The sequence below is a fragment of the Coptis chinensis genome, chromosome 4 (assembly GCF_015680905.1).
Source record: "Coptis chinensis isolate HL-2020 chromosome 4, ASM1568090v1, whole genome shotgun sequence".
In the NCBI taxonomy this organism is placed as follows: Eukaryota; Viridiplantae; Streptophyta; class Magnoliopsida; order Ranunculales; family Ranunculaceae; genus Coptis; species Coptis chinensis.
The window spans coordinates 83550285-83611331 of NC_141459.1; the positions used below are offsets into that span (position 1 = coordinate 83550285).

The 61047-nt window shown below is 37.5% G+C and overlaps 5 protein-coding genes, 1 long non-coding RNA gene and 2 pseudogenes across 16 annotated transcripts; 1 reads left to right on the forward strand and 7 right to left on the reverse strand.

The window, feature by feature from the left end:
* Positions 1-1127: 1127 nt before the first annotated feature.
* On the reverse strand, positions 1128-4963 carry LOC147505193 (protein DETOXIFICATION 18-like). Of its 2 annotated transcripts, XM_086557758.1 has the most exons (8): positions 4771-4963; positions 4297-4601; positions 2912-3456; positions 2527-2613; positions 2396-2452; positions 2059-2297; positions 1857-1975; positions 1128-1644 (listed from the first exon to the last, which is right to left on the reverse strand). In XM_086557758.1, exons 2-8 carry the CDS (start codon positions 4546-4548, stop codon positions 1513-1515), a joined length of 1431 nt encoding a protein of 476 aa, XP_086413884.1. In that variant the 5' UTR covers positions 4549-4601; positions 4771-4963; the 3' UTR covers positions 1128-1512. The 2 variants fall into 2 exon arrangements, with proteins under 2 accessions (XP_086413884.1, XP_086413883.1); XM_086557757.1 differs by having other exon boundaries at positions 4297-4930.
* A 1439-nt stretch (positions 4964-6402) lies between these two features.
* On the reverse strand, positions 6403-25452 carry LOC147505194 (uncharacterized). Of its 4 annotated transcripts, XM_086557759.1 has the most exons (14): positions 25212-25452; positions 25090-25149; positions 24849-25016; positions 24011-24083; positions 13512-13702; positions 13307-13396; positions 13148-13181; positions 10820-10902; positions 10029-10070; positions 9887-9943; positions 9713-9790; positions 9554-9630; positions 6820-6836; positions 6403-6722 (listed from the first exon to the last, which is right to left on the reverse strand). In XM_086557759.1, the coding sequence occupies exons 1-12, from the start codon at positions 25413-25415 to the stop codon at positions 9568-9570; spliced, it is 1143 nt and encodes a 380-aa protein (XP_086413885.1). In that variant the 5' UTR covers positions 25416-25452; the 3' UTR covers positions 6403-6722; positions 6820-6836; positions 9554-9567. The 4 variants fall into 4 exon arrangements, with proteins under 4 accessions (XP_086413885.1, XP_086413886.1, XP_086413887.1 ...); XM_086557760.1 differs by lacking the exon at positions 6820-6836 and having other exon boundaries at positions 10029-10049; XM_086557761.1 differs by lacking the exons at positions 6820-6836; positions 10029-10070.
* Positions 25453-28229: 2777 nt separating this feature from the next.
* On the reverse strand, positions 28230-29334 carry LOC147505195 (7-deoxyloganetin glucosyltransferase pseudogene; annotated as a pseudogene).
* Positions 29335-32128: 2794 nt separating this feature from the next.
* Positions 32129-42483, reverse strand: LOC147505196 (uncharacterized). Of its 7 annotated transcripts, none has more exons than XM_086557769.1 (4): positions 42017-42157; positions 41873-41933; positions 35129-35167; positions 32949-34422 (listed from the first exon to the last, which is right to left on the reverse strand). In XM_086557769.1, the coding sequence occupies exon 4, from the start codon at positions 34341-34343 to the stop codon at positions 33267-33269; it is 1077 nt and encodes a 358-aa protein (XP_086413895.1). In that variant the 5' UTR covers positions 34344-34422; positions 35129-35167; positions 41873-41933; positions 42017-42157; the 3' UTR covers positions 32949-33266. The 7 variants fall into 7 exon arrangements, with proteins under 7 accessions (XP_086413894.1, XP_086413895.1, XP_086413893.1 ...); XM_086557767.1 differs by having other exon boundaries at positions 41851-41933; XM_086557768.1 differs by lacking the exon at positions 35129-35167 and adding an exon at positions 32129-32410 and having other exon boundaries at positions 33233-34422; positions 41851-42103.
* LOC147505197 (U5 spliceosomal RNA) lies at positions 41514-41602 on the forward strand (annotated as a pseudogene).
* A 1139-nt stretch (positions 42484-43622) lies between the features above and the next one.
* LOC147505198 (uncharacterized) lies at positions 43623-44291 on the reverse strand. The gene has a single exon (XM_086605489.1). The coding sequence runs from the start codon at positions 44289-44291 to the stop codon at positions 43623-43625; it is 669 nt and encodes a 222-aa protein (XP_086461615.1).
* Positions 44292-44508: 217 nt separating this feature from the next.
* On the reverse strand, positions 44509-45767 carry LOC147505199 (uncharacterized). The gene is made up of 3 exons (XM_086605490.1): positions 45516-45767; positions 45202-45332; positions 44509-45100 (listed from the first exon to the last, which is right to left on the reverse strand). The coding sequence occupies exons 1-3, from the start codon at positions 45765-45767 to the stop codon at positions 44509-44511; spliced, it is 975 nt and encodes a 324-aa protein (XP_086461616.1).
* Positions 45768-54876: 9109 nt separating this feature from the next.
* LOC147505200 (uncharacterized) lies at positions 54877-57442 on the reverse strand. The gene is made up of 3 exons (XR_015220555.1): positions 55438-57442; positions 55272-55339; positions 54877-55117 (listed from the first exon to the last, which is right to left on the reverse strand). It is a non-coding gene; the product is annotated as an uncharacterized LOC147505200 (long non-coding RNA).
* Between the last annotated feature and the right edge of the window lie 3605 nt (positions 57443-61047).

Sequence of the window (61047 nt, forward strand, 5' to 3'; positions counted from 1 at the left end):
TCTGATTAGCTATGATCCAACGGCCGATATTCTGCTGTTCGGATGCTGTCTGAAATTCTGCTGTCTACCTAGCCGGCCCGTATATATATATATATATAAAGACCTGCATATGATTTTTTTGCTAGCTTTTTTAGGTTTTACAAAGCCCCCACCAAAAAGCTGGCCTAGGCCCCCCACAATCTCAGAGCCGGTCCTGGCGGTGATCATGTTCTATATATCAGTTTGTGGAGTTTATAGCATTTATATCACAATACATTGACAATTTTTACTGTCAAAAATGGTTGTGATAGTATTTGTAATAATATCATATTGTTTATCAAATACTCGAGAGCCGTAGATAGACATCATGATATAGGATGGCGCGTGTTAAGCAATTTTTTTGGTGTAACACGGACCTGGAGATATGATGCAAAGTCACTAGCCCGTGGATTATAGGTCAAGTAAATATACATGCACTTTATCGGAAATTTAAAAAATAAAAATAAAAATATTTAGATGCCAAACTGCTCGCAACTGCTAAGAACATAATACATCTAACATCTCATGCTTGAGGGAGTTGAGGCAGGTAAGTTGTTGGACTTTTCCTATCAATAGAACATTTCCTGCATGACCTGCAAATCGTCAGGAAAACACACAATGCTCCGAAGAGGGGAGTAACGCAGTTTGACTGATTGACTCCTGTTTATGGATTGGCATAATGGCATGTCAGCTCTTCCTGTCTCAGGCTTCTTCTCATATTAACTAAACCATATGCCTTGATATACTTCAGTTTCCAACTGGAAAGCAGCATAGCTGCAGTAGATCAGGTTCGCCTGCGAACCCTAACTGCTAAAAAACCGCCGCAACATGTGGAGGAACAGGGAACGCTGGATTAAAAAGAGATCAACGGATGACAAGAGGCGGTTAGAGAAGTGAAAGAAGAAGAGAGATAAAAGAGTGAGAAAGAGAGAGAGAAAAGGAGGAAAAAAGAGAGGAAAAGAACGAGAGAGAGAGAACATTAGATCAATAAGTTTATAGGTTGTAATTTTTGATAACACAAACGGTCAACATGAACTCTGCTGCCTTCTACACTTTAAGAAATACCAAAACATGTCATACTACATACCCTCCCTTCGGTTTAGATGATATTCCCCAAAAGACTTTTTAAAAATTCAAGATAGAATCAAAACATGCATTCAGCATGCTTAAGAGTTTCACCTTCTTCTTACACACACAAGGCACAAAAAAGAATAAGCTTAATGCATGTGCATAGCTTCCGAGATGCTAATCTAGGTTCTCATATATATATATATATGCCTTCTAAAGTAATTAAGTTATAACTTTTTTGTCAGTAAACTTGACAAAAACCCGATGCTGATTCTTTTTAGCAAGTTCTGGCTACATAGTCATTCATCAGTTGGTGAACACCAATCTTGTATCAGGTACTTCCTTCAAATATGTGTAGTTCTTGTCAGAACAGTAAGTACCAAGCTTATTTCTCATCCCAAGCACTATGCAGCTGTCTCGGGTGAACTATCCCAGCAAGGCTTTTTCTCTATCACTAGTAACAGACAACTCCAGTTTTGTCCAATTTGTGCGCAGTGTGATCAACAGGAGAGTGCATGCTTGGCAGAAGAGACCACAAATCAGACCAATCCACAATCCCTGCAACAAATAATTGATAAAGGGACATGTTAGATCACTCATCATCTTTCTACATATGAAAGGAGAATGTAGAGACTTGTGGAGAATAACATAATTCAGTTTGCACTCCTCTAATGCAAAGCTTCCAAAAGATGAAATTGCTGAAGGAGATCGTTTAGAAGAAATCATGTAAACAAATTACAACAAACTCATCAATTGGATGAGTAGCAGACCTTAGTATACAGATGGACCTTGAATCCCAGGAGAATCGCGATTGGCATGCCAATAACATAGAAGGCTGCCAAATTAGTCCAAGCGGCCAAGTGTTGCCACCCACATCCTCTTGACACCCCTGCAAAGTCAAATATTGTGCATCAGAAACAATTAGAGTGGAAGAAAAGAATTTACCATAAACCACTTGCATATTACTGTCACCTGATAAAACTCCTTGTGCAGAATCAAATAATATGGAAATCGCTAGTAGGGGAGTCATTGAAGCGAAGTCTTTCTTGATTACAGGGCTGTTACTAAAAGCACTGGCCCAGAGATTATGACCAAAGATAAGGGATAGAACAACTACAAGAGCAAGAAAGATTGAAAGCTTGAGTGTCACTGACACAGCATTCTTAGCTCTATCAGCATTCCCCGCTCCCAACTCATTTGAAACTCGCGTGCTGTCACAGTAAGTCTATACTTTAGTACACTGTCTAACAGTAAGGGTAAGTTTTTATCAGTTGAAAATGCTATATACCTAAGAAACTACTCAACATACCTTACAGCAGCACTGAAACCATATGTAATCATAAACGTGACAGCTTCTGTGTTCACACTGCAGAGGGTACAAAAGTGATCATCCAACTAAGCTCAACAAGTTCTCGTGAGTGAAGAGTGAAGCAACCTTACCACATGGCAATCAATGAGGTACTATTTTCTGAATTCGGCATCAACCCCGCCAATAACACCAGAAGTTCAAAGGCCCAGTACTCCAAACTGTGATAGTATGAATACCAAATAAAACAAAGTTTATACTTATCCCTAGTGGAAAATGAAAATATAAACAGAGTACTCTGTTATCCTGAAAGGAATCTTGCTCTTTAAAAGGAAGTCAACTATGGGCTTCGTCATATGCTATATGATTACTCAACCTCTGATAGAGTGACAGCAGAGTGGACTATTAAGCCCATGACTGTACTATTTTGTTTTATTTTATTTTTTTCTTTCTTTCTTTTTTTTTCCTGGTAAACAATGACCGTGAGATAAAAAATGTAGATATCACAATGTCACATACCAGACCATCACGGCCGATGGGATTGCCAACTTCATGCTTGGAAGTACATGTTTGAAGCACTCCATCGAAAGTCCTTCCCATGTATTCTTGAACTTCTCAGAATAATTCACATAGAAACCTAACATAATTACCGAGATCCACAATGATAGCGCAGCTGATAATGCTGCTCCCTTGAAACCAAGAGCAGTGCAATAAACTAAGACATAAGCAAGTCCAACATTAAATGCCAGTGGAACAATAGAACATATGACCAGAGGTAAGATAACGGTCTGCGTTTGAAGAAACCTTAAGATGCACTGTAGGATCCCATATGCAAATAGCCCCGGAATCAAATGCCTCATATAAATAGTAGCCATTTTCGCTACTTGAGGTTCTTGATGAAGTAAAATTAGTAATGGTTCTGAGTAGAACCAAATGAAGGAAACTATGATCGAAAAGAAGAAAGATGTGATTATTGATGACTGCAAATATATCCCTAACATCCGGTATTGCTTGGCACCATATCCTTGCCCGCAAAGAGTCTCAAGTGCCCCACTCAGTCCAGTCTGAAACAAGAAGGAGCACCATATAAGAAATTGGGAAGATGCAAACATGGTTGAGAATAACAGGATTCATTATATAATAGCAAAGTTCTTTTGTTACTATGACCTTGTTGAGAATAGCAAAAAGATAGATAAAACCAGTTTGATCTTTAAGTCTTCCATTAACAGTTATGAGTTTAAAATTATATTTTCTAACCAGTACCACAATGTTTTAACTTGTTTTTGGAGGCACTACTGTCAGTTAACCAGGCGTATTTTAGAGCGAAATTCCGTGAACTATAGTTTCTTCATTCTTACGGTTTGTGGACTAACTGAGCCATTGGCATCTGTTCTATAACATTCATAATTGGGTGATTTTAAGTAGCAAAGGCAATGAAGAACTCTTCTGTGAAGTATGTCCAATTTATGCATTTTGATATTTAAATTAAAATTAAATGAAATGAGAACAGCTCTGCTTCAAAACCAGAGTAAAGGTTGGTCAACAAGATGCTCTTACAAAGTAAATATTGATGATTACTATAGTGTACAAATATATTTTTAAAAAAAAGTAATTTATGCACTTCATGAAAATAAATTGCTAAAAAAGCGGGGGTAGAGAAAATTAAGCAACAGATACAAGATCAATTGGTTCATCATAGAAATTTTATATGAAACACCACAAGCTGATGGTGGGGGTGATGCCAATAAAATAATAATAATAAAGAATTAGCTGATCAATAAGCTGAAATTACATCAACTTTATCAAAGGGCTTGATTACAACACTTATTTGCAGGAAACTATGCATTCGGAACACCAAAAATTATAGCAAGAAGAACTGAAGTAGTAGTAAACATGTAACTCACCATTAAAGCAAGGCCAGTGACAGTAGCCCAAGAGTTTGCAAGAGTAGAAGAAGCTAACTCAAGCTTACCAAGGTGACCGGCAAACATGACAGATACCAAAGTGATAGAGTAATAAGAAACGTTTGTTATAATCATTGGAACTGAGAACAAAACCTGAGTCTTGGCTTCCTCCATATCCAACACCTTGTTCCATATTCCTTCTTTCTTTCTCTCTTCTCCTCCTCCAAACAATGGTTCTCTAGCTGAATCCATTTTTTCTGCTTTTTTTTTATACACACTTACACCTGTTGCTACCTATATAGTAACTTTACAATAACACCATCACCAGTTCATCACCAAAGCATACAAAGTAATAAGTTATAACTTATAACTAAGTAACAACCAATCCTACACGTTTTTATATCTTCTAAATTCTAATCTAACGAGAGGTCAGACTTGATTGAATATGAATTATATGAGATAGCATGGACTCACGGAGGAAGACAGGTAGTGATGATTAGTGCTCCTCGTTGATCGACGTACAAATTATTATTGCTTGTGGACTGTGTTAACTTGTCAGTCAGCTTTTACCGAGTCAAATTCCAGCTTAAATTTTTGAAAATCAGGTACCAACATGCTAAGGCCCAAATTATGTGCCAAAAGTCGATGATGTAGTACAATAGGTGATAAGAATTCATATTTCGTCCATGCCAAGTATTCCAAAGTTCAAGCCCCATACACATCACGTGGACAATTTTGTAATGACGCATATACCCTTTATAAATTTAAAACAGGGCCTTTTGATTCAAATTTCTTTGTCAATCATCCTTGAGTCTGGGACCAAAAACCGCTGCACAGTATGTTGCATGCCTATATGGGAAAAGAAGAGTTTCATAAACTAGTCATAGTTTAAGATTTCGGAATTTTTGGAATTCCGACAAATTCAAAAACTCGAATTCCAACTCTTATTCCGTTATATTTTAGGGTAAATCTAGGGTGCGCAGGAGAGAGAAAGTGAAGATGAATCTGGGCCACTCACACACAGAGGTGAGGGTGTATTTTAACCATAGTTCGTAATTCCGAACGAAACTTTGGAATTTCGGTTTTTCAAAAAAACGGAATTCCAAATATAGAATCGAAATATCCAAAATTTCCTGAAATCATCTGAAATTTAATGAATTTAGGATTTTGGATTTGTCGGAATTCCGAGAATTCCAAAATTCCGAACTATGATTTCAACAAAAAAGTACTAATCCAAAGGCCCATACATCTCGTGCACCATTCATCTCACGCACTGAAGACATGCTCTATATTTTAAATACATTTCAAAATTTATATTTTTAAAATTTTGATATTTAATTCCGAATTTCTCAAAAATCAAAATATTTGGCAAAATTCCAATAATTCCGTCAAAATCACAAACTATAAAACTAGTACAACGAAACAATTAGAAGGTAACATTTGTATGGTTCAAATTGAGTTCAAATGATTGAAGCTAGATAAAATTTGAAATGCATTCCATTAATGAGAAATCCCTGCCCATGTCTGTTTGCTGAATTTTCCTAAATGTGGGTAAGACTGTAAGAGTTATTGGTTGGTAATGATGTGTAAACCAAGGCCCAAAATATCACCGATATATCCGATATATCACCGATATATCTCAATAAATTGGTACACCAATATTGATATTTTCGACATATATCCACCGAATATTAAATCTTTTTTTTTCCAATATATATCAAAATTTCCGATATAAAACTTTATATCGCCAATATAATCGATATATATATGATATTTACGATATATATCGATTGACTTTTTGACCATTTTTTAATATAAATCCGATATTTTCAATATATTTCCAATATTATATTTCTAATATATCTGATATTTCCAATATTTTAAATAGTTTAGACTGGTCACCAAAAAAATTGGATATATCGAATATATATATATATCGATTTTTGGGTACACCAATATATTCATCAATATCGATATTTTGGGCCTTGGTGTAAACTAGAAGATCAGGTAAATTTTCAAAATATTGAGTTATATTTGTATTGTCATAATTTGTTATGGACGCCATTTGTTATTTTAAAACTGTTGAATCTCCACATAGAACTGAAATTTTAGCAACCAACAACTCAAGCTACTGTATTTATATTTAAGACCCTTAAAATTGAACTAGATTCACATCAGTTAAAAACTCAAAATTCACACGAACAGATGTGCTAAAAAACCAATTTCTAGCGCTTTGAATATATAAGATTTATTTATCGGACTTGAAAACGAATCTTCTTTATCTAAATTGATGCAGCATGTCATGGACTCATTTCATATCCTGTAGTCATTGTAGTGCCAACAATTCCTCACCATGACCCACCTACCAGGGCATTGAGTGGCATATGGATATGGTTGCGCTTTTGTAACATTACCTTGGCAACAACCTTCATCAAGACAAAAAAGTTGTTAGATTTAGATTCTTGGTTTTAATAAAGTTTGATGTTCAAACGTTGATATGTACTAAAGAAAGAAGTTCTTCACCGTCTTGTTCGCTGTTTCTGATACAATGACACAAAAATATAATGAAATAAGTCAGAATGCACTTCTACAATGCTTCTTCTATATATGTGTATGGTCTACCTGAATCACGTGGAACACGTGTGTCCAGCGGTTCAGATTCTTCGGCATGTAAACTAACGCCAAAAATGGAAAACTCGACCAGTAACTAAAATGCCAATCTTCAAATCTTAACACATATATCATTGTTATATATAATGGCAATTCATCTTTAACGAAAAATACACCCTAAGGGCCAAAATAGAGGGCCACATCAGGTGAGGGTATAGAGGATCTTCAAAACTGGGTATCCGGTTGGTATTTTCCAACCAGGGCGATTCTCAGGAACATTGTTTCTTTTTGTTTTTGTATTGAACAGAAAAACAAATCACAACAAGAAGGGGCGAAAGTAAAAATAAGCTGCCCAACTGGAAAATCACCCAGTTAATATTAGCAAAAAAAAATATGTAATGGCAATTGCGAGAGCAGATTACAAAGACCAAATACTCTCACAGTTTACTGCAACAGGTTTGACTGGAAGGGTGTTTCCGTTCTCACAAGAGTAAATTCCAGAACACCTTCCAAATAAGTTTAACTAAGAACTAGTTAGCCACGTTGAAAGCACACGACACTTTAAAGTTTAAACTCGTGTGGTTGGAAGATGAAACGTGAAAAATGATCAGCTATACGCCTATACGTACTGAAGTTGAAATGAATGTGTAGCATCTTGATGACAATCGTGTCCAAACTTTAATGAGCTTGCTTATAGGTTCAACTACAAGACGTTTCACGCTTCTAGAGAAAATGTTTCTAACACATTTACAGACCAATTAATTGGTCCTGCTGAAATTTAGGGTACCCACAAGTCTACAACTATTGGCTGTAAGATGAAATGTGAATGGGATGCGGTATTGACACCCCCATAAATGGGACTAGCACCCTTTTTACCAATTCAAAGGTACTAGCACCCCTCTATTAAATATACAAAAAACACTAATGACAAGCAGCTATAGCGGAATCACACAATCCACGGCATCGGATTGCCGCGAGATCCCATATCCCACGGAAGGTGGGTGCCGTGGTCCCTTTTTTTTTTTAATAGCCACTGTAAAAAAAATTAGTTGCCGGCGAGATGATTTTGTTTACTAAAATAGAGTCTTTACTTGTGTTAATTATCAAAACTCTTCTTCATTAATTTGATCACGAAATTTTCTTATAGCATATGAAAATATTTACCACGATATAGCAAAATTATGGCTCGATTGTACATTTTTTTTGTCATGGTTTTGGTGTTGTTCTTGGAGTGTATAAAGAAATTTTAAAGAAAAAAAATGAGATATTTATATGTCGTGTGTATTAAATACGCAAAATTTGAAGTGAAAAAAAACAAAAAACACAAAAAAAAATATGCCGCAGCAACTGCCTCCAGTGGGATATATGGGATCTTGTGGCAACCCGATGTCGTAGATTGTGCGATCTCGCGGCAACTGCCTGCCGTGGGATATGAGATCTCGCGGCAACTGCCTGCCGTTGAACTATGGGCATGCCGTTGAACTATGGGGTGTAAAAAGACATAAAGAATAACCATTATTGTTTTCCTTTTTGTCAAAATGGTACTAGTCCCATTTATGAGGGTGCCAATACCGTGCCCCAATGTGAATAGTGGTGATGTACAAAATTACAGATACATACAACAATGTGTGTCTTAAGTCTTAACTCTTAAGTAGGACCTACTGACAACCAATGTAAATTGACAACATAAAGGTTCCAAAACAAATATAAATTTGACGCATAAACAAAAACTCCAGGCTGATTTTTGTGACATTGACCTCCTATGTATATAGAATTTTTCCCAAAAAGTTTGTTATACTAAGTGTCCTGCTAAAACTCTAAAAGTTGTTATTTCTTTAAGATTCTTGTCTTAAAATGTGCACACAAAGTCCTTTTTGTAATTTCTAATTTGCTAATGAAGACAAATGAGAAAAACAGGATGAAAAAGACCAATCTGAAAGGATAGCCACCAATGTAGGGTATGATACACCTAGCCGTTTCCTTGATATGTTATAAATTTCCGATAGATACATGCTAAACAAACAAGCAAAAACACTCAATAACTATGTATAAATATGTATTAAATGATTAGTAATATCTTGCGGAAAATCAAGCTATAACTTCCCACTTCACGAATAATTCATATTCATTGGTCCCTTAGGCTGAGTCCAATGGTTTGGTGCGTCATCCCACCAAACCACAATAGTGTAGTGTATACAGTTAGCGGGTTAGTGTTTCCAAAGCCAATGGTTTTTTTCACAGCTGCCAGTACTAATGGCGAATAAGATTTTTTTTTTGGGACTCTCCAGCCGCCAGGCGTGTGGGAAAAAAATTTTAAAAAAAATTCTAGCCACCACACAGTGTGGTGTGTGGCTTAGATGTCTTCTACCCGCCACTCATAATGGCATGTAGACTTGATACTATCTCGTTAAAACTGGCGCTATAGTTAGGAAAATTTATACCGATAGCGTTGGCGGGTTAGCATTTTGACGCACCATTGGATTAGAATTTCCGTGATATTTGGTGTTTTGCCGCACCATTGGACTTAGCCTTAGTTTACCTATTTCTCTAGATGGGATAAGCAGTTAAACTGAAACATTCACATTGGTATATATGTTGAAAAGTAAAAGAGATAAATATTAACAAGAAAGCAGCAAACAAGATGTACCCCATGGCTTGGTATCAGCGTCCGCCTTTCTGCATCTTGAATCTTGAGACTGGCTTTGAAGGAGCTGACTCGGTGGACTATGAAAGCAAGAAATAGGATGAGTATATGGAATTGACGAATGGAAGATAAGAAGCAAAGAATTTGCCACAGGACTAGAACCTGAGATGATGATGAGATTTTGCTTGATGGATTGGTCTGGATGCCATTAGTATGCTCGACTATGGAGCCTGTAAAAGCCTGCAGAAGACACTAGGCTTAGATCCACAGCTCTCGGGATGTGACTTTTGTCAATTTTCTAACATGTAGATAAGAGTTTAGGACCAAGATACATGCCCTGAAACTATCAGTCCTTGTCCTCAATGGATATTCACTAACTGTATCACAAGGAACCTGCAAACAAAGAACAGATACCATTGTCAAGTCTTAAAGCTCATTTCGGCATACTAGAATATCAACAAATGGAAATCCAAATGACCTTCTCTGAATCAGCAATAGCCTTTGGAGTAGCACCAGAAGGCGGCAATAGTTGAAAAGGCAGAGTATCAGACAGGCAAAAACACTCCATATTTGTCTAACAATTTATATATTTAAGGTTTTGAATTTTTGATAGAAACAAGATTTTTAAATCCATACTAGATCTTGTAAGGTCTAAGAATCCTGGTTCTAACTATCGTGTCAGGAATCATATCAGCCACAACTAGCATGGCACTAATCCAAATACTTCCAATAATACTTAATTGGAATAAATTTAAACACTTTGCATCAACATACCAATTAGTCTAAGGACGTAAAAATAATTCAATTTCTTCTAGATGACCTGCTTAATGTTAAGTAGACTAGGGCTTTCCAGTTCGGTCAATATTAAGTATGAGTGTATCTTATTAAAATAAATTCTTCACACCAAATTCAGATCTGTCCAAAGCCATGGTATACATACTTCTCTACAATTAATAAGAGTATAAGACCATACCAATCTTGAGCCAAATTGATCGATCCCATGCAACTTAGTGGTTTCCAGACAGACAAAATCTTCAAACAAATAAAACGTAAGGTCTAACATTTTAAATCTAACTAACTAAGTAGGTCTTATTCAGGACAAATAATTGATGCAGTTCGAACATTAACCAAGAGCCAAGAACCATTATCCTTGACTAAAAGAATAAACGTAATCTATCATGCCAACAATGCTGAATGGGACCTGGTGTTGAAAGTTGAAATTGTTATGGGTCTAATGAAAATTTTCTACTGACAACGATTCTTGTGTACCGTTTCTCTAGATTCAGTATGTAACAACGGCTTCTCTGTAACACTTGACTTCTCCACAAGTTGTTTTCCCATAAACATTCCACCTGAAAATAAGAATACAGTAAAGATTAATTTGAATTGGAACACAGTCTTAAACTTTGGAGCATCCAACTTAGAACCAATTGGCAATTACTGGAGCCACCCCAGGATCTTATATAATGATTAACAAGGTTTTTCAAACTCTCAACATGGGACTTTTATCTCATCTAGCCACCAAAAATTCCAGATTACAGATATAGACTGGGATACGGATATTGCTACTGGGAACTATATTACGACTCTCCCATAGAAGAGAACTGAACATGACCTTGGTTTGAAGATAAGTTAGACTGTGCAGTACAAGAAAAATAGTAAAGAAAAAAGATAGCCAGAAAGACTAATCGTATAAGAGTATTCTAAATTTCAAGCCTCTTGCATTTATAACTGTAATCTCCAATTGGTTGCTACATGTCACCACGTTAAATATTTACTTATCATGTTTATCTCCAGTATTTCATTTTTATTTCAAAACGAAAATAGCTACAAGAATGTAATTCATTACTAGACATTATTGTAAATGGGATTCTCCGATCACAAAATGAATACTTAAACCATGTAGTCATAGCATGTGATTCCAGCTAAACACTCTTGTTGCCCTAGATATTTCTACACATTTCTTGCTCTAGATCTGGTAAATTATACCATAAAGTTTCCTCGAAGGACATAGTGGAGAGACGTTGAATCAGAATGGGTAAGGATGCAATGAATATTTCAGACGCTATATGGGCTGCATTTTGGGTGATGAAGTCAGGTGGAAGAATAATAGGCAGGGGATTACATTTTATCTACTGAAAGAATTCTTCGAGAACAAATGTTGAAAAAGCCCTACTTAGCCATGTGATTTCCACTGTTGCACCACTGTATAAGAGTGGCAATAACTTTTAAAGCTAGAATCCACTTCTCTTCAATGTAATGTCCTACGACTAAACAAACCAAATACATGAGTAAAGGTATAATGTAAATATTAATAAAAGCTACAATATGAATATAATTGAGGTTTACATCCACTAGATTGAAAAGCATCTCCAAGATGTACACAAAATTACAAACCCTAATTACAACCTCAAACTAACTATACTATCTAAAAAGAAAGATATAGACAAATTTCTTTATTAAAGTTCCACGGTTCTACTGTCTGCACTTCATTTTCTGCAGAATTTTTCTGAGAGGACCTAATATATTTGTTTTTGTTTTACATTTCTAGATGACCTCTCGAAAGCATACATCCACTTAAAAGTGGATTCTGGATCAAAACTTATGCTTCCGAATAAAATGTGGTCTAAGTCCCCTTCAAAGATGCTTCTTCTGGTGGTAAACAGCCCCAAGACCGTCTTTACTATAACATTTTGTGGAAAACTATTAGAAATTTTGTGAAAATTTCCCCTTTGTGTATGCCTAATACTGAGTCAGTCTACTACACTCTCCTTCCGTGCCCCATCACTTTAGGTGTTTGGGTCTCTTCTCCATCCATTTTCCATATCTGCAGATTATGCTGAAAAATGGTAAACACCTCTTAGCTTGTTGTCAATCAAGGCATTTCTCTTCAAATGAGAACCAGCTGCATATTTTTTCAGGCACCATTTTTTTAGGGAGTGTGGCTGGAGAGGAATGGTGTAATTGCGATGGGAAGGCCTAGCAGGACAGAGAGGATCTATTAAGGGACACTGGTTTTTGTGATCCATGATTACTAGAAACCTCCATGGTATTCGTTTTTGAGTATTACATTTTTAAGACGGCTCATGATTATTTTTTGAGGGAATTGGGTTTTTGTGTACTCTGACTCTCCCTCTCAAAAACCCTATTTTCGCAGAGCAAGAAATGCCTATATGAACATAATAATTGAGATGTTGAACCAATTTCCACTATATATTCTCATGATTTTCACAGAAAACTGATCTGTTGTATTTTATAGTTTTATCATATGGCAAATATAAGTAAGCATTACAATAACCTCTGGTTAAACATGCAATTATATAGTTATGATACACCACAAATTTAATAAATAAAGCAAGCGAGAAAAAGGCTGTGCACCACGAAGCTCGCGTTGTACTATGTTTTATATCCTTGTGATGATTTTCCATTTAAAATAGGAAAAAATTGCAGAAGAGATAACAATAATATAGACGAACTTTCTCTCTATTATTATATACAAGCAGACTAAAAATCTGTACAATTGTAAATAGGTTATACAAATCTATACAAAGTAATTATTTTGACATTGCATAAGAGAGAGAGAGAGATGAACTTAACCTTTGGGTATATGCTGACCCTTTAAATCTTTGAACTGCATTGAGATAATCCATCAGATAAAAAGAAAGTCAAGATGGTCGTTGCAGACATGCTCAAATGGGAAAAAAGAAAGAACTTACAGTCATGCAAAGAAAAGGAGATAAAGTATAAGTTGCTCACAGTAGATTCGTCAGAACGATTCTGCTTTAAAAGATCTTTAGCTGTGGCATTATTCTCTGATGTTTTTAGTGCATCCTGGAGATGATTTCCCTACTCAGCCAGATATTTTAACAAAATGCATATATTATTGATGTTTTCACCAGTTTGTCAATTTTTATTTTTATGTTTTGGAAATGGGAATAGGACAAGATTTATAAGGCACTACCTCAGAAGGTTTGGGGATCTTATCAAAATAATCCTGACTTGTAGAGCAACCAGAATCAGTTTCCTCATCCTCATCTTCATTAATCTCATCGAAACCTTCAGCTGCAAGTTCCTCTTTCTCAAGCTCGTCTAATTTGGCCATAATTCGAGCATATTCTTCATCATCAGAAGCAGCTTTCTTGTTTGCATCTTCTGAAAAAATCAGGAAATACAAAATAGTGAGTTTGGAATGTATTTACAGCATGCACCTCTAGACTTTAGATGTTAAAGAACCCAGGTTGTAAAATAATCAAGCTCCAATATGTATATGTGAAGAAGGAAACACAGAGATAATCAGCCACATTTTTGTTTGCACACAGACAAAAGGTTCAAAACTATGAAATAAGATGAAAGTCATTATTGTTCAGACACTCACTATCCCAAATACTCGATAGTGGCATTGTTTCCTGCCTTTTTCAAATTGTCAGTAGAAATCAAAATTCTGATTCAGAAAAAATTGTGGACTTTTTCATTTCATAAGGATTAGGAAGAATGAAGCAGGCAAGACAAAGGTTAGAAATCACTGTAAGATGTTTATGCATTCCCACATTTCTTTTGTAACAAATGGTATTATGATTGGAGGCACTCATATAGTATGACTAACGAAAAAAATTTAACAAGATCAAGTATAACAAAGGATGAGGCATCATACAACTTGATGCAGGAGCATAGATATGGATTTAGCCTAAGTTACATTGACACGGACACGTGTGTCCATATCCGACACGGATACGGAGTGTCTAACACGGCGAAATATCAAAAACTAAGGTATATCACATACAATATGTGTCTGTGTGTGTCCGATACGGACACGTGGATACGTGTCCGACACAGATTATTTTTGAAATATGGTGTGCCATGTAACATAGGATTCAGCTTATTGCTTATTATTATTAATTAGCAATAGTTTATTATTGTTAATTCCAACTAAGTTAATTAGCAAGGTTTCTACTTTTGAGTCCAACTAGAATTAGGAATGTGGTTTATTATATAAAGGCATCTAGACCTTCACTATAAGTTCGGTTTTTATTGAACATTATTTTAGAGCACTATTATTCTCATTGAAGCTTAAACTAACCCTAGTTTTAGGTGTTTCTTTCATTAAAAGTAATTGACGTTTATCATTTGTTGAAGCTTTCGCCAACATGTTACATCACAACTAGTAATCAAACCCCACATAGCATCGTCCAAGAGAAAGCAAAAATGATAAACCTTCATGTCACACCACTGCTTATACCAAGAAAAGGTCCCTTGATGTCCATAGCCTGACACCCTTAATTCGTGTGAACCTACCCACAAGATTGCAAAGGAATGATACCGAACTTGGGACCAGAGGACAGGTTACACAAACAAAAGAGAGCGTGCTAACCCTGGACAGACCCAGAACAGAGATCCGGACTGAAGGTACTGACTCCACAAAGAAATAATGAAAGCACAACAAAGAGGTAAAATTTCACAATGACTTAAACCTTTTTGGAGATAATTACTGGTATAAATTTTGTCAATAATAGAATAAATAATTAACAAAATACATAAATATAGAGATAGATAAACTAATTAATTAATTCAGGATGGGAATGTGCCACAAAATATTTCCCAACGTAAGCAGGAATAGAGAGGCCTGGCCGCCTTGGAACTGAGGAGGTATGTAAACCTAACTGAGATGATACCTTTGGGATCATGGGCCAAGTTTGTTTATATTGCTGATTTGGCACAGAGAGCAATCCAATCCTTTACAGCAACAAGCTACCCAAAACATAATCCTACCAGTCAAAGACTGCTTAATATAAGCTTCAGTTCTATTCCCACCACCAAAAAAATTCTGAATAGCATCATCTATTATGTTGAGATGTTTAGTCCCACATGACTATCTTAAATTCTTAAGCCTTGCGTTCAAATATGTAAAGCATGGGACCTCTCCACTTATCACCAATTGCTTATAAGTTAGATGCCCATCTTCAATATGGTATCACAACGGGCTATTGTTGTTGGCCCAAAGGGCTTGTTGTTTACTCCATGTAACTCAAGTATGTTTGTCCACGTGTTAGGCGCAAGTAATGCCACACGTGAGGGTGCTTGTTGAGAAGTTTAGTCCCACATGGGATATGTTAAGCCACACATAAACATATATAAGTATTGGGGCCTCTCCACTTATCACCAATTTGGCAATTGGTTTAAAGTTGGAAACTCATCTTCAAGATATCACACATATAATTCTAAAGGTCCTTAAAAGGCCTTACCTTGCATTGTATCAGATAACCCTCCCAGAATCTAACCCTCAACATCACCGGCCCACCCATATTATTTCTAGAACCCTAAACCTCCCTCATACATCATAAACCCTCCAAACACCACACCCTTAAGAAATGGTCACCAAGTGACCGTTCCACCGAAGGAGGCGACCTATGTCTGGATGAGCAGGAAAGTATGGCATGTCTCCAAAGGCTATTCATCTTCACACCGAATCTCAAATTCATTTCTTAGAAGAACCCTATTCATGGTTTAGTGATGCGAGGACGCAATAGATTATCATGTGCACAGCACATGCATAATGCTACAGCTAGAGTTTATCTTTTATTCTACTTCTATTTTAAATCCTTAGTTAATTAGAATTAGACTAATTTCTATTTTAGTTTCCCAAGTTCTATTATGATTAGGATTTGTTAACTAGTTCTCTATATAAGCAGATGTAAACCTTAAGATTTTCGGACTTGATTATTATTATTGAATTAAAAGAATTCATTTTTATTCATTAAACCCTAGTTTTAGGTATCTTTATACATTGTGTATCTATTGTTCTTGCTTCCGCGACAAAGATACATCATTTAGGTTCAAGTGTAGGTTCTTAACTTGGATAGTTGGATAGCAAATACTATACCAACTGAGAAGGTGACACGGATGGTCTTCCTCAGGCTCCATGGCAACCCGTAAAAAGTCTCTCATGATAACGTCAAACCTATTAGTGACACTTTAAAGTTTAAACCCATTCATTGCACAATATTCCACATTTTATTCTAAAAATTATGTTGTTAGTAAACTAATTAGTTTATGTTAAGGACAATTAGATTTAGTGAGGTCATTAGTTTTGGCTGCGGAATCCTAGACAAAGTTATGAATGGGGTAACAAATTAAAAATTTCTCGACCGTGAGTGGATAATATTATTATCAAGACATGGGATTGAGCTGGAGAGGTGTCCTACCCTACCTATCTATCCAGCTATCCTTTACATCAATAGATGAGCACCTAACTGCCCATCCTTCTTAAACAAATAGAATCCATTATCTTTTTTCTTTCTTCAACGCCTAATATCTCATCCACCTTCTCATCTCTATTCCATTGGAGAAAATTACTGGACATAGACCCATTAGTTCTCTCGGGTCTATGTGCAAGATATCATCACTGTCCTTCCCAATGGATTGAAGAAATTGTAGGGAAAATCATTTCACATTTTCAAAAAATCTCCTCAAAAGAAAAAGCCTTAATTGTTGCCTTATGGCCAACAAGGTTCTTGATTCGGACATCAAAGGTGGCCAAATGCCTTAATTGTTGCCTTATGTTATTTTTGAACTTCCAGGATTTGTATTGGAGAAGATGAATTTCGGGGATATGGAGAAATGGCTTAGAGAGTGCATCTCTAAAGCTCACTTTTAGTTTGTAGGGGTTACTCTGTTGAAGCTAATTTAGGAGAAAAATAAAGTGTGAGTTTCTTCACATCACTTTCTATTTATTCAAATATAAGAAGAACCCTAGAAGGGCAATAAAGTAATTACAGAATTAACAAAAAGAAATAACAATACTATCCCTGCTTACATACTCGGCTATGATGCGGGATCACGGTGCAGTATGATTACGGGGGCGAGTGCTAAACAAGATTTTTAAAAATTAGGGATCTGAAAGCGATTGTCACACCCCAAATTTCCAGAAAATTTAAAATAGGGAATTATCCAAGATATAAATATCTCAATCGTCATCCTATTCAATCATCTGAAAACTCAAGATGAAACGAAACCCTAATAACTCATTATTAACCACGATATTAAAATTTGAGATCAAATTTAAAACCAAAAGGGGCAATCCTTCAATCACATTATTAAACTACAAAGAAACTAACCAACTCTATTACATCTGTCTCGAAAACAAAACCGTACACTTCAGAAAAAAAACTTAAACCAAAAGACTCCAAGAGCAAATCCAAATCACGTGTCCTCATCCACTGCACTTCACCGTCTATATTTCCAAGAACATACCCACGTTGCAAAACAAAGCAAACATGGGTAAGCAAATTGAATTTGCTGGTATGAGTAAGACTAAAAATATAAAAACAATATGTTCAATATTTTAAATAAAGGAATATACTATTACAATCATTTCAACTTGGAAAACAAGTTAGTTCCGTTTTTTCAAAACGGCATGTAGTTTCTTCCCAAGTAAGATTTCACCCCCAATATAAAATTCTAAGAATCTCATATAACAGTATTCATCATTTCCATTTTCCAAAATAACTCATAACATAAATATCACTTACATTCCACTTATTAAATGCACATATAATAACCTAATTAAATATGAATTTGATACACCTTACATTTAAGCCAACACGTCATCTTAGGATAAGATATTTATGTCCCTGGATAAAAGATTAATAAATCTTACCCTCCTGCAAAACAGAGTTAGACATCACAATAAAATGATTTATCTCAGCCAGTCAAATTTCCATTCATAATCAAACCCCATTTAAGACATTTACGTCTAATTGATACACCCTGGTTCGCCCCGCATATTCGGAGAGAATACCATTTATCATAATACCTATATCAAAGGTAGTCATTCACATGATATCATTACGTCATAAAGTTCTTGCGTGCATAACCATAGATCTCAGACTATCACAAGTCATTAATATTTTCATAATAACATATCAAGTTATAGTCATTTCAAGAATCACATAAAAGATCACCAAAGATTCACTAATATTATTTACAAATCCTGCTTCACATCCATAACATCACACAAATTCACATATTTTTAGTTCATTCAATTCCACAATGTATCTTGTTTATTAATCACTTATTTACTGACCTCACCTTTAGTTCTTACTCTATGATTTGCATTTCACACATTTGCCAAATCACACATACCCGTGTGCCTCTCTCACACCGAGTACCACTACAAGACATATGTCCCAAGCGGGCCTCTAAGAACATATTTACATCTTGCAAACTTATAACTTGTGAGTCACAGCCATCTCTAGGCTTTCCATTCACATAATCACAGTCTCTTACGGGAATTCAATATCTCAGGTCATTCATGGCACATTCAATGAATACCTTGAGTCATTCCTGTCCACATTCAAGGAATATCCATCATACACTAATAGGTCATTCATGGCACATTCAATGAATACCTTGGGTCATTCCCGCCACATTCAAAGAATACCTATCATAATACTAACAGGTCATTCATGGCACATTCAATGAATATCTTGGATCATTCCCGCTACATTCAAGGAATACCCATCATAACACTAACAGGCCATTCATGACACATTCAATGAATACCTTCCTATCACATGACATCTCAAGTCATAATATATCATTACCAAATCCTGAGGCGTAGAGAGTTCTAAAGGTGTGGTCGACTCGTTGAAAATATTATTCTCAGCTCACTTATCATTGTACTAGCATTAATCATACACAACAATTGATCACATGTGCATAGTTATTTTCACGCATCAATGCAAATCAATTACGCATTTAAATATCATGGAACGCAACACAAATGGTCATCAATCAAATACAATTCAAACAGTCACAATCACGTACATAATTAAATGATAACATTATACACATATAGTTATCACAAAAATAATATATAATATATAATATAGTGGCTGCACCTATACATAAGGCTGCCTACGTATTCAATCTTTCAAGATTAGAATCAAGCCTTACATAGCTCTTAACCAATAAATATCAACATCCTTGTATGTACCTTTAAGGAAAACAACAATTTATACTATATAGAATCACATACAATAAGTTTCAAATACTCTCACTATCATATACGTAAAGTTTCATACCTAGAGATACTATGAACTTTTAAATCCAAAAACTCACAAATGGATATTTCTCTACTTTTGATTCTAAAAAAACGATCTTATAAACCATGTCGGTTCCAAATAAAACCACAGTCTAAAAGTAGACTACAAACACTATAAAAAACACCCAAGAAGAGTTTAAGAGACTCTTAGTTCATTACTAGACATATTTTCCAAAATAGGTTCATACACATAAAGGACAACACGGTAGGTTTTCTAGCCAACTTGTCAATGCTATAGTTTTTCCTACATTCATCCAAATGATATGTAACTTAATTATTTAGAAACTAGGGTATGTAGACATACTTTTTCATCTAGAACTCGAAGTCCCAACCTCAGCCCATCTAAAAGAAAACTTAAGTTAAAAACAGTAAAAATCCTAATTTCAGCAAATTGGATTTTTGACGGACTATCTTCCGAATGACACAACTCTTTCCACAGGTATCCAAATACATCGAGGCTTTTTGTGTTGAAAAGCTAACACACAGAACTTACTTTTTTATGTTTTACAAAAATACTCAATCTCATCCTAAGTGCACGAAAACTAGGTTAGAACACAGTGCACAAAAACTGATTTCTGACGCACTGTTTTTGCCAGTCAAACTTCCAGACATTATATCTATCTCCACAGACCTCGGAATGCGACGAGGCCAATTGGGTTGGAAAGAAGACTCAGAACACTCACTTTTTCATGTTTTGGCGAGAGTTTGAATCTGACCCTAACTATGTGAAAACTCGATTCCAAACCAGACACAGACGGATTTCTGCAGTCAGAAAATTCTGACGTGCCAACTTCCGAAGGGTGTAACTCCTTCAATGTAAACCAAAATGCTATGGGGCTTTTTGAGTTTGAAAGAGGACAGCAAAAACTTACTTAACATGTTTTAATCAAAACCTATATCAATTTCTAAAGACACTGAAAATCATCTCCAAATCAGATAAAATTCCTAACTAGAACAGGAACAAAACAACATCAATATTGGAACTAAGTGTACGCTCATTTAAATACTTATCTAATTTAATAGAAAGGTTTATTGCTCAGGTAGGTCTTTTATACCAAAAGACAATTAAGAGATAAGTTTAAAACCGATGTGAAGGTTAGGCTTATAGCCTGGTATAAGTCTGACTAGTAGGTTTATTATACAAAAGAAAACCAATAGTTAAAGAGATTCAAAACTAATAATATAGGTTAAGGCCCATGCACATTAATGTCTAACTTAGTTTAGCTTAACCTTATTATAACTAGGTGAGCAAAAAGTTAAGGTGTACCTCCTAGGTAGTCAAAATAGTTCCTGCTTGGACTTACAGAATTTAAGTCCACATATTCCTACGTAATCATCACCACTTATTTCATATTTTAAATATCATGAATGTTAGCACAAGTTATTACAATCAAATATTCCTTAGATCATCACCGACCATATAAGACACTTCAGTAGCAAATAATTCATACAAACGCTTCAACTACTTAGTTCTCATACATATATATAAGCCATTTCTAATTCATAAACACTTCAAATGTTTATTCTCATATCTATAAGCCACTTCAAAAGCAAATAAGTGATGTAGACACCACCGACCATATAAACTCATTTATATCAAAAGAAATCTCAACGTCAGTAACTTAACACAGTATGCCCTTTTCTTTTCTTTTTTGGCTTTGATCAACATAACAATTTTTCACTTCAAATTTCCAATAAATAAATTCAGGTAATCACTAATATAATTCATATGATAACTAATCAATTAGATTTTAAAATAATAAGGTTTAGACTACTCACCTGAAATTGAATTTGTAAAAGAATGTCAATGTTTTCTTTTCTCCAATCCCTTTTCTTCTTCTTCCCCTTCTTTTTATTTCTTTCAATCAAAAATATTCTTTTTAATGGAGGCTAGGGTTTTGTTTTTGAATAATAAGATTTTTACAGAGGAAATTCGCAGGTATTCTTTATTCAAGGTTTTAAGTTTGTTTAAATTAACCTATGGGCCTCAAATGGGTCTAAAAACACCCAAAGTCCATACCTATATGAATGGGTATATTTTAACAATGTTTTCAAGCCCAAAAATGATTCTAAAATAGCCACAAAAGTTCTAACAAACAAATTCAAGTAAAAACAATTTTGAAAAATCAACAACAACCAGACAAATTTTAGAACAAACTAGACTTCATAATATAATAGTTATTTTCAATTCAAATAATGTAAATTGTGTTGTTTAAAAATTGGGGTTGTTATAACGGCAGTCGGGTACGACTATTTTTATGTAATTAATATTATTTTTATTTAAAATAACAACTACATGTTTTTTTTTTCCGAAAATAAGCTAAGGTTAGACAGACCCTCACCTATATTAAAAAGAGCTATAGTCTAGTGTACATCTAACCAGAGGCATCTTCCTCGTTCCTACACTATTACAGTCAACTGATGGTCTAGTGGAGGGATTAAGAAATTACAAAAATTACAATTTTTCTCACAAAGACCCGCAATGTAATCAGCTGCCCTATTACATTCCCTGAATAAATGGACGAAGGACACATACTCAAACACACTCTTAAGATTTTGTATGGCCTGAACTAGGTCATCACAAAACTAGGGAGGTTTTTCAAGCTTATTAATAACAACTACATGTTGATTTTTCATACTGAACCATTTGTTGAATGGGCCTTAAAGTCGGTAACTATGTATCAATGTCCTTCTACAGGCTTTAATTATTTGTAATGGGTCAATGTCCAGATCTGTTATATAGGCTTTAATGAATTTTATGGGCTTGACAGCTAACTAAAACAAGTGAGCTCAATATAATCTGGTCACATGGGCATCTTTATGTTTCACTTTAACACGATTTTCTTTACACGTTTCTCTTCGTCTTCTTCTTCCAGATCTGTAGATGAAAGCACCTGCTTATCTTATTCTTTCTTTCCTCATGCCTCTTTTTTCTTCTTTTTCCTTTTCTTTTTACCGAGGGAAAGTATATGTGCTATACCCGACCCGTATCCTGTACTCGTGTGACATGGGTACAAGGCATAAAGTGCCGTATCCGTACATCATAGTTACTCGGTCTTTTTTAAAACACAAGAGGCACAAGGCAAAGTAATCCTCTTTCTCCGATGTTGTTTATTAGTAAAATGGCTTGTGCAGGACTGAGTACTTGAAAGATTCAAGGATTCTCCCAGAGACGACACAATCTAGATCTCATGTATCCAGCTTTTGGATGATGCAATGTTCTTCCTTGGTGCCTCTTTCTATGGAAATCCTTAATCTCTCAAGCACTTACCTGCATGGTTTCAAATAATCTCTGATCTTTGCAAAAACATATCAAAGTCCAAGGCAAAAGGGGATGCCTACGACAATGATAACATTCAAGAAAATGGGGTATGGTATGGAGTCTTATCTAATCACTTAATTGGGGCTTTTGGTTGCTAAATGCAAATCCAAAGTCATCTAGAACAAGGTGAGAGAAGATCTATACATCTAAGAAGCTAAACCAGCAGCAGTCATCGAGTACTAGCTAGTTGTTCTAGGACTCTGCCCATCGTCAAACTAATTGGTAAAACTGAACGTCGCAACTAAATCAGCGATTAATTGGCCAAGTTAGCCAACTCGAGCCAAATCCAAACGTCCGAAAACTCATTGTACAAAAAACTTTTTTTTTTTCAATTCATACCAGTCTGCAGACACAGCCCTCTGCCTCTTCTTCCATTTTCACCTCAACGACTTTTCTCCTCTCCACCACAACAACTTCTCTCTTCTGCACCACACATGCACCATTACTCTTCCATTCTTAACTTATAATTTATTGTCTATTGGCAACAACCTCCCTTACCGAATGTTATCACCTGCACGTCACCCAGGACTTATATTAGGAACTAAGACACTGGCCTTCCATGTGGAAATGCCATTTGTTCCGAGTGGCTCTGGATTCAAATTCATTTTGCCTTGCAAATTACTAAATTCAAACATCAATGTAAAACTAAATGGTGCATTAAAATTGCAATACAACATCCATTTTGCATTGAAATGTTGTTCAGCTACTAGACTGAAGGTCGCTACCGGGTGGCAGAATGCATTTTGAATTTGCACAAGTGCACAACTCACCGTAAAAAGACCAAACACCCCCCTAACAAGCTCAATTGTCAATCCTTCTCACCACTCCCCACAGACACACAGATGGACACCACGCCAACTAAACAATGAACATAGGGCCTAGATTCTCAAAGTTGATCAGCCATGTCCTGTGAGTACAACCAAACTAAAAAGGGGGATGTGTGCCGCATTCTTTGTATATGTGCATATAATTGATTTAGTGAAACTCAATCAACCGCCTACAAAAAAAAAAAAAATTCAGAATTTTCATAATCATGTACCTGGAAGATCATATACCCTTTGAGAAGTACGTTCAGCACTGTAATCCTCCTCCCTTATTTCCACAAGTCCTTCCTGTTTTATCAGACAACTGAAACATCTAAGAAAAGAAAAGAAGTAAACATGATTCTGCATGTATGACTGTTGCAGCAACATTACAGGACAATCGATCAAAAACCCAAAAAAAAAAAAAAACTTTCTTGTACATGATGACTTACATATAGTGGTGAAATCCCAACTCCAGAACAAAAATAAAATATAGTTTTTGTACAGGATATACATAAAGTCAACAAATCCCAATTCCCAGAGGGACAAGATGAAGATTTTGGGGATGTTTTTAAGTGAATTATACTCAATACACCTATCCTATCATCAGAACGTTAAAAGTTCTAACCATTTTTCATATATTACCTTTAGAACTTGTTTCTTTATCTTTTTTTCACTTAAAACTATAACAATGGTCCTATCAACAATGTATACACAAAAATAACTTTTACAACGTGCTTTAGTTAAAGCCCCTTAGTCCATGCAAATATATTTATTAGCACTATCACCTTTATTCAACAGCCATATTTGTATGCAGAATAATTCTCATAAAAAAAATTATTTAAGCTCAGCTCAGACTCGGGTCATATTGCAGCACAAATGAACTTGCTCGAGCCAAGAATGAGCCCAACCAATGAGCAGCGCCTGAGCAGATCAGTTAGTTTAGCAACCTTACGTGAGGCGGGGGCTCATTGGTGTGCCTCCATTTTGAACATAGTGAATTTAATAGCTACACGACCAAGTGTTACAACAAAGTGAAGTAATACATTAAAATTAAGTAAGAATGAAACTTACTGCAGCTTCAGAAGCTGTAGTGCCAAAAAATAAAGCCTCAGTTTTAAGGTCCAACATTACAGCCTTAAGGGAATCAACTTGAGAGTCCAAAGCCTTTCCTCTTCTTTGTAATATATCAACAGTTTGCTTGGATGTTCGTTCGGCATGGTACCCTTCTCCTAACAGAACCTTCAGAGACATAATATAAGAACAAAAGGAAAAATTACACCACCTAGAAATTGTAGTGAAACGAACAACTTACCAAAAACTCATTCGTATGTATTAGCCGACCAGGAAAGAATGCTGCTTTGCCAAAGGGAACCTGCCAAATATGCATAACACTTCATTTTCATATAGTGCAAATGTGAAGTAAAGAAGACTTACCATTACATCATGAAAAAGTTCATCTGGTAGCTTCTTCACAAGTTTGACCAAGTTATTATTGTCAGCGATGAAATGATGGAGTTGGTCCAGCTCATGTTGTTTCTGGGCAATGACTTCTTCCACACGCTTGCCTGCTTTTTCCGCTTCTTCAACTGGGTATAAAGATGCAAGGGATGTTACTGTACCCTTCACTCCTTCCTCCATCTTCACTATCTCTCTGTTTATAGACAGCCATGGCAGATTACTTCAAGTCTTAAACCCCATGGGCTGATTTTTTTAATTTTATGGCCCGCGGGCCTTAAAATGAATTACAGTCCATAAGCCCAATTGTAAATCCGGGACCCACCACATGGCAACTGCTAACCTTGACTCAAGAATGTAGACATAGTATTATGGTAAGGGTCACAATATTGGTTGCTTTACTTTTTTGTAATCTAACTTAACACTACAAGTATTTATTCTGTTTCTTTGGATATAAATTACTTAAAATCCTCAAAACTAGATCAATTAAACACGAAATGGCAATTCATCAGTGTTTGAATGGAACCATGGTGGACACAGATAAGTACTCTAGCCCAGTTCCAATAATTGGTTTATACACAGCAGCATCCACTTTTCTATGTTTTGTACTCATGCTTTGTGATGTCTGGTCTGGTTTTCGTAACAAGAAATCATGGTTACCTTGTCGTCTTTTCCCACTTAACTCGGTTACTTTAACACTTATTGCAATTGCTACAAAACTCCCAGTTGATCTCACCACTTCAATGCCTAGTGCACAGGATCAATTATCTAAGCTCACTGGCACTATTTTTATATGCATATCAATGGGATTTTTCTTTCCTTCTATTGGTGTCAATAGGGAACTTGACTGCTACGCAAACTTGGTTGCATTGAGCATCTTTGTGATTACTGTTGTTGTCAATATCTGTATTCAAATGGCCACTGGTGTGATATTCTCTTTTGTTTTAGAACATGCCATTATCTTGTTCTGCATGGTGGCACTGCTCTTAATCTTGTGGTGGAGTGCTGTTATGATACATATCCAAACGGGGCCCATTAACCATAATAAAGACCTCATTATAGCCGGTGAAGGGAGTATTTTGCAGAGGTTAAAACTCTGTTACTTGCATGCTTATCCAACTAGCCCACAGTATGTAGCATGTAAGCTCCAACTTCATGACTTTGTGTGCTTGATATGCATCACTTGCTTAGGGGTTCTTGCAGCTGCTGTGTTCCCATCCCTAATCTTGAAGGATTTGAAGTTTTGCAAAGGAGTTTCTGATTATGGATGGTCAATGATGATAGTAGTAGTGATCCAAATTCTAACAATTTTTTTAACTAGTCTAGCCATCGGCTCTAGATGGCTCTCGCTTGTTGACCACTGGGTTGAACACATTCTAGCCACACACCACTTTCTTTTTAACAACGGTATACTCCGTGTTTATACGGAAGTCTTCTTGCGCTTCTACACAAGACATTTACCGATAATATGCAGGGAAGCTTGTCTAGTAGTTATCGTTTTGACTATCGTACTTTGTGTGTTGGTATATCTGCTGCCTGTTATTCTGATCGGATTTGTTGTCTTGATGCTGCGAAAAGTGCATAACCGCATTAGATGTATGCCAAAAAATGTAGAAGATAAGACTATGGAAGATGTTATCAAGACAGAAAAAGATAGAAGTATAGAAAGATATAGAGATCTTCTCCAAAAACATAATGTGTATTTTAGACATTGGGTACTGAGAAATGCTGTGTACGACATGGAGAGATGGATTGAGATGTCTAATAGGAATTGTCCACATCTCACAGAACTCTTCTCAAAAGTTCCATCACAACCTTCACTTTTTAAGATCCTTATTAGCAATTGGTCTTGTAGAAATCGAGAAATGTGTCGCATTTTGCCTTGGAATGAAACTGGTGGAGTACTATCGTGTCTTTCCATTACTTTACTTGAAGAAATGATCAGAATTGCAATGCCAACTCGGCTCACTGTTTCTATACATGACGTCTTACGTGAAGTCTTTGACATCATTTATTTCATAGACACGAAAATAAACAGGGCAAGCTTTGATCATAAACTCAAATCCATGACTGCCAAAGTTTACTGGGAGAACAGCGACAGAAGACGTTTGAGAAGGGACAAGAGATATACAGGTCAGATGGTCCAGTCTCTATCTGAAATTGATTATGCACTCGAGACCATCCGAGAATTTGCCAATTCACAGAAGAATTTTTCCATACAATGTGAAGCACGTTCTCTAAAAAACTTCATCGGAGACAACACATACTCTTCTATCGAAAGGTTATATGCGCATATGGAGCGATTATTTGTTGCTATGTTGCATGAATTTCTTACTCAACTCCCAAAGGTCCTATTGGAGTATATAGTTGAGAGCCCTATGGAAGAATACGAAGACAGAGTTAGACTTGCTCTGAAATTTGTTTACAAATTGGAATCAGTGGACGTTCATGTGAGGTGGTCATATCCAGCTGGAAACAATGCTAGCTTGATAACCACTCAGGTTTCTGCGGTGGAAACTAGTAGCAATGCTCCAACAATGGAAGGCCAGGTGGATACTTCTATAGTTCCTGACATCAAACATGGTGGTGAAATTCAAGGTGTTGGCCAGCACGACATTGTCTAAACTTTGAAAAACATGTATGGCCCGAGCTACTTGTAAACACTTGATGTCTTGATGAATAATTGAATATATAGGTCTAATGAGTTTTTTGTTTTCGGATGCTATGGTTGTATACCTGAGCTTTTACATGTCAATATAAACTACTGTAAAATTGATCCTGCTTATTCTTGTCTAAATTGATCCTGACATTTAGGCGTAACACATATCTGCGCTGCAAGTCCCCAAAGGAGTGGTGTCATAGAAACTTCACATATCAATGCTACTAAGGAAGAGGGTCTGTTAACTTCAGAAGACCAGGTTAAAATCTTTTAGAAAAAGAGCTTTTCCATCGATGAAGAAATTCAACTAGCTAGTAATATGAAGAGTAAACCTAGCAAAAAAAAAAGTCAACGATTTGTTCCATATAGCGCTTGATTGAATTATATGGAGTTTGGATGGAGTACATCTCTGATCAATCTTTCAAAATTCTTGTAAGATGATCCTCCTTACCTAGTGGCTTGTTCAGCCTTCCCCTTCCATTTCAATGCGTTGTTTCTCATCTTTCTACCTTTCTCTCCTCCTATCAGTTGCTTGACAAGTTCCTTAATGTTCTCTCTTTTCACATTAGTAATTTCCATGCCAATCTTCCAAGTAGTGCATGCATATCGACAATTAGTTTGTTGCTCAGCGAAGAATGGCCAACAAATCACCGGCACTCCAGTGCAAATAGTTTCTAGAGTAGAATTCCATCCAGAATGTGTGAGAAATCCTCCAATGGAAGGGTGAGAGAGAACTTGATCTTGTGGACACCAGTTAGCTATCGTTCCTCACTCTTTGACATCTTCAATAAACTCTTCAGGTAGAACAGCAGAATCACTTGTCTAATGATCCACAAAAAAGAGTGTTTGCTATTGGCAAGTCCCCAAGCAAACTCTATCAGGCCTTGATAAGTCATAACTGTTACACTACCAAAGTTCACATAAACGACTGATTTTGGATCCCTTATGTCCAACCATTTTAAGCACCCGAGTCTTCTTTCCACAGGCTTGACCGGATTGATTTCAGTTCATTTTCTGGCAATTGTTGAGCTAGCAAGGGCAGAGGATCAACGGTGTAAATTTGAGGAAACTTGGAAGAAATTGCATCTAAAACCTCATATACAAAGTCGTCAAAAGTGTTGAAGACTATTGCGGAAGCATTTAGACAGTTTTGTGCTTCCTCTCCCAAGAAGTCTAGCAAAATGTCCTCTGGATCAGTCGTTCTGATAAAGCTTGGCAAGTCCATAAGCCAGATATCTCTCATAAGCCCGGTATCCAACCAATGGGGGTCTCTAGGTAGCCATTGTTAAGGTAATTATCATATGCAGAAGCGTTAAAGTTTAGAAGAAGGTATAAAAACTTTCACATTTAGCTACTCCACGAACAACTAAATCAAAAGATCAAGTTGATAGTACAGAAAATGACATGTTTTCCAGTCGATTATTCGTTACAAATAGCATGAGTTGTTTAAATTCTGCCTTGGATGAGTTTCCAATCAAGTTGACTTAAAAGTCTTATGTAACTGCATTCCCCAAGTCAAGTAACCTAAGGCTCAAGTCAACTTGATTATATATCAGGCTCAGATGCTCACTCCTCTCACATTCACTCAGTCAGGGAACAGATTCATGTAAAACTTCCTATAGTCCACGAATTATGGATGTTACTCTTCATAACTATTGTATTCAATTATATCAAACACTAGCTATTACATTACTATATACACCATACAACCTGAAAGTACACAATTACAGCGGCTGCTTCGCCTTATCATGTGAACAAAACACTTTCTTACAATCTTACTTGAGATACACATTAACCAACATACGCACAGTTGCATACATATATCGAGATGGGCAAACACATTCCTGTCTAGAAACTATAAGACTAACTCTTGTCTGTTGGTATACCTGAAGTTGAATTAAGCTTCTCAATAAGATTAATAGTATGAGCCAAGCAATGTTTTCTGGCTGAATCACATAGTGCAGGGACATTTTGGGTGGCATATTTATCCGACGGTGGCAACCCATCGGGTATAGTTTCAAATTTGAAATCATCTAGGGCCTTTAATGAGTCAGGACCTTTAGATCGCAATAAGCGTTTATGGTTGAATTCGGTATTGACAAAGGTTATATGAAACCCTCCAGAGTTTAAAAGCTTGGCCAGCCAGTTGCATCATGGGGTTTACACGGCCCTGTGCTGGGAATGAAATGCAAACAGCATGGGGCTTCATGATCTCCGAACCCATTGATACATTTTTCTGGTCCGAGAATGAATGGCAAACCTTGTTAACCTCTCCCAGCACAAGGTCTATGTCTTTATACAATGTAAGCTCCGAAGAGTTTAATGTATAATGGTGCAACGAGTAAGAATTTAATCATTACACTCAATTTTAGAAATTCTTCCAACATGTGAAAGCAAAGAGCAAGAAACAGAGAAGATATTTTCCAAATAGACATAAGTGATAAAACAAAGTAGTGTCAATCCAATTCAATGCTAATCTGGGTTTTATATATACTTCAACCCCCATCAAGCACAAGAAAACTATCGCAACATCTCACCAAACAATTGACAAGTTTGAGTATGCTACACACATAAGCTGACATTCTGTATTGATATGCTTGTGTTTTTTCCAATTAGTAACTTTCGATGGACAACTATTAAGTCACTAGAGTGCGTAGTGCCGTATTACGGGTCCTATTACTGCCGGACCCCAATTTGTGTGTGCAGACTCCAACAAAAAAAAAACAATTATTACAAGTGTGCCATTAGTTTCAAAAAATCTAAAAAAAAAATTATTCTGATATGTCATTGGTTCCGAAAATTGAATTCGAATCTTAAAACTTAAGCGACCGTTTGGATCGTTTGAAACGAAATCGGCCAAAACGCCGTGAATCGTTTAACAAATCCCAAACGACGGCATTAACCGTTTGGGACTTAGTCAAAACGATTGCCACCCGTTTGGGACTTAGTCAAACAACCCGTACCACATCGTCGGTCACCCAAAAACGAACTTTATATTTTTTCAAAGTTCAAATCCTTAACGACATGGCCACGTCGTTTTGACTAAGTCTAAAACGGTGTGGCCATATCATTGGAGACTTAGTCCAAACGGTGTGGCCATATCGTTGGGGATTTTTCTAAATCCAAACGGTGTGGCCATTTTTTTTTAAGTCAAATCCCGGCGACATGGCCATTGTTTTGGACTCGGTCAGGATGGTGTGGCCATGTATGTTTTTGGGATTTGAACTTTGAAAAAAAAATTAAAGTTACGTTTTTAGGTTTTGACCGGTGTGTCGGTCGTTTGGACTAAGTCCCAACGGTGTGGCCAAGTTGGGACTTAGCCCAAAACGACACCTAGCCGGTCGTTTAAGTTTGGGGTTTTCAATTCAATTTTTGGAGACCAATGGCATACTTGTAATAATTGTTTTTTTAAAGATTTTTTGAAACCAATGACACACTTGTAATAATAGTTTTTTTTGTGGGAGTCTGCCCAACACAAATTGGGGTCCGTAACAAATACCTATTATATTCATCAGTGCCTTATTACTTGGTATTTGTTACTGCCGGACCCCAATTTGTGTTGGGTGGACTCAAAAAAAAAACGATTATTACAAGTGTGCCATTGGTTTCAAAAAATCCAAAAAAAAAACAATTATTACAAGTATGTCATTGATTCCCAAAAAATTAATTCGAAACCCCAAATTTAAACGACCCGGCTAGCTCATTTCGACTAAGTCCCAAACGACTTGGCCACACCGTTTGGGACTTAGTCCAAACGACCCGGCCATACCGGTCAAGAGCCCAAAAAACAGAACTTTGAATTTTTTTTCAAAGTTCAAATCCCAACGACGCATACTCACACACCGTGCGGGTGAGTCCAAAACGATATGACCATGTCATTTGGGATTTGGACTTATAAAAAAATGGGCACACCGTTTGGACTTAGAAAAATCCCCAACGATATGGCCACACCGTTTGGACTAAGTCTCCAACGATATGGTCACACCGTTTAGACTTAGTTCAAAACGATGTGGCCATGTCGTTTGGAATTTGAACTTTGAAAAAAAATTCAAAGTTCTGTTTTTTAGGCTCTTGACCGGTGTGGCCGGGTCGTTTAAGTTTGGAGTTTCGAATTCAATTTTTTTAGAGACCAATGACATACTTGTAATAATTGTTTTTTTTTTTTTTTGAGTCCGGCAGTAATAAGACCTATTACTCTTAGCTAATGTGTTTTTTTGTTACTGTTTAACACTTGCCATTTATATTTAGTGAACTGGTTACTTCGGTAACCGCCCAATAAAATAATTTATGTCCTCTGTTTTCACATTATCGATCGACAATTAGTTTGTTGCTGCGCAAAGGCCGGCCAACAAATAACCAGCACACCAGCACAAATACTTCGTCAGGGAGCGTATTGAAGTTTGAGTAGGTTATTGTTATCGGAAAAGAAATGGTGGAGTTGGTCCAGCTCCTCTCCCGCTGCTTCTGACAATGACTTCTACGACACTCCGCGTCACCACTGCCTTTTGGGCTTCTTCAACTGGAAATAGAGACACAAGGGATCACAATCTCGCGGTTTGAAAAAATAAGATGGTATCTGTATTCTGTTCCATAGAGATGAAATGCCATGACTAATAACATCTTCTAAGAAGTGCATGAAACATACCATGGCAGCTACTTGACTAGTATAGTGATATTTCAAAAACAGTAGTGCTAATCTGGCCCTATTCAAATTCAAATAAAAGAAATGAATACAATATTTAGGATAATTATAGTGACAACTGACGAATACCATTGAGGCTTTTCTTTAAGTACAAAAAGAAAGGTCAATTCCAAGAAAATTCAAAACGTACACCATATGAACAGATACCGTTACACCTTTCAAACATTCAAGGTATTGGTTTACAATATAATACTGTTTTGCCTACTCACAAATATACCATGTTAATCCTTAAAACCAACAGTCACTTCTATGCAACGCAAAATGCGTACATGTCGGTATAATATATGTACAACAAAAAGATAAGTATGATGATGCCCTACAGAAGAAAAAGTTGTAGGATAGAAGCTAGAGAAAATGAAACACAAATACAAAATACTAGAGACCTCCAATGTATTATCACAGTATTCTGCCGCAACAGACTTACACCTAAACCCTATGCCAAATAAGATCATAACCTTCCATTTAGCAATGTTTACTAGCAAGATAAATTACAGTAATGCATCCACTAGTTCAAAGTTTAAACATTTTCTAAAGTGACAAGCTCACAAGATACTATCCTCCAACTGTCAAATGAATTATACAGCCATCAAGAGATATAGAAACCTGTGCACAAATTAACGCTTGAAAATCGAAACTCACTGGCGTGCCGCAAATCCGTTGCATCAAGTGGTTCTCAAGACTCCTTAGTTGGCTTAAAAACGTCTTTCTCTCGACCATTTGTATCTGCTGTACTTTTCTCTCTCCATATCGCTTGCACTTCGTCAGTACGGAATCTCTGTGTGAATGTAGAATCTTCTAGTGGTGTCACCATGCCATTTGCATAAGCCAAGAGACCAGTATATGCAATCATGGCACCATTGTCAACACAATACCTGTCGTCAGTGGAAAACAACCTCCCTCCCCTTTCAGAGCACATTATTCTCATCATCTCTTGCAACCGTTCATTGCATCCAACACCACCAACAATAAGAACATCTTTCTTGTCGCAGTGCGCCATGGCACGCTCTGTAATTTCCACAAGCATTGCAAAGAGAGTTTCCTGCAAAGAGTAACACAGATCTGCCGGGGTGCATTCATTATTTTTCAGTTTTTCCACAGCAGTGGCCTCAATATAGCTCAATATCCCACTGAATGAAACATCCATTCCTTTGACAGCATATGGGATATCCAAGAACTGATCACCTTTCTTTGCAAGCTGCTCAATGTTGTAACCTGGGCTGGGATCGTTGGAGAGTGTCAGAACCCTAGCAAACCGATCCAAACAGTTCCCAACTGCAATATCAATTGTTTCACCAAAGATGCGATATCGTCCCTCGCTATAAGCAATCACTTGCGTATTCCCACCACTAACATACAAAACAACAGGATCATCAGCACCAGTGACAATTCTCCCCATCTCAATGTGAGCAACACAGTGGTTAACGCCAACAATAGGCTTTTTCCACAATTGGGAAAGAATGCGGACAACGATAGCAGAAACCTGGAGGGGAGCACCCATACCAGGTCCCTTGGTGTAACAAAGGCAATCAATTGCATCAGGGGTGATCTGCGCAGATTTGAGGGCATCTTTGACAAGTGGGAGAACATGCTGCAAGTGATGATGAGCAGTCTCTCGTGGGAGAAAACCATGACCTGGAGGTGTGATGTAGGTATGGCGTGGATTTGATAAGATGGTTCCGTCAAGAGTTACTACTCCTACACCAATCTTATTTGCTGAACCTTCAAAACCTAGAGCAATCATTTGCTTCATCTCTCAAAAAAGAATAAGCAAAGATGATTTAGATAGATATATTTTCCACTGCTTGTAACAAAGACTGATTCCAGCAAACCTGAAAGTCACACACAAACAACAAAATAGGAGGGCACTCAGACCAAATGTGGATGCAACCTGTTTTACAAACGTTTTTCCATTGAATATTATTTTTGTTGGATGAAAATATTATGCTAAATGAACTGTCCTAGAATAAATTACCAGAAACATTTAGCCGAAGGAATTACAAATGTACAAAAGTAAGATATCAACCATAGTGAATGCTACTTTTATATACAAAAAATATAATCTAAATGTTCCTAAAACACTTTGCTGGCGATACAGGGGTGGACCTAGAAGATGGCTAGGACCACCCCGAAATTTATTTAGTTATTATTTTTTTTGCTCACTACTCTACTATGAGTTTATGACTATCCAATGGCTACACAGCAGACTATATAGAATTCTCTTTCTCACTTTCTAGCTATCAACAAGACAACAACACTACCTTGTCCACTCCCAAGTCATATATCATCACAATTAGTGTAAATAAGCTAATGAAATCGAATATTATGACAAAGATCTTATATATACGAACCATAACTTCTTTCATAAAACTTGATTTATTAATTTTCTCTAGCACCATATTAAAAACATGAACCCAAGTAACCAATCTAACTATATACCAAAACTGAAACAAAGCAGGCTAGCAATTCTAAAGTTGTTTTCATTACTAACCTTTTTCACTGTAAAAGAGTACGTAAAGAGAGAGAGTGGTGACTCACCGAGAAGTGAGGAAGCTAGGGGTTGGGTCTTTTTGTCCGCTGCACGAGTGGAAGAAACGAGTACGTTTCAGACTCTAGAAACTCAAAAGTACACATAAATTTCAAGACTCGACATTTCGGTTTCCCCAGTACCGAGATCATTTAAGCCCCTTCGAAATCACCAAAATTAGCATAGAAATTTCGAGGCATCATGTGACTCTAGAAACACGAGCACGTTTCCCTCACTTAGTAGTTGTTTGTTTTTTGGCTGAATTGTAAGTTTTTAGTGTTCAGTGTTACCCAAAGTTGTTTGTTTTTTCAGTACTCTTCAGCATTCAGTGGCAAATCCAGTCTTCAGCATGCATACGAAGGACTACTTTGCTATCCAAAATACGGGAAGAAATAAGTTACTTAAAAGTAGGTCGACACAAAGAGAATAGGCTTTGCTACCTGGATTTTGTTCTAGTTCCAGGGGGACGAGAAAGCTTCTTATTAAAGAGGGCTAACAGAGAGCGCCGGGTTTCAGCAGTTGATCTAGTGGAATCCGCTTCTGTTGATTCTACTGATTCTGTTGATTTTTAGCTAGCCAAAGGTTTAGGAGTTGAAGCTGAATAAGTTGATCTCGTTTCATTTCAGCAGTCTATCGAGTTGACTTTGAAGCCCTACCGTAGCTCTGTCAGATCCTCTGTTTGCTACTACTTCTTTCTAGTTTAGTTCCGTCATGTTCTGGAAGAATATCCTACCTCTCTCTCTCGCTTCCCCAACTGACTGTGCCAAACCTCTATCCTTGTCTCTATTCCAGACCCTGCCGTAACTCCACTAGAAAACCAACAAGCGTAGGCCCAGCAGCAAGATACGGCTGAAACTCAGTCACTCCGGTACTCCTTGATTGAGTCCGCTTGTTGATGAGGGAAACCGTTAGGCCTAAACTCAATCTGCTTACTGTCGTTGAATGAGTGAATCGGCATGAGGGTTACCCATCTATTTCTTTCTGCGTAATAAACTATCGGTGCAGCGGGGATGCGGGCTGAGATGGTAGTAAACAGAGCTTAAAGCGTGTTAAGTCGTCGATCGAGTGGAGTGGAATCACTCAACAGAGAAGAAGGGAAGGGGCACGAATAACGGCCATAAAACACGTTTCGACAAATATCAATAGTGAGGAATTGGTCTTCTTAGACGAGCTGAGTAAAGAATTCTCTATTTTATGGGTCGTCTGTCAGTCCAAGCAATGGAGTGACTTATTTGCAATTCCGTATCTCCTCCTTTGCTTGCTGGAGGAAGGAGAAAAAATGCATATAAGAACCTCAAAGGGCTAGCTAGTGAACTTCCACTGGTCTCCAATATGGATTACTGGATAGAATTAGGCCAAGATATGGCCCTTGAGGTTTGTTACTGAATAAGCATATCAAGCTCTCCATACCACTGACGCAATAGGACGAAAATGGAATCAGAAATACCGACTAGCCTCTGAGAGAATGAGCTACTGATTTTACATGGCAGGACAATGAAAGTACGAGATTTTCTTGCTTCTTGTCGCTTGTAAAGGGATTTGTTTTCTTTGTAGGGCTTCACTTATTCTTTGTTAATGTCACTGTGGTCTTGAAGGCAAGTGATTCCTTTCGTCTTGAGTTGCATATTTTCTCAGAGCGTAAGTGTAGTTGTTGGAGGCCTGAGGTCGCTGGGACCTCATCATAAGGTAAACAGCAGTACATTACAGATTGAAATAAAGGAGAGAGAAAGCTGGTACTAAAGCACGGTACCGTGGAGTGCCGGTACCGTCAAAGAGTAACGAAGAAATAGCCCCTACCTAGTCCTTTCCTAGTCCGGGAGCTAGGAAAGTAAACAGTAACGAAGAACTACTCCTAGTTAACTCGATGTTAAGATAGCTTGGAAGCTGTAAAATTCAACCGCTCTTTGTCAACTACTTCTTTTGTAATCTAATGTGCTCCTTTGGGCTAAAAGAAAGAATGATTAAACTTGGCTAAAGGCCTAACTAGAGTGAGTCCTCTTCTATGGGATCGCTACGAGCTAGAGTATCAGATTCTTTTTCAGACTCATTTTCTAAGTAATCGCAATCGCCCAACCGTCTTCTCTCTAAGGCTTTCCTATCCTGTCTGTGAGGAAGTCATTTGGTTGATCTCCTGGTTCTACCTCTTGATTGCCTACCAAATGGAGACCTAGGAACAAAATACCAGGCCTTTCGTGCCTATCCATTAGTAAGCAGGTTCCCTCAAAGCCCGGTAACTCCGCCTTTCATAGTTAGCCCGGTCGGTAAGCCCTTTAGCTTTCTAGCATTAATAGTAGTTAGGATTTTGCCTTTGAGATTTTTCCTTCATGTAGTAAGGTAATAGGTAGCTAGGATAAGTCATTTCATCTTCTCTTCTATTGGCATTGATGGCTTCTAGCGAAGAGTTGAGGAGAGATATCCAATTCCCTCCCTTTTAGTTCTCTAGGGTAAGGTCCTCTTGAATGGATTACTAGTTCCTTCCTTCCCAATCAATGCTAACTCTATCCTCCTCTCTTATGGCTTAGGAGATTGCCTCAGCTATTTCATTCTAGAAAGAACCTTACATACAACTCTCCAAAGAGAAAGAGCTACCAGCTAATCTATTCTTATCCTTCCTTCGCTTTACTCTTCCTTATGAACCCTTGGAAGAACTAAAAAAGAAAGAACTCACTAGAAAGGAAGCCAAGAAACCTTACTCAACTACCAGGCAAGGAAAGGAAGCTCATGCTTTGTCCTAACAATAAGGAAAGAAAATACATTCTAAGCCTTGCTTCCTCAAAACCTATAGAGAAGACGATAAGAAAAAGGATGTTGCGTCTTCGTCTTTGCGTCTTCTAGATATGAATTACCGATGGTGTGGTCTAAAAGGAGGCTCATTTTATATATATCCTCAGCTCGCCGTCTACCATACTTGATGAGCTACCTGCCTAAGGAAGGAAGGGGGTCCCTTCTTACTTGTCCTTGCCAGCTATCTGACTGCCAAAGGTAAGAGAGCAACAGCAGACGAGAAGCGACAACCAAGAGTTTCGTCTTCATATTGTCTTAGAGAAGGAACTACATTCGCCTAGCTACAGGCTTGATCGAGATAATGAGTTCTATCTTATTCTAGCTTGTTCGAACCCGAGCCACATCTAGCCTTGACTTAAAGAGCTTCCTTAGACCACTAGAAGAGACACTATCCTTTCTACTGGCGGAGCAACAGCAAGATATCTAATATCTGCTTATCTATCCTAGCGTGCTATAAACCTTTGGAACTACCAGTAAAGAGAAAGGAGAGCTAGCAGGCAAGGAAAGGAGAAAGACAGACAGACGACTGACTATCAGCCCACGGGAAAGAGATTCCTAGATAAAATAGGGTTTCATCCTACAGTAAAAAAAGGGGGGGGACTCAAACAACCGTGCGCCATCCCTACTACCAAAGGGCATCGAATACATGCTTTTTTATCTACTTTCTAAGCCCACGGGAAGAAGTCTCTGGTTTATCTATCCAGCCAGATCCAACTAAAAACAACTAGAAGCGGTGAGTCCTAAGTACACTCACTGTGAGGGAAGTTCATAGCCAGTCCTAAACCTCAAGGGAAGATGAAGCAACGAGCAATCTCATTCTAAAAGCACCTTCTATCTCGACCCTAAACCTCAAATCTCTTTCTTCGTCCTCCCTAGCAGCACTATTAAATTAGCTACTTCACTCAGGATTGAAAACCTATCTTGTTCTAACCGGATAGACATTACAACATCAAAGCTACCATCCAAGAACAAGAACTACTAGCAGCTGGAGGGGCAGGGTAGGCTAAGAAGACAGTCAAGGACATAAACTACCTAACAGCAGAAAGACCGAAAGTGATGACAGATTAAGGATAGTTTCTATTCTTTTCCTTCCTCTCTTTTCATACAGAAAAAAATGAGATTCTTCATATTAGAGTCAGACCTACGAGAAAGAGAACAGCTAGGAGAGGCCAAGAAGAGAGCTACCATCTATCCCCCTCGGAGAGGACTACTAGCTACGAGGTTAAGCTAGTTTAATGCTTAACAAATCAAAATCGTAGAAATGCAACTCATAAGGCCTAACAAGCAGAGATCTTTTTTATCACCCACCGTCTAGCTACATGGTGTGCATCTTCGCATCAAGCAAGCGCTCGAAGGGGATGTGACGAAGAGTTGCTACGGAGAAAGAAACAACCAAGCAAACCATCATAGGGAACTAAAGCAGGACCGTAACCCCATATATAGAATACCATTATTTTAACCTTCCAGTCAACTTAGAAATCTCAGAAAGTGATGACAGAAAGCCAGTCTTCGTGATCGATCAGCAGTAGCTTACGGCCGCATAACCTCTGGTTCGGTTATGTTATGAGGGGTCTAGCCCGGTCCTTGTCCAGTAACCATTCTGAGGGGGGCCTCTGGTGTAAGCGAAAGTGGTCAATATCAGACAGAATCTTTTCCATATCCAAAGGCACAAGATGGCTGTCATTGACAACAGAAAGACGTTGGTGGTCTCACCCTACCGGACTGGCAAGATGTTTGTTGTTGCCTGGCCGACTGACCCTCCTGCTGAAAGGGTGTGGAGCCAGGTACGCCAAATGATGGAACCTATACTGCGACGATCCACACTGGGGCATCCTTTCCTTAGCTCTTAGGGGAGACAAGGGAGCAAAATGTAGCAGGCTGCCCGTGCCTGTAAAAGCTATGTTTGAAATCCCCCTATTAGGAGTAGGATGAATGAATCTGTAGGGACGCTAGGCGCTAACTTGCTTAGCAGGGTATCGGGGTAGGGGGATGCAGAGGCTATACATAGTAGAGAATAGAAGTACTAATGTCAGAGGTATGTTGTTCCTCTATCAATAGAGAGATAAAGAAAGGCCTGACTCTATTCCTTCCCTGTAAGCTATTTAAGGATTCTTGCTTGCCCTATATATGTTCTGTTCCTCCCTTGACTTGCCTGCTAGCTCTCTAAGGTTGCTTCTCTATAATGGAATAAGGGAGGTCGAAGATCAGGCCAACGCACCGACCGCCCACCCTGTTGTCTTCCTGGTTCTAAGAGATTTTGACAGAACTAGATAGAGTAGCTAGATGTCTTGTTCTTTGTTTGATGTTTGATAGGGTGCAAGGGGAGGTTCAGGAGACAAGCTACCTGACTTGAGGCATCTAACGAAATCTGTCTGCTAGACGATGAGTGTAGGATAAGAAAGAAGATATCTAAGGTTTAGGATGGTAGCGTCACTTGCTTAACTTACTGCATAAAGATTATAAGCCCAATGGGATGTTTCCGCTGTCCTATTAGCTAGATGGTTTTGAGTAGCTTACCTTTAGGCTTATAACACGATAGGGTGTGAAAGAAAGTAAGAGAAGAGTCAATAGGATGACCAGGCACAATAAAGAAGTCTACCGTAGTGAGTGCTTCCCAGGTGGGGATCGTGAACCCCCTGCTAGTGCACTAAGAAGGCCCGTGGGGGGCGCGTCTTCCTGCCTGTGTTGCTAGGCACAAGGGGAATAAAATCTTTAAGGCAACGCCAGACAAATCTGCCTTTCATTGCAAGCATAAAAAGGCTTTGAACTCCCCAAAAATAGGAAAAAAAATTATCGTAAAAGGGAAAACTCCCCCGTGCGCTCGGACCTGGTAGGCTAGATCCCCAACCACTTTGGGGCAACATATGGGATATGGGAGTTGTTTTCCATACATAGCTGCTAAAAAAATAAGTGAAAAGTGTAAATCGCGAAAATGCGCGGATCGCAATACAGCTGAGTGCCGAAGGATCGACATGAAAAAGAAAGAAAACGAAAAGTATAAAGCAAATACAAAGAATGATCTCTAAACAAGAGATCAAAGTGGCCTCCTTTTGGCACCTATTTATTTTTCTCTTTCTAGCATGAAAATGCAAAAAAGTATTCTGTGTCTGAGACTAGGGTTTGCCCGTGCCGTACGACACAAATACGGGCACCTTCGGCGCATAGGTGTCTAACATTCTTATGTTATTTCCTATAGAAACTACAAATACCCGTTGCCTCAATATAATTTTTTTTTATATTAATGAGAACGCACAACTGTAATATAAGGAACAAGGCATTATATAAAAGAGAAAAAGGGTCCATCGGTAGAGAGAAAGGAGAAAGGGGGTCGTTGCCGATTATGAAAACGGAAGTTATAGGAGCATGACTGTTTCCACTCTCAGACGACTGATAATCCTAACCTTGAAAAACCAGAGAACCAGCTATACTTTTCAGAACAACTAACTTCTACTTTGGGACAATATAGTGGGCAGTAGCACCATAGTTTATGCCTAACCAAGTTAAAAAAAGTACAAGCTATTTTAGATGCTTAGGTTATAAACTCCCACATTTACTATCGTCTTTGTCTTCCTGAAATGGGGACTTATAAAAACCAAAGCAAATAAACCGTGCAATTGCCCAGTGAACACAGAGGGAACTATTCTTTCGCCTATTAATAAAGAATACCTTGTGTTCGCTGCACATAGCAGTCTACGCCAAAAGCAAATAAACCATGCAACTGCCAAAAGTGTTACTTTTCATCCGCAAAAATGATGAACCCAACCAACTTTTAAAAAAAATATGGCAACATCCCCATTTGCTCAAACACTTTGCAAGCCCATTTCACCCTAAAACAATCGAAACCCTACTCTCCTACTCAAACTACATAACTCCAAATCTTTCCCCATTAATAAAAACCAAACGAAGTTTAACAAATGCATGTATTAAAGTAGTCCAGTTTAAAAAATACCAAAAAATCCAAAGGAACTAACACTTTACAAGTAGCCGAATTTTCTTCTGAGCTTGTAGTGCTGAATATCCTTGTAGTCTTTGCTGTCAATCTCAGTCAAGGCGACAATCAAACACTTGAACCACCAAATCAAACCAAACAGTGCCAACTAAAATTTAATTCTTACCTTTCCAAAACCAATTTAAATGGGTTAAATGAAGAGTAAAGTAAACATCAATTCAAAAGGTAATAGAAATTTGGAGTTGGTTTGTTTGGAGAAAAGAAAAAGGGGAGGCGTTGGTTTATTTGGAGAAAATCGCGATAGTGTGTGCCCCGGTCTGCGTTAACTAAAGAGAAATACCACCAAATACCCTTGGATTCCGCCCTGTCATAATAAGGTTAAATTCTGAGAAGGTGTTTGGACCGTCGGATAGATATAGATGGTTATCAATATAAATATTCTGACTTCACACATTCTCTCAAAGAGGTCTAGATAAAATTTCATACACATAGTTAGGACTTAGGAGACAATTTCGTTCTTGTGATTTGTGACATCTAGTCTGTTTCTGTTTTCGCTTAATGCAATTACTTTAACACTTGTTGCGATTGCAACAAAACTACCAGTAGATCTCACCACTGCAATGCCTAGTGTCCAGATCAATTATCTAAGCTCACTGGTACTATCTTTATATGCGTATCAATGGGAGTTTTGGTGCCTTCAGTTGGAACCAATAGGGAATCTGAATGCCGGGCAAACTTGGGGGCATTGACCATCTTTGTGGTTACTATTGTTGTCAATATTTGTGTACAAATGGCCACTGGTATTATATTCTCTTTCATTGTGGAACATGCCATTATCTTGTTCTTCATGGTGGCGCTGCTCTTTATTTTGTGGTGGGAATCTTCTATTATAAATGTGTACAAGGGGTATGCCAATGATCATAACAGAAATCTCATTAGAAAAGGTGAAGGGAGTATGCTACAAAGACTGAAAATCTGTTTCTGGTACGTACGCCTATCAATCCAGCCCTCAGTTTATAGCTTGTAAAATCCCATTTCATGATGTCGTGAGCATGATTTGCATGATCTGTTCAATGGTTCAATGGTTCTAAAAATTTGGAGAAGTTTTATGGATGATCAATTGGATAGGACGTTTGCCTTTAAAAATTTGGATTTTTGTCCACCTACGGATATATCGAATTTCTTCTGATTATGGATGATCAATGTGGATAGTGGTAGTGGCCCAAATCGTCACTATTTTCCTTATTACTGTAGCCATTGGCTGTAGATGGCTGTTATTTGTTCAGTATTGGGTGAAGAACTTTGCAGCGACAAATGGACGTTTCAGGGCCGGCTCAACCCAGTGGCGGAGCCAGGAAAGTAAATGAGGGTGAGCCAGCTAGACAAAAACCAAGCATACAAAAATAATAATAATAATATCAAGTCTAAATAATATTAGAAATAATTAAATCTAAACAAGTACTTGTTCATAGTTGTCATCGGCAGCCTTCTTTTTCGTCATCTTTCTTCATCTTCTGAAAGCGTTGTAAGATCAACTCGGTATCAATGCTATCAAAAACTTCTTTTTCAATGTATGCTATTAAACAATCATTCAACCATTCATCTGCCATCCGATTGCATAGACGATTCTTTATGATATTCATAGCAGAAAATGCACTCTCCTCAGTGGCAGTAGCAACAGGTAAAATCAGCGCCAACTTCATCAACAAATAAACAAGTGGGTACACAATGTATTTTTTCGTCTCAACCATTTTTTGGCTAGCCCCGCTAATTCAATTTACTGCACCAAACTTAGTATCGGAACGCACATCAATAATATAATTCTTAAGCTGATCCGCTAATTCCATCTGATCTATCTCTGAAAAATTATCGGGATAAAGTTGAGCAAAACGGATCAACTTTTGCTTATCGAAAGAAACAAACGATTCACTAGGATCAAGACATGCCATACAAATAAGTAATTTTGTGTTTGCTTCATTAAACCGGTCGTTTAACTCTTGAAGTTGCAAATCAATACAGTGATAGAATAATCCAACACGATAGTAATGTAAATTGGTGTTTCCTTCTGCTTTTCGTCGAGACCTCCCTCGAGCCATATACCTCTCTTCCATATTTGGAACAACCACATCATGTTTGGCACATAGTGAAGAAACTTCAGTCAGGAGACTATCCCATCCATCATCTCTCATCGCCTGTAAGCGTACCTTTGTTATTTTAACAAGAGCCATGACATTGACAATATCTTGGTCTTCACGCTGCAAAGCCTTTAACAAATCATTGCTAATTCCGAGTATCGCTTTCATCAAATGCAAATTGAAGATAAATTCAAAAAACTGCACTGAATCCAATAATCCGTAAGCCTCACCTCTTTGTTCCGAGCTTGAACCATTTTCCACTACATTATCAAGCACATCAACTACTGAACCATAAGTGGTTATCATGCCAAGAAGTGTATAATAGTGTGAGCCCCATCAAGTGTCACCAGATCGTTTAAGACTAGTCTCTTGATTCAACCCTTTGCCACTTGAAATTTCTCCGCTTTGTAATGCTGCAACAACTCTAGCCTTCATTGCATCGCGCAACATATCCCGTCGCTTACATGAAGCTCCAACAGTATTTACCACATTAGAGAGAATACTAAAAAGGTTAGCGATTGACTCATGGTTCTTTGCAACTGATACAAGGGGCTAACCAAAGGCGATGAGCAAAATAATGAACATAAAATGCAGACTCATTCTCCTTCATTACAAGTGCTTTTAAGCCATTCAAATCATCTTGCATATTGCTGGCCCCATCATACCTTTGTCTACGCAGTCTAGATATGCTCAACCCATGCTTGGAGAACAACTCATCGATTGCATTTTTAAGTGTTACTGCACTAGTTTCCTTAACATGCACAACTCCAAAAAATCTCTCAATCACGCAACCTTTCTTGTCGACATAACACAAAACAACTGTCATTTGCTCCTTAATTGATATATCACGTGTTTCATCAACTAAAATAGCAAATAATGAATTTCCATAATCTTTTAGAATAACATTTGTAGTTTCCACAGCAGCCGAATTCACAATATCTTTTTGGATATCAGGTGAGGTCAATTTCCGATTTTTAGAAGCATTATCAAGAACTTTCTTAATGACTTCATTATGATATTTCAGAAACCGTATAAGTTCAAGAAAATTACCTTTATTGATCGACTCATCTGATTCATCATGGCCACGGAAAGTTAAACCTTGTCTCAAAAGAAACCTAATGCAATCAGTTATTCAGTTAGGTGTATTCGATAATCCCTTCGAACTTGGTCAGATTGTCTGTGAAGAAATGTCTCGATATGCTGCTTTTGATTTAACAAAACCTGTGCTGCCCTGTAAGCAATATTATGAGCACTATTTGGTCCTCCAATGTGCTCTTTTAATTTGGTTTTCCTTTCCCAATTAGTAAACCCCTTGTGAGAAAAAGCATCCCCACCTCCTTGTGCCCCCTTATTAGGTTTAAAGAGATAACAATATAGACAAAACGCGGCATCCTCGTGAATATTATATTCCAACCAACTAAACTCCTCATACCACTCTTTTTGAAAGTGTCGGATTCTCTTACCTCTTGTTCTTGGAGGAAAAACATGATTAGGCTGGCAAGGACCCCTAAGCAAATATGCTCTTCTCACCGAGTCTTGATCATTAGGATGATAATCTGAAATCTTTTTCCTCAGTGCAGGGTCTCCCTGAAGACTAGACAAGTCAAGTTCTTCACGTTGAACCCTATTTGACGTGGGTTGTTCAACACCACCATCATCAGTTTCTTGGTGACTTCGCTTTGAGGAGGATCCTACTTCAACACTAGCAACATTATTTGTGTTATTAGGTGGCTGAGTGGGTTGAGCGGGCAACGACTTTCCTTTGATCAAATACTTTAACATATCTGTTTAAATAATTAAAATAAATCATTAATCAACTGAATTGAAATTGCACTAATTAAAATAAACCACCAATGTTATTATGATATTCACAAAATAAAATTAAATAAAAATATGTGGTTTAATGAATTTACAAAAGAATACAAAAAAATTTAAAAACATGGTTTAGGAATCAACATGAAAAGATAAAAAATAAGACAAGAAATTTAATAATATTAGGCTTACCTAGAAGACTTTAGAATAAAGAGGCAAAGAGTCAAAGTCGAGTACGGTCTCGAGGTTTTTGTTTCGGTGGTTGTTTGTCTTGGGGTATTGGGGTTTTTTTTTGTTTCGGTGGTTGTTTGTCTTGGGATATTGGGGTTTTTTGTTTCGGTGTGTGTGCTGTGTTTGTTTTTTAATTTTGTCTTTTTGTGGGTTATGGGTTTGGGTTTTTAGTTTGAGGCAATTAGGCAAATACTGTTGAGTAATGCTATGACGGTATTCTTAAATTTGTCCCGACTCGTGAGAAAGTGAAGTACGATGGACTTTAGTCTTTCATACTGTTGAGTCCTTTTTTGTTACTGCTTTTTAGTTTCAGCCAAACACTTAAAAATAAAACTTTTTTTTTTTTGTTTTGCCGAAAGTTGAGGGTGAGCCAGGGCGTACCCTGGGCCCCCCCCTGGCTCAACCCAAAATGTGGCTTTAGGCGAGGCCTTTATTTCCAGGCCATTTATAATCACCAAAAAAATTCACTATATATTCACAATTTTATTATAAATTAATAGCAAAAATCTAGTATTATGACTCAAATCGAACGAAAAAACAACAAAAACGTAACCACATAAAACATAAAAATTATAAATAAATAAATAAATAGATTCAGATTGAAATAAATAAAAAAAAAAAAAATCAAATTTCACAAAAACTGCGAGTATTAGATGATGAATTGATGATTAACCGTTTAGAACTCAAAACTGAAATTGACAAATGGTTAAACTTGAAATTGGTGAAATAGAACAAGTGAGAGAGAAAGATTTCATGAAAGAAGTGTAATGACAATTTATTTAATTAAGACAGTTTAATTAAGAGAGAGAAGAAGAAAATGCATAGAATGTGGAGAATCTTTCACTAAACGTGAGATTTCCCATTTGTTTTTATTTTTCCAATGAAACAATCTGATTAAATGAGCACACTCCTACAAAAACTGAAATTACTACGCGCTTGTAGCCACTGGATTCATATTAATACATCGAGATGTCATTTGTGCGGTGGACTATTGGATTATATACACTCCACATTAATTCACTCCGAAATTTAGTGCGTTGATAGAAAACCCATTTGAAAACAAATTGACTATCATATCCTTTTTTGGTGTATTTTTCTTTATAAAATTAGATAATAATAAACAAATATGCTGATAAATTAGGAAATATGAGACCTTCCAAATTTGAGGCCTTAGGCGGCCGCCTAAGTCGCCTAAGGGCTGAGTCGGCACTGGGACGTTTGTTTCTATTTAGCCAAGGGAGCCAAGGAGTACTTGGCATATCAACATTACTAACTTATAAATGGCATTTTCTTCCTTTCTACCTGAGACAATTACCTAAACCATTCACTTTAATCCTTAAATATGTAACCACCATGTTGGCCATCATAATTTTTACGTTGGTTGTAGCATTATACATGCCAATAGTCAGATTTAGCATATTGCTGGCACATTTCCGTAGAGAGGATGAGATGCATGTTGTCTCACTCTAAGTTACCTAGAAGTTACTGGGTAGAAGCAATGCGCACAGCCGTATATGTGATCAACCTATTGCCTTCGAAGCCTCTTAATAGTGATTATCCAAAGAGAGTATAGTCAGGCAGAGATGTTGCTTATGGATACTTGAAGGTATTTGGGTGCAGAGAATTTGTTCATATTTCAAAGGATGAGAGATCCAAACTTGATGACAAAGCTAAGAAGTGTATTTTTCTGGGTTATGGGGATGAGAAGTTTGGCTACAAACTTTATGATCCGATTAACAAGAAGGTAATCCGAAGTCGAGATGTTGTGTTCTTGGAAGACTAAACCATAGCAGACTTTGAGGATGGTGAGAAGCTAAAAGCTTTCACTAATGATCTTGTTAATTCATAACCAGAAGTTCATACTATGAAACGTGCAGAAAGCATTGAAAATGCAGAGAACCATGAGTTTGAAGCTCATGATGATGATCATATTACTCATGATAGGATAGAACCTATTGATATAGAAGATGTAGATGAAGTGCATGAACCACCACCTGAGCAAGCAGAAGTGCATCTGTTTCGACCCCCACCTACGTGGCAAACGTCTATTAGTAGGGTTCTCTATTTTATTCGTTTAATTGACAGGGCTAAAGCCCAATTTGCAATACCATGGATCAATGTACAGGCCCATTAACTCATGTGTCTAAGGTTGAACCTTAGTCATATGACTTGCCACTAATGTACATTAATTTATGTCCAGATTCATTTCTTATCAAAGAGATGATTATCAATTGAGAGTTATATTCAATTACAATTACTTGAGTTACAAGTAGTCTCTACTCTACCTATATAAATATCAAACTATTTTTTATACAGAACTACGTTCTTGAGACTTGATCCCATCGATAATTTGGGTACATAGCCAATCGCAAGGTACAGTCTCATTATTCTCCCGATCAACATCACTTTTCTAACTATTTTTCTATGTTCTTCATTTCTTTCGTCAACACTTAGTGTTTTGATCATATTTGGTCGAAACATAATTGGCGTCGTCTGCGGTTCTTATTCAACACCCTCGATTACGTTCTGTGAAAGTTATGACGCATACTCGAAGAGCTCAAGGTCCTGATGTAATTACTGACAATCATCACAAATAGGATGGTCAAGGTCAACTTGGCGATAACGGACTAATACCTCCTAATACTATCGTTCCACTAATGTGCCAAATTCTTCAGCGCGAGGTTATTGGCTCTGATGATTCTCCATCATCTGATGCGGATAATGTCAGTCTCTGTCTCGCAAAGCACTTCTTAAAAAATTCAAGAATGTCTGAAAACAGAACAACTACTACAAGCGTCGTCTGAAACGATTCACTCTACTCGCAGATGATGTTGTATCTGTCACACCACAATGTAACACACATCAACGACATGATAATGTGTGGGATCGTTTAAGTGGTGAGTATGAGATTCACGATATTCGCAACAGCCATCAATGAGTTCCAAGTAATAGGAACATAATTCCCCGACCTCTGCCGAGACCCGGTCACATTCTCGGTAGGCAAGGTAATACTACTAACCGTCCGACTACACCCCATAGTCCTATGGATTATCGGCCAGTCCTGAGGAATTTTGGTGACGAACAGAATAATGGTCACACTCATGATCGAAACAATCAATTTCGAGAAATACCTCAGCGACACGATTATTATCATTCTGAAGGATATCCTACTTGTAGGAACTGTTATGGTTGCATCGAATGATTTACAAACTGTGAGAACCCATGCGCAGCGGAATAAAGGGTGTCAACGATTTTGGTTAGAAATCATACCTTAGATCAGCTGTGATTTCTATGAGAATCCAAGTTCTATGAATCAGCAACCTCTTGATCTTCTGTTGTATTCATATCCTTAGAATGGACGTTGTGTGGGCAACGATCTTCCAGCCCTTTCTTTCTTTCTTGGCCTCTCTCACTCTCTTAGTTTAGAACCGAATTTAGGAACTAACTTTTCTTGAGCAAAACCCGAGTATTTCGGCCAGAGAAAGAGGGGTTTCTTTATATAGGCTACAACAGGGACCATGAGGAGAAATTAGGGTTAGGTCTCCTGACGGGATTGGGCTTCCCATGTTCGCCCAGAACACACGACCCAAGTCCGTCAACAAATAGCTTATTCCACTAAAGACCATTGTTGCACTATTGCCATAATCCCAAAATTACGTTTATGGACTCCATATTATATGCTCGTTGATCTCCCCGTGTTTAAGATATCAAATTCTCGTTGATTAAGTCAAGTTACTGACAACTACATTAATCAACTTCTTATGCCCTTGAGTAGTACCATTCAACCTCATTGTCATGTCGCATTAAATCCACCTACATGGTTTACATGACAATCCTTATGAGCTCCTCAAGGGGACATCATCAGCCCTACTTCCTGCGGGTCACGGATTCCTTCTAGAATCAACAACACGCCTTACATACAATGTCATTACCCAATCCATCGAGTTTGTTTATTCACAAATGAATCTCACTTATTGATGATTTAAAGCAATGTACAATGCACGTAAGTGCCCGTTATTATATTAAGATTAAGAGGACAAACACCCATAATAACATAGGTGTTTGTTCTCTTATATAGTTAGTATAAAGAGAAACAACCTCACTTGGTCCTGTTCAATACACACAAAGTGTACTAGTGTAATCATGTAGTCAAGATAGACTAATACCAGATTATACTACAACCGTACCAATGGTTTATCCAAATCCATCTAGGTTGTGAACGTTTACTTATACTTTATAAGGTACTGATGATATGATCTTCTGTGTGTCACCACACACCATATCATCTACAACATAAAGTATTAGACGCATGCATAACTAATAACATATATAATATGCATAACATTTGCCCATATGATTCTCATTCAAAATATAAAGAATTATAGTTAATACAAAAATAATGCTTTTAGTATATAACCATATCAGTACTGCAGTCACACCATACCGTCCACAATCATCTTGACACAGTCACGACGAATCTTCATCGTTTTCTTCTCGTTCCCATAGGCATCATCGTGCCTATGATTACGAGCCAGCAGATATGGATCTGATGACTCATCAACGTGTTAGAGAAATAATTAAAAAAGCTATTCTGGACAGCGATCCTTTTGAATCGACACTAGAGAATCTGGCAGTTGAAGATGGTATTTTGGACAAATTTTCTCTCGCCGTCCAATGGGCTACTCATAACAAAGACTTCAAATAACCAGAGTTTGATCAATATGATGATGTCGAGGGCTACCCTATGCTTTATGTGATTAATTTCATGAACAAACTGGTTTTATTGGTAGGTGATGATGCTTTAAAATGCAAACTTTTCCCTTTTACATTAAAAGGGGAAGCGTTGGTATGGTTTAGCGAATTACCCTTGCGATCTATTCGTCGGTTCAAGGACTTGACCGAAAAGTTTTCAAAACGTTTTCATCATAATCTAAAACGTCCAAATGGTGTTTGAGTTCTTTTCAACATCAAGCAACAATGTGATGAAACTCTCCGTAGTTTTGTCACTCATTTTCGCCAAGCTGCACCTGAGATTTCCGAGCAGTCTAATCTAATGGTGGTCTACGCTTTTAAAGAAGCTATCTTATTTGATAAAGATGGGTTGTACAACTCTCTTGTTCAGGACATTCCATCTTCCCGACGTGCGTTATACTAACGAGTTCAACAGTTTATCAATCTTGAGGACGACACGGCTGCTCGAACTTCTCGTGACAACGATAAGAACGGAAAGGATTTCAATGATCATCAAAACAAACAGAAGAATTCGACTTTTGGTCAACAGCAACCCAGTCAGAAGCCTCCATATAAGAAAGAAGACTCCACGAGCAGGATCGGAAAGCCTTTTACTAATTTTGAATTAACTCCGCTTAATACTAAGTATGTGGTAGTTTACGACAAAATTAAGGATAAAAGTCTGCTCACTCCGCCGTTTCCCCTACGCGGTGACACTAAAACAACTCGTGATAAATCGTTATGGTACAAATTTCATAATGATTATGGTCATGAGATTGAGAATTGTCAGTCTTTGCGGGGAAGAATTGAAAAGCTTGTGCAGAATGGGAAACTTGATCAATATGTGCAGAAAAAAGTGACAACTTAAGCTTTAACTGTAACCGATCACAATGTCATTAAGGTTGGACATGCCGTCATTGATTCATTGTCCAATATACAGCAGAAAAATGTTCGTCGTTCTAAAGTGAAATATCTTTCTAATTTTTACAAAGTTAACGGGATCAATTTCGTGGAAGGTTTTCGTACAGAGACTATTGAAAACGAACAATTTGTAGGAACCGTTATGGTTGCACCGAATGATTTACGAACTGCGAACACCCACGCGCAGCGGAATAAGGGGTGTCCACGATTTTGGTTAGAAATGTACCTTTAGATCGGCTAAGATAACTCTGATAATCCAAGCTCTACGACTCCGAATCAACCTTTTGATCTTCTATTGTACTCCTATCAATGGAATGGACGTTGTGTGGGCAACAATCTACCACCATCTTCTTTCTCTCTTGGCCTCTCTCACTCACAAAATTGGAACCGCTTTCTGGATCTATTTTTCTTGAGCAAAACCTTGATTTTTCTTGTGTAGAAAACGGCCAGAGAAAGAGGTTTCTATTTATAGGCTACAACATGGACCATGAGGAGAAATTAGGATTGGGCCTCCTGACTGGCTTGGGCTTCCCATGTTCGCCCAGAACACATGGCCCAAGTCCGTCAACGAATGGCTTATTCTACTAAAGGTCATTGTTGCTCTACCGCCCTAATCCCAAATTATGTGTTACGTTTATAGGCTCTATATTATATGCTCGTTGATCTCCCCGTGTTTAAGATATCGAATGCCCGTTGATTAAGTCAAGTTACTGACAACTACATTAATCAACTTCTTATGTCCTTGAGTAGTACCACTCAACCTCATTGTCATGTCGGATTAAATCCACCTGCAGGGTTTATATGACAATCTTTATGAGCTCCTCAAAGGGACATCATCAACCCGACTTCCTGTAGGTTACGGATTCCTTTTATAATCAACATCACACCTTATATACAATGTCATTACCCAATCCATCGAGTTTGTCGATTCACAAATGAATCTCACTCATTGATAATTTAAAGCAATGTACAATGCACGTAAGTGCCCGTTATTATATCCGGATTAAGAGAACAAACACCTCTGATATTATGGATGTGAACGTTATTATATCCGGATTAAGAGGACAAACATCCATAATAACAGAGGTGTTTGTTCTCTTATATAGTCAGTATAAAGAGAAACAACCTCACTTGGTCCTGTTCAATACACACAAAGTGTACTAGTGTAATCCTGTGGTCAAGATAGACTAATACCAGATTATACTACAACATTACCAATGGTTTGTCCAAATCCATCTAGGTTGTGAACGTTTACTTATACTTTACAAGGTACTGATGATATGTACTTCTGTGTATCACCACACACCATATCATCTACAATATAAAGTATTAAACACATGCATATAACTAATAACATATATAATATGCATAACATTTGCCCATATGATTCTCATTCAAAATATAAAGAATTAGAGTTAATATAAAAGTAATGCTTTTAGTATATAACCCTATCACCATTGTGTTTCACTGACCAAGATCTAATAGGAGTGCATATTCCTTATTATGATGTTGTTGTGATAACTGCATATATCAGCTGTATGCACTTACAACGTATAATGATCGACATTGAGAAGTTAGTGCGTTTGGGTTTTGATGCTTCAAATAATGAGGCCGAGTACGAAGCTGTCATTTACGGCTTGCGCACTGCTCTTCACCTCGGGGCAACTAAGTTACAATTATTCACAGATTCTAAGTTAGTTGCTAGCCAGTTTGGGGGATCGTATGCAGCTCATGACGAGAGAATGGCGGCTTATTTGGACTTAATTCGTCGGATTGCTCGAAATTTTGAATCTATCAGTATTGTGCAACGTCCGCATCATGATGTGCGACATACTAACTCTCTCGCATGTTTATCCGCGGCAGTTAACTCAGATGAGCCTCGCCAGATTACCATTGAATTTCAAAAGGAGCCGAGTATCGATTTGTCCATCGAGGATTTGCGCAATTTGTACATCACTCAGAGTTGTTTTTTCGTCCAGACATTTTCTGACGAATCACGTCATGCCAATTTGATATCTCCTGTGTTGTACTCGGAAGCGCAAGCGTGATCTTGATAATCAAGCTGTCGTTGCAGAGAAAACACTTGATCCACAACTTACGCTATCAGATGACCCCAATGATCTTGTCAATGATATTGTCTCGGTCCACACCGACGATGATCATGAAGCTAACAATGCTCCAAAAGTTTTTGATATAGAGCTAAGTTTTTCGCTTACGCCTTGTGACAAGGATGATTGACATCTTCCTTATATCACATATTTACATGATCACATCTTGCCTCCTGATCATAAAGTGGGTGATCATGTCAAATGCGATGCTTGGAAATATTGTCTCATCTCGACTTCGGACGGTCTTTTGCAACTTTATCGTAAAGGCACAAGTCTTAACCCTATGCTTCGTTGTTTCAGCAGAGCTGAAGGTTTACTCATCATCGCGGAATTCATTCAGGCCTATGTGGAAACCACTCCCAGGGGCGAAGTCTCGTTTATAGAGCAATGACACAAGGGTACTGGTGGCCATACATGCAAAAGGATGCTAAGCGTTTGTCTGGGAAGTGTGTTCCTTGTCAGAAATATGCTAATATGGGAACTCTTCCAGCGACGGAACTTCATCCAATCTTGAGCCCTTGGCCGTTTGCGAAGTGGGATCTTGACATTGTCAGTCCTCTTCCGAAAGCTCCTGACAGTGTTCGTTTCTTACTCGTCGCAACTGATTATTTTACCAAGTTGGCTAAAGTTGTGCCCTTAGCCCAGATCCATGCTTCAGATGTTAAAAAGTTCTTATGGCGTGACATTGTTTGTCGTTTCGGTATTCCAACATCATTGACTTCCGATAATGGTAGGGCTGCAGACGGATAGTTTCGGATTCGGATATGCCTACATCCGAATCCGAATCCGAAATTTATTACTAACATCCGAATCCGAATCCGAATCCGACCGGATGTGTAAAATAATATCCGAATCCGATATCCGATATCCGAATCGGATATCGGATAATATCCGATCCGATCACTAAACATGGGCTTTTGGGCTTTCGTGATTTCGTGATGGGCTTATCACCTGGTACAGTCCGAATCATGTTCTAAATTAACCTATTAAAAACTGCATCAGTACCTTATTCATCAAAATCAACCTATTAAACACTAAATTAACATTAGGGTTCTGTTAAACAAACTTCTAACTTAAACAAACTTCTAACTGCAGCGAGCACCCTTAACATTAACATAGCGGTTCTGTTAAACAAACTTCAAGTCTTCAACAATTCAACCTCTTAATTAAGAAAATACTTCTAACTTAAGAAAATACCCTCATAACCTATTACAAACATAAAAATCTATTACAAACTAGAGATCATCTCTATTACATAACATAGAAATCTGGTCCCCATACAACACTTTTCGCATCCAAAACGGTTCCAATCAATTAACACATTAACACCTGCATAGAGGTAAAATCACAACCAACTCATTTAGAGATTATATTTGAAAATAAATAATTAAATACTTCACGAAAACATAAAGAAACATATGTATCACTAATTACTTAAAAAAGTAGACAAGATATAAATTAACCTTACTAGTCTTATTCTTACCTTGTTTCATAGTGTCGAGACTAAAAGTTGTTCTATCACAAGTCAAGCATCCAAGCCAACAATCGGTACTAATGCATAAATGAATTAAGATATAAATAAAGTTAGACATGATGTAATTCTTGAATATATATATATTCTTAAACAAAGTTCAAGAGAAGGAAATTACCATTAAGTTTAGGCAACCAATCCTTCAAACATACCAACGCCTCCACAGAATCAACACCCAATGATGAACGAGAGTCGGTAATTATTCTACCACCGGAACTAAATGCAGATTCTCAAGCAACACTTTCGACCACGAGGAAACTAGAAGATCACGTGCCATCCTTGCTAATATAGGAAACTTCGACCATTGTTTTTCCACCAAATCAATATGTCACAACCTTTCCCATTAGCATCAAATGGGAATAAATCTTCTTCTAGATACTTCTCAAACTCTGTTTTTGAACTTTTGAACTTTCGAGCGTTGTTTCGGTGAAATTTTGGAAACCTTCATCCATCTTAGAACTCCCTTGGTCACCAGAAAATGAATTCAACAAACTAGAAGATGATCCGACATCAACCATAGAAGAATCGGACATTGCATACATGGTGTACAACTCATTCAAAGAATTTTTCACATCTTCTTCTTGTGTAGACTCCTTACCATAAATCATAGTAAAGGCATACTCAATAAACTCCATCTTATAACAAGGATCAAGTATAACACAAAAACTCATCAATAAATTACATTCACTCCAATATTTATCAAATTTTTCTTTCATAGCCTTTGCCATATCACGGATATAATAAAAATCAGAGTCTAACCACTCAAGAATATCATGATGAATATCACAAACATATTTAAAATGCAAATTTGCAGTTGGGTATTGGGCCGAGAAAATGAAGTGTAGCATCATTGAAAACTTTCAAACACTCACAAATTTTAGTTCCCATTTCCCACTCTTCAGGAGAAGGTAAATGCTTATAGTCGGAAGCTAACTCTGCCAAACGCTCAAAGGCTCTACGCACTCGGATGGCACTACAGAGCATGTCATAAGTAGAGTTCCATCTTGTAGGAACATCCATAGAAACCCCTTTCCCAGTTAACCTTGTCTGAGCTAATGCATTCAAAAACTTTTCATGCCTACTCTGAGAATTCTTGCCATACCTAGCACTCTCTCGAATCTTAACAATAAAAGGAGCAATCACATTCAATCCATCTTGCACAATAAGATTTAAAATATGGGCACTACATCTTATATGAAACAAACTACCATCAAGACATAAAACCCCTTTCCTCTTAAGCCAATCCTTGAGCTCCACTACCATAGTATTATTGTTAGAAGCATTATCAACGGTTATAGCAAATAACTTTCTATCAACATTCCATGCCAACGCTTGAGCCTTAATAACCTCACTAAAAACAACACCACTATGTGGCGTAGGAACAGTAAGATAAGCAATGATTTTTTTTCGCAACACCCACTCATCATCAATATAATGACAAGTAACACAACAATAACCAATATTTTGATAGTCAGGGGTCCACATATCAGTTGTAAAACTAACTTTTGATGGCAACTTATCAAAAAAATCTTGTAACTCAGTTCTTGACTCATTGTAAAGTTGCATGACATCCTCTCGAACAGTGGTTCTTGAGACCCATTTGAACATAGGACAAATACCATTTATGAAAACTCTAAAGTATTCATGCTCAGCCATAAGAAAAGGGTAATCATGCTTAGCAACCATGCGTGCAAAGTCAAGTCTACTTGTGCGTGGGTCATATTTCCAACTTGCTAATTTTGGAGCTTCATTTGCTAAATGAATTACACAAAAAGCTTTTGACCCGAAGTAGAACGTTTTTTATCTTGCAAACTTTCAAATGATTTCTCAAATCGTAGTACCCAACTTACTACTAGGATCAAAACTCTTTTGCAATGTTTACAATAAGCTTTAGAGGTTCCATCTCCTAATTTTTAATTTCAAACTCTAGCCACACTTTTGAACGCTTACCTTTCAATGGATCGAAGACTTTCAGAGAGTCGTTTCTTCATCCGACGATATACTAGCAGCAGCAGTATCGGCATCAATAGGCGTAGGCTCGTTGATAGGCGTATGACTCACACTACCACTAGGTGAAGGAGCTGATGCAGCACTGCTTGGGGTTGGGGTAGCCATTTCCACCTAGATAATACAATAAATAGAGTCAATATCAAATGGTTTAACTGTTGTACGTTTGTTATTACACATTTGCCACATTCTTACAACTATATCAGAGAGTAATTGGGTTGACTTTCACAATAACAAACACTTGTTTAAATCATTAAGGGCATACCAATATGTTAAATGCATTAATAACAACACAAGACAAGAATGGCAAATATTAAAAAGGTATAGTTTATAAGATTACTGGCAGTCCCAATGCCCGAAAGCAACCGGACTTGTAGATGGTTCTCAAAATGTGCATAGAATAGATATCACGGGCATTGAGAGCTGATGTAATTTAATCAGGTCTCTACTATTAGTCATCTAAAAGTGTAAAATGTAAAGTAGTATATAAACAAAGACGAGGTGTATCTTGACAAAGAAAGGCAACAATGGCGGATGAGAGAGCAAGAAATGAAGAAAGCCATATTTAGCCATGCCTTCGAGAGACCAACGAAAGTATTAGCAATGCCAAACATTAATCTCGGAGAAGCATGCATTCCTCTTCCGAAATCGTCAATTTGCAGACCACAACCTCGATAATCGCGAGAAGACGGATCGAACGGCAGATAATGGCTTGTCAACGACGGTCCTAGTCAAATTGGGATTCAAATTGAAACGAGACGAGGGGAAAGTATTGAGCAGCTTAAGAGAAAAGACAAATTTGCAAGATTTGAATGGTGTGTATGTGTTTAATGTTGCAAAAACAGAGGATCTTCACAAGCTGACAAAAACGAAAGGAAGAGATTTAAAATCGTTTAACAAACTAGTGGTTCTCTGATTTAAAATCGTTTAACAAACTGGTGGTTCTCTGATTTAAAATCGTTTATACAAGTAGCACTGATTTAAAATCGTTTACTGATGGTTCTAGAAGATGTGTTTGGGACGAGTGTAGTAAAGACATACCTTTGCGTGTTGAAGAGTGGTGGTGCTTTGAGGAAGAAGAAGAGGAGCGGTGGTGGCTGGTGGTGCGTTGAGACTTTGAGGGGATTTTGAGATTTGAGAATTTGAGTGGTGGTTGCGGGTTGCGGCGCTGAGATTCTGAGAATTGAGAATTGAGAGAAAGAAAAAAAACCCTAAACTAAATTAAATTTGTATTTATATTTTATAGTTTTAATATAATAATATATTTATATTAATTAAATCGGATTCGGATATTATCCGACGGATAGTACCAGCATCCGTATCCGTATCCGAAATCTGTTCGGATGTGAAAATTTATCCGAATCCGAATCCGATATCCGAAAATTTCGGATAATATCCTATTTTTCGAATACGAATACGAATCGGATTCGGATATTCGGCTATCCATCTGCACCCCTAGATAATGGCAAACAATTTGATGCTAAAGAAATTCAACAATTTTGTTCTAACTTGAAGATTAGTCACAATTTCTCGGCACCGTACCATCCTCAAGCTAATAGACAAGCTGAAGCTACTAACAAATCCATTCTTGCAATGCTCAAGCGACGACTTCAACAGGCCAATGGAAATTGGGTTAAGGAACTTCCTACGATTATGTGGGCTTACCGAACCACACCTAAGCATTCAACGGGATTTTCTCCATTTAATTTTGCTTACAGTACGGAAGCGGTCTTGCCTACAGAGTTAATGACTCCAACCACACAAACTTCTGCAGTGGAATTGGAGTCGAATGATCAAGCACTTGCTCAAGTCAAAACCTTGATAGATGAGATGAGAGATGTTAGTCTTCAACAGTTAATTCGTTATCAAGCTGATATGAAACAAAAATATGATAAGAAAATTTGACTTAAAGTGTTTGAGAAAGATGACTGGGTACTCTATCAAAAGACAAGGTTGATAGATTCCGGTAAATTTGGAGAAAACTGGACATGTCCATACATCATTGATCGCCCCGCCACCAAAGGATCTTATTTTCTCTGAGATTTAGATGAGACTGTTCTCGATAAGCCGTGGAATGCGTTTCATCTGCACAAGTTCTATAAGTAGATTTTAGTTGTTTTCCCGTTATCCTAGAAAAAAAATATACAATCTTTAGTTTGTTTCTAGTTCAGTCATTTATTTTTCGTTATTATCTTTGCATTTTTCAAGACTCAGTAATCAATAAAGAAGTAACTCCTTCACTTCAGTTCCAATGGTATTATTTTCGTTCTAGCGAACCTTATTATCACTACGACAAAATCTAACGAAGTTACCATGTTTAGCTTCGTTAGCCTAAGTTTGAACGTTTTTACGCTCACTTAGTTCGTTACTATCGTTACGATAAAATCTGACGAAGTTAGCACGTTTAATTTCGTCAGTCTAAGTTTGAACGCTTTTACGCTCGCTTAGTTCGTTACTATCGCTACGACAAAATCTAACGAAATTACCACGTTTAATTTCGTCAGTCTAAGTTTGAACGCTTTTACGCTCGCTTAGTTCGTTACTATCACTACGACAAAATCTGACGAAATTACTACGTTTAGCTTCGTCAATCTATGTTTGAACGCTTTTACACTCGCTTAGTCCGTTACTATCGTTACGACAAAATCTGATGAAGTTACCACGTTTAATTTCGTCAGTCTAAGTTTGAACGTTTTTACGCTCGCTTAGTCTCATTTTGCCAAGTTAAAGTTAGCATTGGGGACTTTCATTCTATTTCGTTTCATCTACATAACTCAACAACATTATCAGTTTTCCACATGGATATTATCTAACATCGCAACGATATTCAATTGCCAACACATACTTTATTTTTATTTTCATTAACAAAATTTTTAGCTCTTTGGTATTACATTCACACAATCACATAATAATTTGTTTGGGAAAATCCAATGGTTCCTTACCAGTTCTTCGCTTATACAACTCGTACAAATCTTTGTAATTCATCTTTTCACGTTCTAGTATATCTCCCGTTTCTGTTAGGTTCTCTGTCAATTGTCTTACGGTTGATTCATAATGTGCCATTTGCACGTGATCTTGGCTGAACCGCTCGTTTACATCTATCCTCCGCTTGTTAATTTTCTCCAATTCTTTTTGCGCATATTTAAGTTCCTGATCTTTAGTCGCCACGAGTGACTTCAATTCTATCACCTCTGCTTTTAAGCGTTTGTGTTCTTCCATTATCTCATAGGCCTTCCCGAATTCTTCGTACGATCTCCGCTCTGCTTCTTCCGTCTGCTCGATTAAGTCTTTGTTTTCGTCTTCTAACTCTCTGTTGGTTCTGCTTAACGCTTTGTTTGCTTCTTCCAATTTTCGGTTGAGTATCTTCACTTTCTTTATTTCTTCTAGGGCATTAACTTCATTCGGAATGAAACTTTTCTTTGTGGCCTTTTCGTGAATTTCTTTCGCCTGTACTACCGCCGTTTTAACCTGCGGCAGGAAGATATCTAGTTTTTCATCCATTTTTCATATTTAATCACAAGTTTACAATAACTGATAAAAACTATTGACATACCTGGTTCATACTGTCGAAAATCATTGACACTGCTCTGTCATATTCTCCGATATTCTCCGTGTTTTGGTCACATTTTCAATATTTTTCAAGCCCCTCCATTGGGCACGACACATTGTCTTTATCCCATATTTTTTTGTTTGTCTTCCCCACATTCTCCCATAATATCTC

Bases quoted from the DNA above. Each gene is read 5' to 3' on its own strand.
- LOC147505193 (XM_086557758.1), bottom strand. From the start codon at position 4,548: ATGGATTCAGCTAGAGAACCATTGTTTGGAGGAGGAGAAGAGAGAAAG. The intron at 3,457-4,296 runs GTGAGTTACATG...TTCTTGTTTCAG, and splicing joins TCACTGGCCTTGCTTTAATG to ACTGGACTGAGTGGGGCACT. The intron at 2,614-2,911 runs GTATGTGACATT...ATACTATCACAG, and splicing joins CCATCGGCCGTGATGGTCTG to TTTGGAGTACTGGGCCTTTG.
- LOC147505194 (XM_086557759.1), bottom strand. From the start codon at position 25,415: ATGGAGGAAGGAGTGAAGGGTACAGTAACATCCCTTGCATCTTTATAC. The intron at 25,017-25,089 runs GTAAGTTGTTCG...ATGTCTCTGAAG, and splicing joins TACATACGAATGAGTTTTTG to GTTCTGTTAGGAGAAGGGTA. The intron at 9,944-10,028 runs GTCATTTGGATT...CTTTGTTTGCAG, and splicing joins CTATTGCTGATTCAGAGAAG to GTTCCTTGTGATACAGTTAG.
- LOC147505196 (XM_086557768.1), bottom strand. From the start codon at position 34,343: ATGAAGCAAATGATTGCTCTAGGTTTTGAAGGTTCAGCAAATAAGATT.
- LOC147505198 (XM_086605489.1), bottom strand. From the start codon at position 44,291: ATGATAACCACTTATGGTTCAGTAGTTGATGTGCTTGATAATGTAGTG.
- LOC147505199 (XM_086605490.1), bottom strand. From the start codon at position 45,767: ATGTTAAAGTATTTGATCAAAGGAAAGTCGTTGCCCGCTCAACCCACT. The intron at 45,333-45,515 runs GTGAGAAGAGCA...AAACCTAATAAG, and splicing joins ATCCTAATGATCAAGACTCG to GGGGCACAAGGAGGTGGGGA. The intron at 45,101-45,201 runs GTTAAATCAAAA...TGATTGCATTAG, and splicing joins TACAGGGCAGCACAGGTTTT to GTTTCTTTTGAGACAAGGTT.